The following is a 70,732-nucleotide window of genomic DNA, read 5'->3' as shown; positions in this document are numbered from 1 at the left end:
CTCTGCGCCACTATGCCAGGAGGAAGGTGTCCCACAGGGGAGTGTCTTAAGTGTTTCTCTGTTTGCAGTGGCCATCAATGGTATCAGAGACACTGTGCCTGCTGGGGTATCCTCATCCTTTTATGTGGATGACTTACCTATAGCCAACGGCCATACCACGTTGAGTACACCGCTTTCCGTCCGATCAGCGAAGTTAAGCAACGTTGGATCTGGTTAGTACTTGGATGGGTGACCGCCTGGGAACACCAGATGCTGTCGGCATCCCTACATGTCAAGTGGGGTTGGTGGAGGATTAGTGCCCCTCCCTGTAAAACAAGTAACTCTACGCCGTTGGCCACCCCGTTTGGGATACATGGCGTCTGGCAATGAGTGAATGAACTTAGCTATATGGTTTTCTGGCTCCACATGGCTGCTATTGAGCGGCGTATGCAACTTGTTTTGGTCAGGATTTCTGTCTGGGCCACTTTCAAGGGTTTTCGGTTTTCTCCTTCAAAGACTGTGGCTATGCACTTCTGTAGTATGAGAGGGTTACACCCGGACCTTGATCTCAAGCTTCGTAGCAGGAGCCCCGCTGAGGGGGGTCACCTTGACGTGGTGGCGGGGCTTGAAGCGTGGTTGGTGGTGCCACCTGCCTTGGAGGCATGCCTACCTTTGTAGGGTTCGACATATTTCAGTCACGTTGACCAAGCGCCCCCCACATCACTGGTGGAGGAGGCCTGCTGGTGATGTTATTCCCTGCCCTTTAGCCATCTAGGGCGGGACTCCTGCCTCCCCACGTGTTTGCCGTGCGTGGCGTCCAGTAATGCTGGGAGATGGGAGTCCTGGAGGTTGAGCGATGCTGCACGATGCGCCCTGCAGCTAGCAATACACCTCTTTGGTCTCTTATTCTGGCTAGACGGGTGGCCTGGTTGGGCCCGACCAGTTCAATCGGCTGTTCATGTGTTGGCTAGGGTCAAGTGGGCACTGGGGGGCCTGATGGCTCCTACCGTCCTGGAGTCACCCTTGCCCAGGTCCCCTGGTGGTTACCCGCCTATACTCTCCTGCTACCTCTGGGGTCACCAGTGGTGTTATCCCTGGGATATGACCTCCCCTTGTTGGGCTCCATGGTGGGTGGAGTGGTGGGGGAATGAAGTTTCTGTTGTATATTAATGGATTACTTAACTAAAAATACTGTTGACGACACCTCATCTGTCCCTGGTAATTCTGCGGAAGCATTCTCTTTAATTGCCACGTTAGAGCCTTTCCAGGCCCCATAGGACTATCCTCCTCTGGCCCAGTGTTCAACTGGGAATAGGAGGAGGTCACGTCGGGTTGGTTTGGCTCCGGGGTTCAATCCAGAAGAGAGTGAGCCTGAGACCTTCACTAAGTATCTAGTACTGAAACCCTCTGCTGGTGGTTCCGTGCTGGATATAGATATTTTTGAACTGCACCGAGCCATTGTTTCTGCTTGTGGCCGTGAACCGGCGATCTCAACCCAGGGGGATGGTAGCCTACTTATTGAGGTGTCCTCTCCAGCAGAAAGCTTCCGTCTCCGGAATCTGACCTCCATATCTGGCAATAATATGTCCTGTGTACCCCATGGCACCTTCAACCAAAGTAAGGGGGTTATTTACTCTCGAGACCTGCGGTACCCTGAGTCACAGTTGTTAGAAGAACTACGCTCTTATGGTGTTGTAAAGGTTGACCGGGTACAGAAGAAGATCGATGGTGTTCTGACCCGACTCCGACGCTGTTTCTGACCTTTGACCGCTTGACGTTGCCTGTTTCCGTGAAACTTGCCTGGCTCTCTCTGCCTGTGAAGCCTTATGTTCCGAACCCAAGGCGGTGTTTTCACTGTCAGGGGTATGGGCATATTAGTAAATTTTGCCGACGTGCACTGGCTGGCCTTCCTGGTGTTTGTGTCTCCTGTGGCGATATGAGTCATACCAGTGATTGTCCAGGACCCCTTAAATGCTATCACTGTGGGGGTCCTCATGCTGTATTTTCCAAAAACTGTCCTCGCTACTGCCTTGAAAAGGAAGTTTTGAGCATTCGTGCACATGAGAAGGTTCCCTTTCCAGAAGCAAAGAAGAGGGCCCAGACTCTCTTCTTTCGGCCTGGAGTTACTTATGCTTCTGTCCTTTCTGGGGCACCTGTGCGTCATTCTGTGTCCCAGAAGTTGCCACGACCCTTTACAGTGACCACTTCCCCAACTACTGATTTGACTGATGTTGTTAACCCTGGAATTACTGATATGTGTGTGACTGATGCTCATCCACCCACTGCTCCAACTGTCTCTGCCTCCACCTCAGTGGCTGACGGTTCGCGTACTTCTGTGGTGGTGGCAGATGTACACTCTGACGAGACTCATCCCCCCTTGTCCAGTATGAACGAGGCTCCTTCTGTATCTGGCAAACGTCATCGTAATTCGTCAGAGTCCTCAGAGCCTGAAAGCTGGCCACCTAAGGTTTCTGTTGTCGAACCTTGTATCAACCTCTCTACTGTTCCCTCTGCCTCAGAGGCTGAGAGGTCTAGCCAAATGCAAGCTGCTGCTGGTGGTTCACCTGTAGTCAGGTCCCCACCTGGGGATGGTGTTGGAGAGACCGCTGATGCGTCCGTTCTGAAAAGTACAATGTCAACCTTGCAGGGTTCTAATCCTGTCGACTCTGTTTCCACTTCTGGAGCTTCTAATGGTAGCACTGGCCGTCCCACATTACCCAAGGCGGCCTCCAAGCATCTATCCAAACCGAATGTTATTCCACCTCAAAGGAAGAGTGTTGTAAAACTTTCCTCTTCCACGTCCTCACGTTTGTCTACGGATGTTCGACATAAAGCGCGGGTTCCTGGTGCTGGACAGTCTCTTACCAAGGGCCTTCCTAAGCATCATTCCAAACCCGCTCGAATGCCAGGAGATGTACAGTCCCACACTTAATCATTTTCCCCTCCACTATGGGTTCTATCATCCAGTGGAATTGTCGGGGTTTACGTGCTAACTATGAGGAACTGTGTCATCTAGTTTCTCAATTTACTCCGCTATGCATGTGTATCCAGGAGACCATGGTTGGTGATACTGCTCCTGCTGGTCCTTCTGGCTACAATGCTTTTTATTTTGATCCTGTGCTGGGCCAAGGTCGTCATGGAGGTGCTGCTATCTTCCTTCGCCAGGATATTCCATATAGTCATCTGGATATTTCCAGTCCCTTGCAGGCAGTTGCTGTCCGGATGTTTTTACGTCGGCAGTATACAGTTTGCAGTCTTTATCTACCTCCTAGTGCTGTTGTTGAAAGGGCGGATCTGGAACGCCTTATTCATGGCCTTCCTTCTCCCTTTCTGTTACTAGGTGATATGAATGGTCACCATCCACTATGGGGAAACAGTGGGCCAACCCTCGGGGTGTTATGCTGGCCTCTTTAGTGGAAGATGAGGAGTTAGGCATTTTAAACTCCAATATAATGACTTATTTCCATAGCCAGACAGGAACTTTTACTGCCATTGATTTGTCCTTATGTTCAGCTGATGCTCTTTTAGATTTTAACTGGGATGTGTTGCCAGACCTGTATGGCAGTGATCATTTTCCGTTACTCTTAACTGCTAGTGCAGGTGGACCTCAGCCACGTCCTCCTCGCTGGCTTCTGGATAAGGCTGACTGGCCATATTTCAGGGAATTAAGTTCCATTTCCCTTTCTGTCAATGAGTTTGGCTGCCTTACGGAGGCTGTGTCATATTTCAATACCGTGCTGCACTCAGCAGCCCTATTATTTATTCCAAAAACAAAGGGTCAGTTTCCTAAACGTCCAGTTCCTTGGTGGAACTCGGAGTATAGTTCCGCAGTGAGATCCAACGAGTCGCCTTCTCACGACTTCGTCGTCACCGTGGGGATCCTCAGTATTTGGTGGCGTATCAGAGGGCACGAGCTCATATGAGGCGGGTCTTAAAGGAGGCCAGGCGTTCGTCCTGGAAGGGTTATGTTTCCTCCATCAATTCGAGGACTTCCATCACCCAGGTGTGGAACCGGGTAAAGAAAATTTCAGGGAAATTTACTGTTCCATCCCCTCCTGTTTTATCTGCACCAGGTGGAACTGTGGCTGATCCATTTGCTGTTGCAGAATTGCTTGCTGACCATTTTGCCAGTGCGTCAAAGAAGGATGCAGATACACCTTTGGCTTGCCGCCGTTGGCGCCTAGAATCTCGTGGCCTCAGTTTTGCCTCTGCTGGGGGAGAGCCTTACAATGTTCCATTTTCAATTTTTGAACTCCAGTCAGCTCTGTCGCAGTGCCATTATTCCTCTCCTGGTTTTGATAATATTCCTTATGCCTTTTTACGCCACCTGTCTGATGAGTCCCTGTTGTTTTTGCTTTCACTGTTTAATAAGATCTGGTGTTCTGGGGAGTTTCCGGCTTGTTGGGGTGTTGCTGTAGTTATCCCCATAACCAAACCAGGTAAGGATCACCTACAGGCGACGAATTATCGGCCTATTTCTTTGACGCCTTGTGTATGTAAAGTTTTGGAAAAGATGGTCAATGTTAGGCTTGTGTGGTTTTTAGAGAGAGGTGACTTCTTATCCCCTGCCCAGTATGGTTTTCGAAAAATGCGATCTACCTCTGATGCATTACTCTCCTTGGAATCTTCTGTCTGTGAGGCTTTTTCCACTAACCAACACCAGGTCACGGTCTTCTTTGATCTGGAAAAGGCATATGACACTGCCTGGCGTCATGGTATTTTACTCTCTCTTCATGAGTTTGGTCTTCGTGGGCGCTTACCTGTTTTTATTCAACGGTTTTTATCTAACCGAATTTTAAGAGTGCGAGTGGGAGGAGTGCTTTCTAATGCCCGAGCACTAGAAGCTGGAGTACCACAGGGGAGTATCCTTAGTGTTACTCTGTTCGCTGTAGCCATTAACAGCGTCATCAGTGTACTTCCTGATGGTGTACGAGGATCACTGTATGTTGATGACCTCTCGATTTCCTTCACTGCGTCTAGAATGTCTCTGATAGAGAGGAAGTTGCAGCTGGCTCTCAATAGAATTTCTGACCGGCCAGAAGCACGCGGTTTCCATTTTTCTTCAGCAAAGACAGTGCCTATACATTTTTGTCGTCTTCGAGGAGTCCACCCAGACCCTGACTTGTATCTCTATTGTAGAAGAATATCCTGTGTGGAAGAGACGCTGTTTCTGGGTCTTCTGTTTGATAGAAGATTAACCTGGGTTCCTCATATTCGTTCTGTTAAGGTGGCTTGTCTTAAAGCTTTGAGTCTTTTGAGGGTTTTAGCTCATACCTCTTGGGGTGCTGACCGTCAGACCCTCCTCCTCTTGTATAGGTCTCTTATTCTTCCTAAACTTGAATATGGGTGTGAGGTCTACTCCTCTGCAACAGATGCCCGCCTCCGGTTAAATTCTGTGCATCATGCTGGTGTACGTCTGGCAACCGGGGCATTCAGATCATCCCCAATTCCAAGTTTGTTGGTAGATGCTGGTTTACTCCCCTTGGACTTGCGACGTCAGTTGCTAATGATGAGGTGTTGGTATCGTCTTCACCGCATTCCAGACTCAATTTCATGTACCATTGTCTTCCAGGATTCCCGATCTTCTGTTTTTGAGACCCGTCCTAATTTCCCAAAGCCATTTGGTTACAGGGTCCGGTCTGTTATGCTAGCCCTCTCTGTCCCAAGACTGGCAATTTGTCCACATCGGATCCCAAGGGTGGGTTCTTGGCTACTCCCTCGCGTGACATTCTGTAGGTCCGTTGTTGGAAAAAAGGGCTCACTTCCCTCTCAGGTGTCCCTCTCTCTCTTTTTAGAATATGCCTCCATTCATGAGGGTTCTGTCCCCGTCTACACTGACGGGTCTAAGACTGATACTGGAGTAGGATTTGGTGTTGTCTTCCCTTCATTTAGTAGTGGTGGTAGCCTTCCTGGCATTACTTCAGTGTATACGGCAGAACTGACTGCAATTTTATATGCTGTTAAAATCATTTTTATTCTCCCCCAATCCGTTCTTGTGATTTTTAGTGACTTGCGTAGTACTTTGTCTGCACTGGAGTCTTTTAATGCATCCCATCCATTGGTTTTATCAATTTTAGAATGGCTTTTTCTTCTTGGCCGTCGTGGCCGCTGTGTAGACTTCTGTTAGGTTCCTGCACATGTTGGTGTGGTGGGCAATGAGAGGGCAGATTTTTTAGCTAAAGCTGCATCTTCTCAACAGCCCCCAACCAACTACCCACTTCCTGTTTCTGATGTAACACCTTACTTGCGGTACGCAATTCGTTCGTGTTGGCAGAGACACTGGGATGGTGTTTCTCATAATAAACTAAAAGAAATTTTTCAGAGAGTGGTTGTGCCAAGGGTTCTTCCCTCTATGTCTCGGCGACTGGAGGTGGCTCTTGCTAGGCTTCGCATTGGGCATTCTCGGCTTACACATGGGTTCCTCATGTGTGGTGAGACTCAACCGTACTGTGATGACTCCCTTGTTCCCCTTACTGTTCGTCACTTGCTGGTCGAGTGTCCGAGTCTGAGGGACCTGCGTCAGAGGTTCCTTCATAGGCATGGGGTGGCAGATGGTGCCTACTGTTTGTCCTCGATTCTTGGTGAGGCTTTTCATGATTTTACTGATTTTTTAGTTTTCTTCAGGAGGCGGGCCTCCTTTCACTTTTATAAATTATTGTTATTTTATAAACTATTCTTTTATTATTTTTAGTGTTTTATTCCTACTAACAGATATTAACTTTTTTTTGAATAGGCACTTTTTATTTTGCTGTGTCTTTTACTTTGTCATCCGGCGGCATATGACCCTGGCAGTTGCGCCGCCAGATTTTTATTATTTTCAATCAATCAATCAAGTATGAGAGGGTTACAGCCGGACCTTGATCTCAAGCTTCGTAGCAGGAGACTCCGTTGTGTGACAGACGAAATTCTTGGGCCTGACGTTTGACTAAAGTTTGACATGGGTCTCACACTTGGCAAATCTTAAAACATCATGTATGAAGGCTCTCAATCTATTGAGGGTTCTGTCCCATACCTCTTGGGGTGCTGATCGAAGGACACTCTTGCATTTGTTTCAGGTATTTGTATCCTCTAAGCTGTCATATGCCTGTGAGGTATACTCCTCTGCCACAGAATCAAGACTAAAAACTCTAGATGCTGTCTATTATGCTGGTCTTCGCCTTGCAACTAGGGCTTTTCGGTCCTCTCTAATTCCCAGCTTATTGGTGGATGCTGGTGTGCCTCCCTTAGAGCTACTGCGTCAGTCTGTTGCAGTGCGGTGCTGGCTTCCGATTCGTCACCTTCCAGACTCACTTGTCTGTGAGTGTGTGACGAAACAGTCTTGTCTTTTGTGTTATAGTAGACATCCTCGCATGCCTCGTCCGTTTGGCTATAGGTTTCAGGATGTAATGGAGGGATTTGGTTTGTCGGCAGTACTTGTCAGTCCTGTTCGGATCCCGAGGGTTGCGCCTTGGATATTACCCAGAGTAACTTTCTGCAGGCCTTTTGCTGTCTCAAAGGATTTTGTCGCTCCTCAGTGTCTTTTAAGGTTATTTTTAGAACATGCTTCTAGTCATGGTGGTTCTGTGCCTGTGTATACTGATGGCTCTATATACGCATCAGATGTTGGTTTTGGAGTGGTATTTCCCAATTTTAGCCGTGGAGGTAGTCTTCCTTTGGTTGCCTCAGTTTTTACTGAGGAGTTGTCAGCTAGAATTTTAGCCTTGAAGTTGGTGTTTGTTCATCCTGACAATTATTTTACTATTTTTAGCGACTCTCAAGGGGCGCTTTTGGCCCTGGACTCTTTTAACTCTTCCCATCCCTTAGTTTTAGCTATTTTGGAGTGGCTGTTCCTCATTCGTCGTCAGGGGAAGAGAGTGGATTTTTGCTGGGTTCCCGCTCATGTTGGTGTGGTGGGCAATGAGACTGCGGATGCATTGGCCAAGGCTGCGGCCACTCAACAGCCCCACACGGAATATCCGCTTCCTGCATCTGATCTAACACCTTACTTGTGGGACAGAATGCATGTGTGTTGGCAGAGACGCTGGGAAGGTGTTGCTCATAATAAGCTGAAAGATGTCTTCCAGAGAGTGGTTGCGCCAAGAGTTCTCCCTTCCATGCCTCGGCGATTGGAGGTAGCTCTTGCTAGGCCTCGCACTGGACACTCTCGGCTTACACATGGGTTCCTGATGAGTGACGAGACTCAACCGTACTGTGATGATTGCTTTGTTCCCCTTACTGTCCGTCACTTGCTGGTCGAGTGTCCAAGTTTGGGGGACCTGCGTCGGAGATTTCTCCATAGGCATACAAGGGTAGATGGTGCCTACTGTCTCTCCTCGATGCCCATAGCGTTTTTACTGATGTTTTTGGTTTTCTTCAGGAGGCGGGCCTCCTTCCACATTTATAGGAAATTGTTTTCTCTTTTAACTATTCTTTTATTATTTTCACTATATTATTTCTAGAAAAAGTTATTAACTATGCGCAATTTTTTTTGCCATGTGTTTTAGCTTGTTGTCCGGCGGCATAGGACCTTAGCAGTTGTGCCGCCAGTTTCTACTACAATCAATCAATATTACACAAAATATATAGTCCTCAAGACAGATGATGGTACTTCCTTCCAGAACCCGAACTGTTTTCAGATTCACAGTGGTCTAGTTACAGCATGTGGATTTACCCCAAGGTCTCTTTACAGGGCGATGGTTCTCCATTATTAGAAGCCGGGAATGAAGAGGAAAGTTCACGCATCCAGTCTCTAACTATGGTCCCTGGTTACCCTGTATCTGCCTCTCGTCACTTGGTCCTAAATCAGTCCCGATGGGTAGTGTATTCTCGTGACTTGGTCTCATATTCTGATTCTTCCCTCTTAGAGGGGCTGGCTCCTCAGGGAGTTGTAGCAGTACAAAGAATAATGAAGAAAGTTGATTGGATTATAACCCCCACACCCACTCTTATCTTGACATTTGATCGTCTGACTTTGCTACAGGTCGTCACCGCTGCATGGTGAAACCTTAAGGTTAAACCTTATGTTCCCCGACCTAGAAGGTGCTATTATTGTCATAGGTTTGGTCATGTTGGCCGTTCTTGCAGGCGGGAAGCGTTTGGCCTTCTTGAGGTTTGTAGAAATTGTGGTGGAATTTCTCATGGTATGGATGATTGTTCTCAACCCTTGAAATGTTTGAACTGTGGAGGAGCACATGCAGCCTCCTCAAGGGATTGCGAAGTATGCAAGTATGAATATGAGTTTATTTCCGACCAAATGAAGGAGAAAATTTCCTTTTCTGAGGCAAAGGCCAGGGTAAGGGAGCAGTTCATTCGCCCTGGGGTTACCTATGCTGCTGTGTTGTCTCGCCATAAAGCTACCCGGCAGGTGCCCCTGCCATCACACAAGGCCCCATCAAATTCTCGTGGTTCTACTTCCCGGCCTTCTCGGCCAGGGGGTTCCTCTGAGGGAGTGCAGCCTGAAAGCAGCTGTGCTTCCTCCAGGAAGATGCCTCCTGTCTGTGGGGGTGTCCCCTCCGTGGTGGTTTTTCCAGCTTCTGGGAGTGCCTCCCCCATCAGTTCCTCCGGTTCCTCCTGTGACAAACACCTTGCTTTGACACATCCAAAACTCCCGATGTCCTCCCTGTGCATCCTTGTCCTGACATCAAAAAAAAAAACAGCGTCATACTCCTGTATCGGTTCCTACTCCCATACCGAATGCTGCTCCTGTACCATCTGCCTGCTCTGCTACTGTTGTTCACTCTTCTTTACAGCGTGGCACTACAATTTCTAATGCTTTAAGTTCTGGTGCAGAGATGGAGGTTACATCTGCCAACCTCAAACGAGTGAGGAGTGAGGAGTTTTTGGGTGACTCCCCTCCTTCTAAGGTTCAAACTTCTGTACCACATGAGGATTCTGAGGGGGCTCTTCGCTCGACAACCCAGCCAGTGGTGGCTTCTAAGTCTGTGGGTGTTCATGATGGCCCTTCTAGGATTCCCGTCCCTGCCTCTTGGTCAGGTGTGGCGAGGCCTGAGTCTTTAGATACTCAAAGAGCTCAGTTGCTTGCTCCCTCTGATCCGTCACCCAGCGGCCAACCTTTGGTTGATTCGGTTGGGGAGGGGGTTCGGTTGGCCCCGAGGTGCCAGCTGAACCCTCACATGGGTGTGCGGACGGGGCATGTGGGTCTCTGTGCTTCGGACTCATTCTGGCGATGGGCGGGACATATCTCCGGATTAGGGTACTTCCACCCATGGAAACTCTAAATCTTCATTGTCTTCTTGGTTGGTGAGTCAGAGCTCCACGCCTAGGAAGAAGGGCTTTCACTCCCTTCCCAACGAGGTTGTTTCTAAGTTCATAATATTTAATACTAATCACTATGGCTCAATCGGTACCAATCTGTCTTCAGTGGAACTGTAGAGGTGCCGTGGCAAATTGGGAGGAATTGCAGTTATTACTCTCTGCTCTGAACCCACTATGTGTCTGTCTTCAGGAGACAATGGAGGGGGACAGACAGTTCCCTTCCATTAGGGGGTATGAGGACTTCCACGCATCTCCTCCTGGTGGTCACAGCGGTGGATGTGCAGTTTTGTGCCGTTCTGATGTCCCCTTTATTTCCTTTGAGATTCAGTCGCCCTTTCAAGTTCTAGCAGTACAGATGCACGTTGGGATGTGCTATACCATCTGTTATCTGTACCTTCCATCTTCCGTTCCTGTTATACGTGCTGATCTAGACACCCTTATCAGCCAACTTTCACCCCCTTTCCTACTCCTTGGTGACCTTAATGGCCGCCATCCTTTGTGGGGTGACTCACTTTCAAATTCCCGGGATGATCTTCTTGCCTCTTTAGTTGGGGATTTAGGTTTGGTTTTCCTAAATGATGGGAGGCCGACTCATTTTCATTTTCAGACTGGCACATATTCTGTCATTGACCTTACCATCTCCTCCTCTAACTGTGCCCTTGATTTTTCTTGGGAGGTTTTGGATGATCTACATGGCAGTGACCATTATCCTGTAGTGGCCCAGCCTACTCGCTCTGTTCCTGCAGCCCGTCTGCCACACTGGTGTCTGGACAGGGCTGATTGGTCTCTCTTTGAGGAACTATGTGTATTTGCCAACAGAGTTAGTGATTTTTCAACTATCGATGATGCCGAATGTTATTTTACTAAGACCATTTTCTCAGCAGGGGTTCATTCCATTCCACGGACTTCCGGGTTTTTTTCCTGGAGACCCCACTGTAGGGGGTCACCTTGACGTGGTGGTGGGGCTTGAAGCGTGGTTGGCAGTGCCACCTACTTGGGAGGCATGCCTACCTTTGTAGGGTTCGGCATTTGTCGGCCTCGTGGACCAAGCACTCCCTACATCACTGGTAGAGTAGGCCTACTGGTGATGTCAGTCCCTGCCCATTTGCCATCTAGGGCGGGACTGTTGCCTCCCCACATGTTTGCCGTGCGTGGCGTCCCGTAATGCTGGGAGATGGGAGTCCTGGAGGTTGAGCGATGCTGCATGGTGCGCCCTGCAGCTAGCAATACACCTCTTTGGTCCCTTATTCTTTCCTAGACGGGTGGCCTGGTTGGGCCCGACCAGGTCAATTGGCTGTTCACTGGCTAGCCATCCAGGCTAGTCACCTAGTGGCTTTAGGGTCAAGCAGGCACTGGGGGACCTGGTGGCTCCTATCGTCCTGGAGTCACCCTTGTCAGGGTCCCTTGATGGTTACCTGCGTATACTTTCCCACTACCTCTGGGGTCGCCAGTGGTGCTTTCCCTGGCATATGGCCTCCCCTTGTTGGGCTCCATGGTGGGTGGAGGGGTGGGGGAATGAAGGTTGTTTTTTTCAATATGGCTTCTAAAATTTTTTCAGCTGACGACCCTGGTTCCGTCCCTGACCATCCTTCAGAGTCTCCCTCCTGTGCGCCTCATGTGCCTCTGGCTGGTGCGGCCCACATTGCCACCTTGGAACCATACCTGCCTGGTTCCAGTGGTTTCCGGTCAGTGGCCACTACAAAGAAGAAGAGCCGGCAACAGACAACAACATCTTGTGGACATGCCCGTGAGGTCCTGCCAGGTGTCTATGAGAGGGTTGATTTCCCAAGGTACTACACCATTCGTACTTTGGATGGTCAGCCTATTGGGAATCTGGACATTTTTACTGTTCATCGGCGCATTGTATCAATCTGTGGGAGAGAGCCAAAGATTTCACCTCAGGGGGATAGTAGCCTACTAGTGGAGGTTACATCCCCTGAAGAGGGTTCCCGACTGGCTGCCCAGTGTAAGGACCCAGATGCGCTATTTACTTGTGTCCTTCATGCTTTTTTCAGAGTCGAGGTGTTGTTTTCTCAAAAGACTTACTCTGATACAGTGAAGAGAAGCTTCTTGAAGAACTCCAGGTCCACAGGGTGGTTAAAGTGGAGAGGTTTCGGAAGAAGGTTGATGGTGTACTTACCCCAACTCCATCCTTGTTGCTGACGTTCGACTGTAATGTTCTCCCTTCATCCATCAAGGTGGTTTGGTTGTCCCTTAGGGTCAAACCCTTTGTACCAAACCCACGATGCTGCTACCATTGTCAGATGTACGGGCATGTTGGGCGAGTCTGTCGTCGTTTGCAACAGGGCCTCCCAGTGGTGTGTGTCAGTTGTGGAGAATCCACTCATGCAGGACAGGACTGTCCTGGACCTGTTTGTTGTTTGCACTGTGGCGAGGCACATCCTGCTTCATCTAAAGAGCTGCGCCCAGTTTTGCTTGAAGAAGGAGATCCTCCTCATCCGTAATCGTGATAAAATAAGCTTTTCTGAGGCCAGGAGTAGAGCCATGTCATTTGTTTTCTGTAACGGAGTGTCTTATGCGTCAGTTTTGTCCGGTCATAGCCGTCCTCATCATCCTGTCCAGCAGCAGACTCGAGTTCCTCCTGTTGTGTCAGCTCCTATGCCTTCATCTGTTGATCCCATGCCAGTGCAACAATCTCCCGCACTTGCGACGGTTGCCGCTACAGTTCAAGACCCGACCTCTACATCTATGGTATCCCCTAGTAGTCATGGTGCACATTCTTCATTTGCTAAACGTCATCGTGGTTCCTCAGAGTCTTTGATTCTTGAAGATCCTCCAAGCAAGGTGCCGGTCGTGGAGTCCACATCCTCTGTAGTTAGTCCATCTGTGCAACAGCCCTCGGACCCTGCTTCTGGGTCTTCGAGGGCTTCTGGGGTGTCAGGTCAGTCTGGCACCTCTTCCTCCGGGGAATCGGATGTTCCTCCTCCGGTTACCTCTGAGGATCCTGTCCTGCCCCCTCCACATTTGGAGGCCAGAACCCCAGTCCCTCCTGCTCGACCTCTTCGTTCACTGGGGGCCCCGGGCAGCGTTCGGAGTAGCTCTTCCTCTCCTGCTGGGTAGCGACGGGTGTCTGTGAAGTCTCCCAACACTTCGCAGACCCCAGGCCCTCGTTCTAGCCATGCTGCTGCCCGTGGCAAGCCCCTTAGTGGGCGTATCCGCATTCCCAAGAAGATTGTCTCCAAGGGTCGCTCAGTGGTTTCCACTAAGTGACCCTTTCTTTTGTGTATATAGTTCCTCCATTTCAAAATTTTTAGTATTTTTTTATGGTTTTCTGTTTGTCCCTCTCCCCTGCCCCTTTTTATTTCAATAGTTTTAATGGCTAATATTATTCAATGGAACTGCCGTGGTTTACGAGCCAACTGGGAGGAACTCCGTTGGCTTCTGGCTGAGTATTCACCTGTGTGTGTTTGCCTACAAGAGACAATGGTTGGTGATGCTGCGCCTCCCAGTCCACCTGGTTACCAGGTTTTTTATTCAGATCCTCTTCCTGGACAGGGTCATGGTGGGGGTGTGGCTATTCTAGTACGCAGTGACATACCTTTCACTGCTGTGAATCTTAACACTCCACTGCAGGCTGTTGCTCTCCAGATTTTCCTTCCCCGTCGTTATACTGTGTGCTCTTTGTACCTCCCTCCTAGTGCCACTATTGAGAGGGTTGATCTTGAAAATCTTATTTGTGCACTTCCCTCACCCTATTTCTTGCTGCCTGACATGAACAGTCATCATCCCCTGTGGGATGGCTCCACAGCTGATGCTAGAGGTACTATGTTAGCCTCCATTGTGGAGGATGTGGACCTATACATTTTAAATTCTGGTGAAGTTACTTACTTCCTTAGTCAAACGGGTATTTTTACTTCTATTGATTTGTGTCTGTGCTCTGCAGGGGTAGCCCTGAATTTTACATGGGCTGTGTTGGCAGACTTACATGGCAGTGACCACTTCCCTATTTTATTAAGATCGACACAGAGTGCGCCTCGGCGTCGTCTTCCCCGCTGGCGCTTGGATAGGGTGGTCTGGCCGGTTTTTGAGGAGCTGTGTTCCCCGAACCGATGTGTGGAGGATTTTGTCAGCCCTGATGCTGCTGTTGAGTATTTCACAGACTTACTACACTCGGCGGCACTGCAGAGTACTCCGAGAACAGCTGGTCACTTTCCTTGCCGTCCAAGTCCCTGGTGGACTGATGAGTGTGCATCTGCTGTTCGGGCTAAACGTGCTGCTTTCTCCCGACTTCGTCGTCACCGAGGTGACCCTGGTTACTTAGCAGCATATAGGAGGGCCCGAGCTCATGCCCGGCGGGTTATGAAGGAGGCTAGGAGGAAGTCTTGGGCATCATTTGTTTCTTCAATTTCTTCACAGACTCCTCTCACAAAAGTGTGGAAATGGGTGAGGAAGATTTCAGGGAAATTTCCTGTTCCCTCTCCTCCTGTTTTATCTCATGCAGGTGTGGTGGTGGCTCGTTCTTCGTCTGTTGCCGAGATATTTGCAGCTCATTTTGCTAATGTCTCTAGGAAGGACTCCTCATCCCCGTTGGCACGCCACCGACGGCACCTGGAATCTTTGGGCATTAGTTTTCCATCTACTGCGGAGGAGTCGTATATGTTGCTTTTTCTGCTTCTGAACTTCAGATGGCATTGTCGCAGTGTCGCGACTCGTCTCCAGGTTTGGATGATGTCCCATATGCCTTCTTACACCACTTGCCTGATGCAGCCCTTCATTTTCTGTTATGACTGTATAACAGAATTTGGTGCAATGGTGGGTTTCCGACCTCATGGGGTGTTGCTGTGGTTCTCCCCATCCCTAAGCCGGGTAAGGATCACTTGCAGGCCAATAATTATCGCCCTATCTCGCTGACATCTTGCCTTTGTAAGGTCCTCGAAAAGATGGTGAATAGTCGGCTCATGTGGTACTTAGAGAAGGGTGGTTACTTGTCTCCAGTCCAGTGTGGGTTTCGGAAGATGCGGTCGACCACAGATGCTCTTCTTTCTTTAGAATCTTCCATCTGGCAGGCTTTTGCAACTAACCAGCATCATATCACAGTGTTCTTTGATTTGGAGAAGGCGTACGACACTTCCTGGCGTCATGGTATATTGCAATCTCTTTATGAGTTTGGTCTCTGTGGGCAACTCCCCACTTTTATCCGGGAGTTTTTATCTAATCGTTTCATTCGGGTCCGAGTCGGGAGTGAGCTGTCTACTGCACGTCCCCTTGAGGATGGTGTGCCACAAGGGAGCATACTAAGTGTTACCCTTTTCGCAGTGGCAATTAACAGCGTTATTTCTGTGCTCCCTGATGGTGTTCGTGGCTCTCTCTATGTTGACGATTTATCAATCTCTGTCACTGCCTCACGGATGTCAGTGGCAGAAAAGAGGATGCAAATGGCTCTCAACCGTGTCTTTAGATGGGCTGATGAACGAGGTTTTCGATTTTCCTTCAAGAAGACCGTTGCCATGCATTTTTGCCGCGTTCGTGGAGTCCACCCTGACCCAAACCTTTTTTTAGATGGGCGTCGTATTTCGTGTTTAAAGGAAACCCGGTTTTTAGGGCTGATTTTTGACAGCCGGTTGACTTGGGTCCCTCACTTGAGGTACGTAAAAGCTGAGTATCTCAGAGCATTGGGTCTCTTGAAAGTTTTAGCGCACACATACTGGGGAGCTGATCGCAAGACCCTCCTCCTCTTGCATCAGTCTCTGATTTTATCCAAACTTCATTATGGATGTGAAGTTTATTCCTCTGCCTCAGAAGCCCGGCTTCGTATTTTAGATTCCATACATCATGCTGGTGTTCGTCTCGCCACTGGGGCATTCCGATCTTCCCCGATTTCGAGTTTGTTGGCTGATGCTGGTGTCCTTCCTCTAGACTTGCTCCGCTCTTCCCTTTTGATGTTGGTATCGCTTATCTCTCTCCCAGACTCCGTGCCCTTTCTCAAGGTCTCTCAAGATTCTCGGTCACCTGTTTTTGCCACTCAGCCATCCTTTCCAAAGCCCTTTGGTTTCAGGGTGCAGTCGATTATGTCTAGCTTCTCTGTTCCTTCTATGCCGATCACTCCCCACCGTGTCCCGAGGGTGGGCTACTGGCTTCTCCCCAGGGTGACATTTTGTCGTTTCTTCTCATCCAGTAAGGCCTCCCTTCCTTCTCAGGTTTTATTTTCTCTGTTTTAGAGCATGCCTCTTCTCATGGGGACTCCATACCAGTTTATACTGATGGATCTAAGTCTGATGCGGTTGTGGGCTTTGGTGTGGTGTTCCCACCTTCTGTCGAGGTGGGAGCCTCCCTGTGACTGCTTCTGTTTTTACGGCTGAGCTGACTGCTATTTTATTTGCCCTTCAGATTCTCTTCACTCTCCCCTACACTGCTTTTACTGTTTTTAGTGACTCACGAAGTGCTCTTTCTGCAATGGAGTCTTTTAATCCCTCTCATCCTTTGGTTTTATCCATTTTAGAGTGGCTTTTCCTTTTAGGGCGTCGTGGACGTCGTGTAGATTTCTGTTGGGTTCCAGCTCATGTAGGAGTGGCAGGGAATGAACGAGCTGATCAGCTGGCCAAGGCGGCAGTGGCTCGTCCCCCTCTTGCACAGTCCCCTCTGTATCGTCTGCCTGCTGCAGATATGCGCTCCTTTATTGCCTTCAGGGTTTGGTGCTGTTGGCAGGAGCATTGGGATGCTGTGGGTGCCAATAAGTTGCGCTCGATTTGCCAGAAGGTGGGCTCATTCAGTTACCAGGGCTTCCCTCGTCAATGGGAGACTGCTTTCTACCGCCTCCGCATTGGCCACACCTGTTTCTCTCACGGTTTTTTAATGGAGAGGGCTCCTCCTCCATTCTGTGATGACTGTCTGGTTCCCTTGACTGTTCGGCACCTGTTGGTGGAGTGTCCTAGTCTTGAGGATTTGTGGCGTCGGTTCCTCTCTGACCACCAAACGGATGGAGGTGTGTATCATCTTTCCTCCGTGCTTGGGGAGGATGCCTGTGCCTTGGGAGGGGCAACCCTCTCCTTTGTGAAGGAGGCAGGACTTCTTAAGGATATTTAGAATTTCTCCTTTTTTATTGTGTGGCTTATCCTCTATTTTTTGTTTTTTGCTTTTTACTTCTTTGTTATGCGGCGGCATATGACCCTGGCAGTTGCGCCGCCATGATTATTATGAAAAAAAAAAAAAAAAATTTCCCGGAGACCTGTGCCATGGTGGAATGATGACTGCTCCATAGCAAAGGGAATTTACAAAGCAGCTGCCCGTCTGTATTCTGCCAATCGTAATGTTGTTTTCCTATAAAATACAGTTTTCGCAAAAAAGCATGTGCTCACTATAGATGGGTCACGAAGAATGCTCGCCGTAACTCGTGGAGGTCGTATGTTTCTACAGTTCCATCTTCAACTTCAATGTCTATGGTGTGAAAAAAGGTGCGCAAGATTTCTGGTAGATTCTCGCCCCCCTCCCCTCCGGTGTTGCGCCTTCACGGAGTACTTGTGTCTGCACCAGATGCAGTAGCCTCTGGTTTTGCAAATCAGTTTTACGCTGTCTCTACAAAGGATCCTTCTCAGCCAATTGTTACCTTTTGTAAGAATCAGGAGAGGCTGGGTCTTGACTTTCACTCTCGTGGCGGAGAGCTGTATAATTTAGATTTCAGTCTCCATGAGCTGCGTGCTGCCCTTTCAGAGTGTGGTGACACTGCTCCTTGGCCTGATGATATTCCATACGCTATGCTGCGTCATCTACCGACTGCTTCACTTCAGTTTTTATTGGACCTTTTTAACAGGGTTTGGAGTGAGTGCTCTATTCCGAGGAGTTGGAAGTTGGTTATTGTCCTCCCCTTTCCCAAGCCTGGTTGAGACCATTCCCAAGTCTCCAACTATCGCCCTATCACTTTAACATCATGTGTGTGCAAGCTTTTCGAAAAGATGGTTAATGTCAGGCTTATGTGGTTTCTGGAGAAGGGTTGCTTTCTCTCTCCGTTGAAGAGTGGTTTCCGTAAATTACGGTGCACTTCAGACAACCTTATCAGGCTCGAGGCGTCAATCTGTGAAGCTTTTGCCTCAAGCAATGTCTTGTGGCTGTGTTTTTTTGCCTTGAGAAAGATGACACTGCCTGGCGCCATGGCATCCTCCAACAACTTCATGCCTTTGGTTTACGTGGTCGCCTGCCTGTGTTGCTTGGAGACTTCTTGACTGATCGTGTATTTCGGGTCCATGTGGGTTCTACCCTCTCTGCGCCACTATGCCAGGAGGAAGGTGTCCCACAGGGGAGTGTCTTAAGTGTTTCTCTGTTTGCAGTGGCTGTCAATGGTATCAGTGACACTGTGCCTGCTGGGGTATCCTCATCCTTTTATGTGGATGACTTAGCTATAGCCAACGGCCATACCACGTTGAGTACACCGCTTCCCGTCCGATCAGCGAAGTTAAGCAACGTTGGGTCTGGTTAGTACTTGGATGGGTGACCGCCTGGGAACACCAGATGCTGTTGGCATCCCTACATGTCAAGTGGGGTTGGTGGAGGATTAGTGCCCCTCCATGTAAAACAATTAACTCTAAGCCGTTGGCCACCCCGTTTGGGAGACATGGCGTCTGGCAATGAGTGAATGAACTTAGCTATATGGTTTTCTGGCTCCGCATGGCTGCTATTGAGCGGCGTATGCAACTTGCCTTGGTCAGGATTTCTGTCTGGGCCACTTCCAAGGGTTTTCGGTTTTCTCCTTCAAAGACTGTGGCTATGCACTTCTGTAGTATGAGATGGGCCCCGCTGAGGGGGGTCACCTTGACGTGGTGGCGGGGCTTGAAGCGTGGTTGGCGATGCCACCTACTTTGGAGGCACGCCTACCTTTGTAGGGTTCGGCATCTGTCGGTCACATGGACCAAGCACCCCCTACATCACTGGTGGAGGAGGTCTGCTGGTGATGTTAGTCCCTGCCCATTTGCCACCTAGGGCGGGACTGTTACCTCCCCACGTGTTTGCCGTGCGTGGCGTCCCGTAATGCTAGGAGACGGGAGTCCTGGAGGTTGAGCGATGCTGCACAATGAGGCCTGCAGCTAGCAATACACCTCTTTGGTCCCTTATTCTGGCTAGACGGGCGGCCTGGTTGGGCCCAACCAGATCAATCGGCTGGTCATGCATTGGCTAGGGTCAAGTGGGCACTGGGGGGCCTGGTGGCTCCTATCGTCCTGGTGTCACCCTTGCCCAGGTCCTCGAGTGGTTACCCTCGTATACTCTCCCGCTACCTCTGGGGTCGCCATTGGTGTTATCCATGGCATATGACCTCCCCTTGTTGGGCTCCGTGGAGGGTGGAGGGGTGGGGGAATGAAGTTATTTTGTGGCAAAATATGGCAACGAATATTCATAACTCTGTTGATGACGCTGGCTCTGCACCCGGACATTCTTCGGACTCCTCACTTATTGCCACCCTGGAGCCTTTCCAGGCCCCTAGGGACGTTCCTCTTGTTCCCCAGCGTTCTGCTGGGAGTAGGAGGAACTTCCGTCGGGTTGGTTTGGTTATGGAGCTCTCCCCAGAAAACATGGTGCCACAGTCTTTCACAAAATATCTAGTCCTAAAATCCTCTGTAGGTGGATCAGTGAAAGAGATAGATATTTTTTATTTATACCATGCAGTTTTAGCAGCTTGTAAGAGAGAGCCAAAAATTTCATCTCAGGGGGATGGAAGCATCCTTATTGAGGTCTCCTCACCGGAAGAGAGTTCCCGGCTGATGTCTTTGACCTCAGTTTCTGGAATAGAGGTTTCATGCACTCCACACGCTACATTTAACAGATGTAAGGGTGTAATTTTTTGTCATGACCTCCTCCGGTACTCGGAGGTGCGATTGTTGGAGGAGCTGCGATCTGTTGGTGTGGTAAATGTAGAGCGCCTGCAGAAGAAGGTAGATGGTGTCTTGACCCCTACACCGACCTTGTTCCTAACATTTGACAGGTTGACCTTGCCTGCCTCTGTGAAGTTGGCTTGGCTATCACTTCCGGTGAAACCATACATACCAACCCCAAAGCGCTGTTTCCACTGCCAGGGATATGGGCATGTCAGCCGCTTTTGCCGCGGTGCACAGGCTGGCATTCCTGGTGTATGTGTCTCCTGTGGTGGACTAAGTCATACCAATGACTGTCCAGGACCCCTTAAATGCTATCACACTGGGGGTCCTCATGCTGTAAATTCTAAAAACTGCCCTCGCTACTGCCTGGAAAAGGAGATTTTGTCTATTAGAACAACTGAAAGGGTTTCATTTCCTGAAGCTAAGAAGAGAGCCCAGACTCGCTTTTTCCAGCCGGGAGTTACTTACGCTGCTGTCCTTTCTGGAGTGTCGGTGCGGCGCCCTGTATCTCAGAGGAAGCCTCAACCCATTCCAGTGCCCTCTGCTTTGACTAGTGATTTGCAGATTGATGTCCCCAAGGGTAGTACTGTTTGTGAGACTGAACCTCGCCCACCTTCTAAACTTGCAGTTTCTCCCCACATTTCCGTGGCTGATGCCTTGCACAATTCTGTTGTGGTGGCAGATGTCCACACCGACCGAACTCCTTCTCCTGTCTTACCCAGTGTGACTGAGGCTCCATCAGTACCTAGCAAACGCCAACGTTGTTCGTCAGAGTCCTCTGAGACAGAGGACCGACCACCTAAGGTCTCTGTTGTCGACCCTTGTGTCGACCCCTCCTGTTCTCTCTGCCCCACAGGCTGGGGAATTTAGCCAGGTGACAGCTGAAGCTGATGGTCCACATATGGTTCAGTCCCCACTTGGGGAAGTTGTTGGACAAATTGTTGGTGCTTCAGATCTAAAGCATATGATGCCATCCTCAAATTATTCAAGTTCTGTGGACTCTACTTCCACGTCTGAGACTTCTGGTGGGGGCACTGCCCTACCCACGCCTCCAAAGGCACCCCCCAAGCCACCTTCCAAACAAACTGGTATGCCCACTCCAAGAAGGAGTGTGGTAAAACATCCTTCCTCGTCCTCTCGTTTGCCCACAGATGTTCGACAGAGGGTGCGGGTTTCTGTCACTGGGCAGGCCCCTGCGAAGGGCCTTCATAAGCATCAATCCAAACCCTCTCACTTGTCAGGTGTACAGTCCCGCACTGTGTCATCATTCCTCCATTATGGACTCTATCATCCAGTGGAACTGTCGAGGTTTACGTGCTAACTATGAGGAACTTTGTCATCTTGTTTCTCAATTTACTCCTCTGTGTATGTGCATCCAGGAGATCATGGTAGGTGATGCTGTTCCTTCTGGTCCCTCTGGCTACCATGCCATTTATTCAGATCCTGTGCCGGGTCAAGGTCGTCATGGAGGTGCTGCTATCTTCCTTCGCGAGGATATTCCATAAAGTCATATGGAAATCTCTACTCCCCTGCAGGCTGTCGCTGTCCGGATGTTTTTACATCGGCAGTATACAGTTTGCAGTCTTTATCTACCTCCCAGTGCTGTTGTTGAAAGGGCGGATCTGGAACGCCTTATTCATGGCCTTCCTTCTCCCTTTTTGTTATTAAGTCACCTATCTGATGAGTCCCTTATGTTTTTGCTTTCTCTGTTTAATAAGATTTGGTGTTCCGGGGAGTTTCTGGCTAGTTGGGGTGTTGCTGTGGTTATCCCCATCCCCAAACCAAATAAGGACCACCTACAGGCAACGAATTATCGGCCTATTTCTCTAATATCATGTATCTGTAAAGTTCTGGAAAAGATGGTCAATGTTAGGCTTGTGTGGTTTTTGGAGAAAGGTGACTTCTTATCCCCTGCCCAGTTTGGTTTTCGAACAATGCGATCTACCTCTGATGCACTGCTGTCCTTGGAATCTTCTGTCTGTGAGGCTTTCTCCACTAACCAACACCAGGTCACGGTCTTCTTTGACCTGGAGAAGGCATATGACACTGCCTGGCGTCATGGTATTTTACTCTCTCTTCATGAGTTTGGTCTTCGAGGGCGCTTGCCTATTTTTAGTCAACGGTTTTTATCTAACCGAATTTTAAGGGTGCGAGTGGGAGGAGTGCTTTCTAATGCCCGACCACTAGAAGATGGAGTACCACAGGGGAGTATCCTTAGTGTTACTCTGTTCGCTGTAGCCATTAACAGCGTCATCAGTGTACTTCCTCATGGTGTACGAGGATCACAGTATGTCGATGACCTCTCAATTTCCTTCACCGCATCTAGAATGTCTCTGATAGAAAGGAAGTTGCAGCTGGCTCTCAATAGAATTTCTGACTGGGCAGAAACACGCGGTTTCCATTTTTCTTCAGCAAAGACAGTGCCTATGCATTTTTGTCGTCTTCGAGGGTTTCACCCAGACCCTGACTTGTATCTCTATGGTAGGAGAATATCCTGTGTGGAAGAGACACGGTTTCTGGGTCTTCTGTTTGATAGCCCCACTGTAGGGGGTCACCTTGACGTGGTGGTGGGGCTTGAAGCATGGTTGGCAGTGCCACCTACTTGGGAGGCAAGCCTACCTTTGTAGGGTTTGGCATTTGTCGGCCTTGTGGACCAAGCACCCCCTACATCACTGGTAGAGGAGGCCTACTGGTGATGTCAGTCCCTGCCCATTTGCCATCTAGGGCGGGACTGTTGCCTCCCCACGTGTTTGCAGTGCGTGGCGTCCCGTAATGCTGGGAGACGGGAGTCCTGGAGGTTGAGCGATGCTGCATGGTGCGCCCTGCAGCTAGCAATACACCTCTTTGGTCCCTTATTCTGGCTAGACGGGTGGCCTGGTTGGGCCCGACCAGGTCAATCGGCTGGTCACTGGCTAGCCATCCAGGCTAGTCACCTAGTGGTTTTAGGGTCAAGCGGGCACTGGGGGACCTGGTGGCTCCTATCGTCCTGGAGTCACCCTTGTCAGGGTTCCTTGGTGGTTACCTGCGTATACTTCCCCACTACCTCTGGGGTCGCCAGTGGTGCTTTCCCTGGCATATGGCCTCCCCTTGTTGGGCTCCATGGTGGGTGGAGGGGTGGGGGAATGAAGGTGATTATTATTATATATGGCTTCCTTCACCATTGTTACAGCTGACGACCCTGGTTCCGTCCCTGACCATCCTTCAGAGTCTCCCTCCTGTGCGCCTTATGTGCCTCTGGCTGGTGAGGCCCACATTGCCACCTTGGAACCATACCTGCCTGGTTCCAGTGGTTTTCGGTCAGTGGCCACTACAAAGAAGAGGAGCCGGCAACAGACAACAACATCTTCTGGACTTGTCTTTGAGGTCCTGCCAGGTGTCTATGAGAGGGTTGATTTCCCAAGGTACTACACCATTCGTACTTTGGATGGTCAGCCTATTGGGAATTTACATATTTTTCCGGTTCATCGGCGCATTATGTCAATCTGTGGGAGAGAGCCGAAGATTTCACCTCAGGGGGATGGTAGCCTATTAGTGGAGGTTACATCCCCTGAAGAGGGTTCCCGGCTGGTTGCCCAGTGTAAGGACCCGGATGCGCTATTTACTTGTGTCCCTCATGCTTTTTTCAATCAGAGTCGAGGTGTTGTTTTCTCAAAAGACTTACTCCGCTACAGTGAAGAGAAACTCCTTGAAGAACTCCAGGTCCACAGGGTGGTTAAAGTGGAGAGGTTTCGGAAGAAGGTTGATGGTGTACTTACCCCAACTCCATCCTTGTTGCTGACATTCGACTATAATGTTCTACCTTCATCCATCAAGGTGGTTTGGTTGTCCCTTAGGGTCAAACCCTTTGTACCAAACCCACGACGCTGCTACCACTGTCAGATGTACAGGCATGTTGGGCGAGTCTGTCGTCATTTGCAACAGGGCCTCCCAGTGGTGTGTGTCAGTTGTGGAGAATCCACTCATGCAGGACAGGACTGTCTTGGACCTGTTTGTTGTTTGCACTGTGGTGAGGCACATCCTGCTTCATCTAAAGACTGTGCCCGGTTTTGCTTGGAGAAGGAGATCCTCCTCATCCGTAATCGTGATAAAATAAGCTTTTCTGAGGCCAGGAGTAGAGCCATGTCATTTGTTTTCCGTAGCGGAGTGTCTTATGCGTCAGTTTTGTCCGGTCATATCCGTCCTCATCGTCCTGTCCAGCAGCAGACTCGAGTTCCTCCAGTTGTGTCAGCTCCTATGCCTTCATCTGTTGATACCATGCCAGTGCAACAATCTCCCGCACTTGCGACGGTTGCCGCTACAGTTCAAGACTCGACCTCTACATCTATGGTATCCCCTAGTAGTCATGGTGCACATTCTTCATTTGCTAAGCGTCATCGTGGTTCCTCAGAGTCTTTGAGTCTTGAAGATCCTCCAAGCAAGGTGTCGGTCGTGGAGTCCACATCCTCTGTAGTTAGTCCATCTGTGCAACAGCCCTCGGACCCTGCTTCTGGGTCTTCGGGGGCTTCTGGGGTGTCAGATCAGTCTGGCACCTCTTCCTCCGGGGAATCGGATGTTCCTCCTCCGGTTACCTCTGAGGATCCTGTCCTGCCCCCTCCACGTTTGGAGGCCAGAACCCCAGTCCCTCCTGCTCGACCTCTTGGTTCACTGGGGGCCCCGGCCAGGGTTCGGAGTAGCTCTTACTCTCCTGCTGGGCAGCGACGGGTGTCTGTGAAGTCTCCCAACACTTCGCAGACCCCAGGCCCTGGTTCTAGCCATGCTGCTGCCCGTGGCAAGCCCCTTACTGGGCGTATCCGCATTCCCAAGAAGATTGTCTCCCAGGGTCGCTCAGTGGTTTCCACTAAGTGACCCTTTCTTTTGTGTATATAGTTCCTCCATTTGAAAATTTTTAGTATTTTTTTATGGTTTTCTGTTTGTCACTCTCCCTGCCAATTTTTATTTCAGTAGTTTTAATGGCTAATATTATTCAATGGAACTGCCGTGGTTTACGAGCCAACTGGGAGGAACTCCGTTGGCTTCTGGCTGAGTATTCACCTGTGTGTGTTTGCCTACAAGAGACAATGGTTGGTGATGCTGCGCCTCCCAGTCCACCTGGTTACCAGGTTTTTTATTCAGATCCTCTTCCTGGACAAGGTCATGGTGGGGGTGTGGCTATTCTAGTACGCAGTGACATACCTTTCACTGCTGTGAATCTTAACACTCCACTGCAGGCTGTTGCTCTCCAGATTTTCCTTCCCCGTCGTTATACTGTGTGCTCTTTGTACCTCCCTCCTAGTGCCACTATTGAGAGGGTTGATCTTGAAAATCTTATTCGTGCACTTCCCTCACCCTATTTCTTGCTGGGTGACATGAACAGTCATCATCCCCTGTGGGGTGGCTCCACAGCTGATGCTAGAGGTACTATGTTAGCCTCGATTGTGGAGGATGTGGACCTGTACATTTTAAATTCTGGTGAAGTTTCTTACTTCCATAGTCAAACGGGCATTTTCACTTCTACTGATTTGTCTCTGTGCTCTGTAGGGGTAGCCCTGAATTTTACATGGGCTGTGTTACCAGACTTACATGGCAGTGACCACTTCCCTATTTTATTAAGATAGACACAGAGTGCGCCTCGGCGTCGTCTTCCCCGCTGGCGCTTGGATAGGGCGGTCTGGCCGGTTTTTGAGGAGCTGTGTTCCCCGAACCGATGTGTGGAGGATTTTGTCAGCACTGATGCTGCTGTTGAGTATTTCACAGACTTACTGCACTCGGCGGCACTGCAGAGTATTCCGAGAACAGCTGGTCACTTTCCTTGCCATCCAGTTCCCTGGTGGACTGATGAGTGTGCTTCTGCTGTTCGGGCTAAACGTGATGCTTTCTCCCGACTTTGTCGTCACCGAGGTGACCCTGGTTACTTAGCGGCATATAGGAGGGCCCGAGCTCATGCCCGGCGGGTTATGAAGGAGGCTAGGAGGAAGTCTTGGGCATCATTTGTTTCTTCAATTTCTTCACAGACTCCTCTCACAAAAGTGTGGAAACGGGTGAGGAAGACTTCAGGGAAATTTCCTGTTCCCTCTCCTCCTGTTTTATCTCATGCAGGTGTGGTGGTGGCTCATTCTTCGTCTGTTGCCGAGATATTTGCAGCTCATTTTGCTAATGTCTCTAGGAAGGACACCTCATCCCCGTCGGCACGCCGCTGACAGCACCTGGAATCTTTGGGCATTAGTTTTCCATCTACTGCGGAGGAGTCGTATAATGTTGCTTTTTCTGCTTCTGAACTTCAGATGGCATTGTCGCAGTGTCGTGACTCGTCTCCAGGCTTGGATGATGTCCCATATGCCTTCTTACACCACTTGCCTGATGCAGCCCTTCATTTTCTGTTGTCACTGTATAACAGAATTTGGTGCAATGGTGGGTTTTCGACCTCATGGGGTGTTGCTGTGGTTCTCCCCATCCCTAAGCCGGGTAAGGATCACTTAAAGGCCACTAATTATCGCCCTATCTCGCTGACATCTTGCCTTTGTAAGGTCCTCGAAAAGATGGTGAATAGTCGGCTCATGTGGTACTTAGAGAAGGGTGGTTACTTGTCTCCAATCCAGTGTGGGTTTCGGAAGATGCGGTCGACCACAGATGCTCTCCTTTCTTTAGAATCTTCCATCTGCCAGGCTTTTGCAACTAACCAGCAACATATCACAGTGTTCTTTGATTTGGAGAAGGCGTACGACACTTCCTGGCGTCATGGTATATTGCAATCTCTTTATGAGTTTGGTCTCCGTGGGCAACTCAGCACTTTTATCCGGGAGTTTTTATCTAATCGTTTTATTCGGGTCCGAGTCGGGAGTGAGCTGTCTACTGCACGTCCCCTTGAGGATGGTGTGCCACAAGGGAGCATACTAAGTGTTACCCTTTTCACAGTGGCAATTAACAGCGTTATTTCTGTGCTACCTGATGGTGTTCGTGGTTCTCTCTATGTTGACGATTTATCAATCTCTGTCACTGCCTCACGGATGTCAATGGCAGAAAGGAGGATGCAGATGGCTCTCAACCGTGTCTCTAGATGGGCTGATGAACGAGGTTTTCGATTTTCCTTCAAGAAGACCGTTGCCATGCATTTTTGCCGCATTCGTGGAGTCCACCCTGACCCAAACCTTTTTTTAGATGGGCGTCGTATTTCGTGTTTAAAGGAAACCCGGTTTTTAGGGCTGATTTTTGACAGCCGGTTGACTTGGGTCCCTCACTTGAGGTACGTAAAAGCTGAGTGTCTCAGAGCATTGGGTCTCTTGAAAGTTTTAGCGCACACATACTGGGGAGCTGATCGCAAGACCCTCCTCCTCTTGCATCAGTCTCTGATTTTATCCAAACTTCATTATGGATGTGAAGTTTATTCCTCTGCCTCAGAAGCCCGGCTTCGTATTTTAGATTCCATACATCATGCTGGTGTTCGTCTCGCCACTGGGGCATTCCGATCTTCCCCGATTTCGAGTTTGTTGGCTGATGCTGGTGTCCTTCCTCTAGACTTGCTCCGCTCTTCCCTTTTGATGAGATGTTCGTATCGCTTATCTCGTCTCCCAGACTCCGTGCCCTTTCTCAAGGTCTCTCAAGATTCTCGGTCACCTACTTTTGCCACTCGGCCATCCTTTCCAAAGCCCTTTGGTTTAAGGGTGCAGTCGATTATGTCTAGCTTCTCTGTTCCTTCTGTGCCGATCACTCCCCACCGTGTCCCGAGGGTGGGCTACTGGCTTCTCCCCAGGGTGACATTTTGTCGTTTCTTCTCATCCAGTAAGGCCTCCCTTCCTTCTCAGGTTTTATTTTCTCTGTTTTTAGAGCATGCCTCTTCTCATGGGGACTCCATACCAGTTTATACTGATGGATCTAAGTCTGATGTGGGTGTGGGCTTTGGTGTGGTGTTTCCCACCTTCTGTCGAGGTGGGAGCCTCCCTGTGACTGCTTCTGTTTTTACGGCTGAGCTGACTGCTATTTTATTTGCCCTTCAGATTCTCTTCACTCTCCCCCACACTGCTTTTACTGTTTTTAGTGACTCACGAAGTGCTCTTTCTGCAATGGAGTCTCTTAATCCCTCTCATCCTTTGGTTTTATCCATTTTAGAGTGGCTTTTCCTTTTAGGGCGTCGTGGACGTCGTGTAGATTTCTGTTGGGTTCCAGCTCATGTAGGAGTGGCAGGGAATGAACGAGCTGATCAGCTGGCCAAGGCGGCAGCGGCTTGTCCCCCTCTTGCACAGTCCCCTCTGTATCGTCTGCCTGCTGCAGATATGCGCTCCTTTATTGCCTTCAGGGTTTGGTGCTGTTGGCAGGAGCATTGGGATGCTGTGGGTGCCAATAAGTTGCGCTCGATTTGCCAGAAAGTGGGCTCATTCAGTTACCAGGGCTTCCCTCGTCAATGGGAGACTGCTTTGTGCCGCCTCCGCATTGCCCACACCCGTTTCTCTCACGGTTTTTTAATGGCGAGGGCTCCTCCTCCATTCTGTGATGACTGTCTGGTTCCCTTGACTGTTCGGCACCTGTTGGTGGAGTGTCCTAATCTTGAGGATTTGCGGCGTCGGTTCCTCTCTGACCACCAAACGGATGGAGGTGTGTATCATCTTTCCTCCGTGCTTGGGGAGGATGCCTGTGCCTTGGGAGGGGCAACCCTCTCCTTTGTGAAGGAGGCAGGACTTCTTAAGGATATTTAGAATTTCTCCTTTTTGATTGTGTGGCTTATCCTCTATTTTTTGTTTTTTGCTTTTTACTTCTTTGTTATACGGTGGCATATGACCCTGGCAGTTGCGCCGCCATGATTATTATAAAAAAAAAAAAAGAAAAGAAATTCTGTTTGATAGAAGATTTAACCTGGGTTCCCCATATTCGTTCTGTTAGGGTGGCTTGTCTTAAAGCTTTGAGTCTTTTGAGGGTTTTAGTTCATACCTCTTGGGGTGCTGACCGTCAGACCCTCCTCCTCTTGTATAGGTCTCTTATTCTTCCTAAACTTGAATATGGGTGTGAGGTCTACTCCTCTGCAACAGATGCCCGCCTCCGGTTGTTAAATTCTGTGCATCATGCTGGTGTACGTCTGGCAACCGGGGCATTCAGATCATCCCCAATTCCAAGTTTGTTGGTAGATGCTGGTGTACTCCCCTTGGACTTGCGACGTCAGTTGCTAATGATAAGGTGTTGGTATCGTCTTCACCGCATTCCAGACTCAATTTCATGTACCACTGTCTCCCAGGATTCCCAATCTTCTGTTTTTGAGACCCGTCCTAATTTCCCAAAGCCATTTGGTTACAGTGTCCAGTCTGTTATGCTAGCCCTCTCTGTCCCAAGACTGGCAATTTGTCCACATCGGATCCCAAGGGTGGGTTCTTGGCTACTCCCTCACGTGACATTCTGTAGGTCCGTTGTTGGAAAAAAGGGCTCACTTCCCTCTCAGGTGTCCCTCTCTCTCTTTTTAGAATATGCCTCCATTCATGAGGGTTCTGTCCCCGTCTACACTGACGGGTCTAAGACTGCTACTGGAGTAGGATTTGGTGTTGTCTTCCCTACATTTAGTAGGGGTGGTAGCCTTCCTGGCATTACTTCAGTGTATACGGCAGAACTGACTGCAATTTTATATGCTGTTAAAATCATTTTTACTCTCCCCCAATCCGTTTTTGTGATTTTTAGTGACTCGCGTAGTGTTTTGTCTGCACTGGAGTCTTTTAATGCATCCCATCCATTGGTTTTATGAATTTTAGAATGGCTTTTTCTTCTTGGCCGTCGTGGCCGCCGTGTAGACTTCTGTTGGGTTCCTGCACATGTTGGTGTGGTGGGCAATGAGAGGGCAGATTTTTTAGCTAAAGCTGCATCTTCTCAACAGCCCCCAACCAACTACCCACTTCCTGTTTCTGATGTAACACCTTACTTCCGGTACGCAATTCGTTCGTGTTGGCAGAGACACTGGGATGGTGTTTCTCATAATAAACTAAAAGAAATTTTTCAGAGAGTGGTTGTGCCAAGGGTTCTTCCCTCTATGTCTCGGCGACTGGAGGTGGCTCTTGCTAGGCTTCGCATTGGGCATTCTCGGCTTACACATGGGTTCCTCATGTGTGGTGAGACTCAACCGTACTGTGATGACTCCCTTGTTCCCCTTACTGTTCGTCACTTGCTGGTCGAGTGTCCGAGTCTGGGGGACCTGCATCAGAGGTTCCTTCATAGGCGTGGGGTGGCAGATGGTGCCTACTGTTTGTCCTCGATACTTGGTGAGGCTTTTAATGATTTTACTGATGTTTTTAGTTTTCTTCAGGAGGCGGGCCTCCTTTCACTTTTATAAATAATTGTTATTTTATAAACTATTCTTTTATTATTTTTAGTGTTTTATTCCTACTAACAGATATTAACTTTATTTTGAATAGGCACTTTTTATTTTGCTGTGTCTTTTACTTTGTCATCCGGCGGCATATGACCCTGGCAGTTGCGCCGCCAGATTTTTATTATTTTCAATCAATCAATCAAGTATGAGAGGGTTACAGCCGGACCTTGATCTCAAGCTTCGTAGCAGGAGACTCCGTTGTGTGACAGACGAAATTCTTGGGCCTGACGTTTGACTGTCGTTTGACATGGGTCTCACACTTGGCAAATCTTAAAACATCATGTATGAAGGCTCTCAGTCTATTGAAGGTTCTGTCCCATACCTCTTTGGGTGCTGATCGAAGCAAACTCTTGCATTTCTTTCAGGTATTTGTATCCTCTAAGCTGTCATATGCCTGTGAGGTATACTTCTCTGCCACAGAATCAAGACTAAAAACTCTAGATGCTGTCTATTATGCTGGTCTTCGCCTTGCAACTGGGGCTTTTCGGTCCTCGCGAAATTCCCAGCTTATTGCTGGATGCTGGTGTGCCTCCCTTAGATCTATTGCGTCAGTCTGTTGCAGTACGGTGCTGGCTTCCGATTCGTCGCCTTCCAGACTCACTTGTCTGTGAGTGTGTGACGAAACAGTCTTGTCTTGTCTTGTTTTATAGTAGACATCCTCGCATGCATCGTCCGTTTGGCTATAGGTTTCAGGATGTAATGGAGGGATTTGGTTTGTAGGCAGTACTTGTCAGTCCTGTTCGGATCCCGAGGGTTGCGCCTTGGATATTACCCAGAGTAACTTTTTGCAGGCCTTTTGCTGTCTCAAAGGATTTTGTCGCTCCTCAGTGTCTTTTAAGGTTATTTTTAGAACATGCTTCTAGTCATGGTGGTTCTGTGCCTGTGTATACTGATGGCTCTAAATAAGCATCAGATGTTGGTTTTGGAGTGGTATTTCCCAATTTTAGCCGTGGAGGTAGTCTTCCTTTGTTTGCCTCAGTTTTTACTGCGGAGTTGTCAGCTATCATTTTAGACTTGAAGTTGGTGTTTGTTCATCCTGACAATGATTTTACTATTTTTAGCGACTCTCAAACGGGGCTTTTGGCCCTGGACACTTTTAACTCTTCCCATCCCTTAGTTTTAGCTATTTTGGAGTGGCTGTTCCTCATTCGTCGTCGGGGGAAGAGAGTGGATTTTTGCTGGGTTCCCGCTCATGTTGGTGTGGTGGGCAATGACACTGCAGATGCATTGGCCAAGGCTGCGGCCACTGAACAGCCCCCAATGGAATATCTGCTTCCTGCATCTGATCTAACACCTTACTTGCGGGACAGAATGCATGTGTGTTGGCACAGACGCTGGGATGGTGTTGCTCATAATAAGCTGAAAGATGCCTTCCAGAGAGTGGTTGCGCCAAGAGCTCTCCCTTCCATACCTTGGCGATTGGAGGTAGCTCTTGCTAGTCTTCGCACTGGACACTCTCGGCTTACACATGGGTTCCTGATGAGTGGCGAGACTCAACCGTACTGTGATAATTGCTTTGTTCCCCTTACTGTCCATCACTTGCTGGTCGAGTGTCCAAGTTTGGGGGACCTGCGTCGGAGATTCCTCTATAGGCATACAAGGGTAGATGGTGCCTACTGTCTTTCCTCGATGGCCATAGCGTTTTTAATTATGTTTTTGGTTTTCTTCAGGAGGCGGGCCTCCTTCCACATTGATAGGAAATTGTTTTCTCTTTTAACTATTCTTTTATTATTATCAGTGTATTATTTCTACAAAAAGGTATTAACTATGCGCAATTTAATTGCCATATGTTTTAGCTTGTTGTCCGGCAGCATAAGACCTTAGCAGTTGCGCTGCAAGTTTCTACTACAATCAATCAATCTTACACAAAATATATAGTCCTCAAGACGGATGATGGTACTTCCTTCCAGAACCTGAACTGTTTTCAGATTCACAGTGGTCTAGTTACAGCATGTGGATTTACCCCAAGGTCTCTTTACAGGGCGATGGTTCTCCATTATTAGAAGCCGGGAATGAAGAGGAAAGTTCACGCATCCAGTCTCTAACTATGGTCCCTGGTTACCCTGTATCTGCCTCTCGTCACTTGGTCCTAAAATAGGTCCCGAGGGGTTGTGTATTCTCGTGACTTGGTCTCATATTCTGATTCTTCCCTTTTAGAGGGGCTGGCTCCTCAGGGAGTTGTAGCAGTACAAAGAATAATGAAGAAAGTTAATGAGATTTTAACCCCCACACCCACTCTTATCTTGACATTTGATCGTCTGACTTTGCCAGAGGTCATCACCACTGCATGGTGGAAGCTTAAGGTTAAACCTTATGTTCCCCGACCTAGAAGGTGCTATTATTGTCAAAGGTTTGGTCATGTTGGCCGTTCTTGCAGGCGGGAAGCGTTTGGCCTTCTTGAGGTTTGTAGAAATTGTGGTGGAATTTCTCATGGTATGGATGATTGTTCTCAACCCTTGAAATGTTTGAACTGTGGAGGAGCACATGCAGCCTCCTCAAGGGATTGCGAAGTATGCAAGTATGAATATGAGTTTATTTCCGACCGAATGAAGGAGAAAATTTCCTTTTCTTAGGCAAAGGCCAGGGTAAGGGAGCAGTTCATTCGCCCTGGGGTTACCTATGCTGCTGTGTTGTCTCGCCATAAAGCTACACGGCAGGTGCCCCTGCTATCACACAAGGCCCCATCAAATTCTCGTGGTTCTACTTCCCGGCCTTCTCGGCCAGGGGGTTCCACTGAGGGAGTGCAGCCTGGAAGCAGCTGTGCTTCCTCCAGGGAGGTGCCTCCTGTCTCTGGGGGTGTCCCCTCTGTGGTGGTTCTTCCAGCTTCTAGGAGTTCCTCCCCCATCCCAGATCCTCCGGTTCCTCCTGTGACAAACACCTTGCTTTGACACATCCAAAACTCCCGATGTCCTTCCTGTGCATCCTTGTCCTGACATCCAAAAAAAAAACAGCGTCTCATACTCCTGTATCGGCTGCTACTCCCGTACCGAATGCTGCTCCTGTACCATCTGCCCGCTCTGCTACTGTTGTTCACTCTTCTTTACAGTGTGGCACTACAATTTCTAATGCTTTAAGTTCTGGTGCAGAGATGGAGGTTGCATCTGCCAACCTCAAACGAGTGAGGAGTGAGGAGTTTTTGGGTGACTCCCCTCCTTCTAAGGTTCAAACTTCTGTACCGCATGAGGATTCTGAGGGGGCTCTTCGCTCGACAACCCAGCCAGTGGTGGCTTCTAAGTCTGTGGGTGTTCATGATGGCCCTTCTAGGATTCCCGTCCCTGCCTCTTGGTCAGGTGTGGCGGGGCCTGGGTCTTTAGATACTCAAAGAGATCAGTTGCTTGCTCCCTCTGATCCGTCACCCAGCGGCCAACCTTTGGTTGATACGGTTGGGGGGGGGGTTCGGTTGGCCCCGAGGTGCCAGCTGAACCCTCACATGGGTGTGCGGATGGGGCACGTGGGTCTCTGTGCTTCGGACTCATTCTGGCGATGTGCGGGACATATCTCGGGGTTAGGGTACTTCCACCCATGGAAACTCTAAATATTCATTGTCTTCTCGGTTGGTGAGTCAGAGCTCCACGCCTAGGAAGAAGGGCTTTCACTCCCTTCCCAACGAGGTTATTTCTAAGTTCATAATATTTAATACTAATCACTATGGCTCAATCGGTACCAATCTGTCTTCAGTGGAACTGTAGAGGTGCCGTGGCAAATTGGGAGGAATTGCAGTTGTTACTCTCTGCTCTGAACCCACTATGTGTCTGTCTTCAGGAGACAATGGAGGGGGACAGACAGTTCCCTTCCATTAGGGGGTATGAGGACTTCCACGCATCTCCTCCTGGTGGTCACAGCGGTGGATGTGCAGTTTTGTGCCATTCTGATGTCCCCTTTATTTCCTTTGAGATTCAGTCGCCCTTTCAAGATCTAGCAGTACAGATGCACGTTGGGAGGTGGTATACCATCTGTTGTCTGTACCTTCTACCTTCCGTTCCTGTTATACGTGCTGATCTAGACACCCTTATCAGCCAACTTTCACCCTCTTTCCTACTCCTTGCTGAGCTTAATGGCCACGATCCTTTGTGGGGTGACTCACTTTCAAATTCAAGGGATGATCTTCTTCCCTCTTTGGTTGGGGATTTAGGTTTGGTTTTCCTAAATGATGGGAGGCCGACTCATTTTCATGTTCAGACTGGCACATATTCTGTCATTGACCTTACCATCTCCTCCTCTAACTGTGCCCTTGATTTTTCTTGGGAGGTTTTGGATGATCTACCTGGCAGTGACCATTATCCTGTAGTGGCCCAGCCTACTCGCTCTGTTCCTGCAGCCCGTCTGCCACGCTGGTGTCTGGACAGGGCTGATTGGTCTCTCTTTGAGGAACTATGTGTATTTTGCCAACAGAGTTAGTCATTTTTCAACTATCGAAGATGACAATGTTATTTTACTAAGACCATTTTCTCAGCAGGGGTTCATTCCATCCCACGGACTTCTGGTGTTTTTTCCTGGAGACCTGTGCCATGGTGGAATGATGACTGCTCCATAGCAAAGGGAATTTACAAAGCAGCTGCCCGTCTGTATTCTGCCAATCGTAATGTTGATTTCCTAAAAATACAGTTTTCGCAAAAAAGCACGTTCTCACTATACATGTGTCACGAAGAATGCTCACCATAACTCATGGAAGTCGTATGTTTCTACAGTTACATCTTCAACTTCAATGTCTATGGTGTAGAAAAAGGTGCGCAAGATTACTAGTAGATTCTCGCCCCCCTCCCCTCCGGTGTTGCGCCTTCACAGAGAACTTGTGTCTGCACCAGATGCAGTAGCCTCTGGTTTTGCAAATCTGTTTTACGCTGTCTCTACAAAGGATCCTTCTCAGCCAATATTTACCTTTTGTAGGAATCAGGAGAGGCTGGGTCTTGACTTTCGCTCTCGTGGCGGAGAACTGTATAATTTAGAGTTCAGTCTCCGTGAGGTGCGTGCTGCCCTTTCAGACTGTGGTGACACTACTCCTTGGCCTGATGATATTCCATACGCTATGCTGCGTCATCTACCGACTGCTCCACTTCAGTTTTTATTGAACCTTTTTAACAGGGTTTGGAGTGAGTGCTCTATTCCGAGGAGTTGGCAGTTGGTTATTGTCCTCCCCTTTCCCAAGCCTGGTTGAGACCATTCCCAAGTCTCCAGCTATCGCCCTATCACTTTAACATCATGTGTGTGCAAGCTTTTAGAAAAGATGGTTAATGTCAGGCTTATGTGGTTTCTGGAGAAGGGTTGCTTTCTCTCTCCGTTGCAGAGTGGTTTCCGTAAATTACGGTGCACTTCAGACAACCTTATCAGGCTCGAGGCGTCAATCTGTGAAGCTTTTGCCTCAAGCAATGTCTTGTGGCTGTGTTTTTTGACCTTGAGAAAGATGACACTGCCTGGCGCCATGGCATCCTCCAACAACTTCATGCCTTTGGTTTACGTGGTCGCCTGCCTGTGTTGCATGGAGACTTCTTGACTGATCGTGTATTTCGGATCCGTGTGGGTTCTACCCTCTCTGCACCACTATGCCAGGAGGAAGGTGTCCCACAGAGGAGTGTCTTAAGTGTTTCTCTGTTTGCAGTGGCCATCAATGGTATCAGTGACACTGTGCCTGCTGGGGTATCCTCATCTTTTTATGTGGATGACTTAGCTAGAGCCAACAGCCATACCACGTTGAGTACAACACTTCCCGTCCAATCAGCGAAGTTAAGCAACGTTGGGTCTGGTTAGTACTTGGATGGGTGACCGCCTGGGAACACCAGATGCTGTTGGCATCCCTACATGTCAAGTGGGGTTGGTGGAGGATTAGTGCCCCTCCCTGTAAAACAATTAACTCTAAGCCGTTGGCCACCCTGTTTGGGAGACATGGCGTTTGGCAATGAGTGAATGAACTTAGCTATATGGTTTTGTGACTCCGCATGGCTGCTATTGAGTGGTGTATGCAACTTGCCTTGGTCAGGATTTCTGTCTGGGCCACTTCCAAGGGTTTTCGGTTTTCTCCATCAAAGACTGTGGCTATGTACTTCTGTAGTATGAGAGGGTTACACCCGGACCTTGATCTCAAGCTTCGTAACAGGAGACTCCGTTGTGTGACAGACGAAATTCTTGGGCCTTACGTTTGACTGTCGTTTGACATGGGTCTCACACTTGGCAAATCTTAAAACATCATGTATGAAGGCTCTCAATCTATTGATGGTTCTGTCCCATACCTCTTGGGGTGCTGATCGAAGGACACTCTTGTATTTGTTTCAGGTATTTGTATCCTCTAAGCTGTCATATGCCTGTGAGGTATACTCCTCTGCCACAGAATCAAGACTAAAAACTCTAGATGCTGTCTATTATGCTGGTCTTCGCCTTGCAACTGGGGCTTTTCGGTCCTCGCCAATTCCCAGCTTATTGGTGGATGCTGGTGTGCCTCCCTTAGATCTACTGCGTCAGTCTGTTGCAGTACGGTGGTGGATCCCGATTCGTCGCCTTCCAGACTCACTTGTCTGTGAGTGTGTGACGAAACAGTCTTGTCTTGTCTTGTTTTACAGTAGACATCCTCGCATGCCTCGTCCGTTTGGCTATAGGTTTCAGGATGTAATGGAGGGATTTGGTTTGTCGGCAGTACTTGTAGGGCTTGTTCAGATCCCGAGGGTTGCGCCTTGGATATTACCCAGAGTAACTTTCTGCAGGCCTTTTGCTGTCTCAAAGGATTTTGTCGCTCCTCAGTGTCTTTTAAGGTTATTTTTAGAACATGCTTCTAGTCATGGTGGTTCTGTGCCTGTGTATACTGATGGCTCTAAATACGCATCAGATGTTGGTTTTGGAGTGGTATTTCCCAATTTTAGCCGTGGAGGTAGTCTTCCTTTGGTTGCCCCAGTTTTTACTGCGGAGTTGTCAGCTATCATTTTAGCCTTGAAGTTGGTGTTTGTTCATCCTGACAATTATTTTACTATTTTTAGCGACTCTCAAGGGGGACCTTTGGCCCTGGACTCTTTTAACTCTTCCCATCCATAGTTTTAGCTATTTTGGAGTGGCTGTTCCTCATTCGTCGTCGGGGGAGGAGTGGATTTTTGCTGGGTTCCCGCTCATGTTGGTGTAGTGGGCAATGAGACTGCGGATGCATTGGCCAAGGCTGCGGCCACTCAACAGCCCCAAACGGAATATCCGCTTCCTGCATCTGATCTAACACCTTACTTGCGGGACAGAATGCATCTGTGTTGGCAGAGACGCTGGGATGGTGTTGCTCATAATAAGCTGAAAGATGTCTTCCAGAGAGTGGTTGCGCCAAGGGTTCTCCCTTCCATGCCTCGGCGATTGGAGGTAGCTCTTGCTAGGCTTCGCACTGGACACTCTCGGCTTACACATGGGTTCCTGATGAGTGGCGAGACTCAACCGTACTGTGATGATTGCTTTGTTCCCCTTACTGTCCGTCACTTGCTAGTCGAGTGTCCAAGTTTGGGGGACTTGCGTCGGAGATTCCTCCATAGGCATACAAGAGTAGATGGTGCCTACTGTCTCTCCTCGATGCCCATAGCGTTTTTACTGATGGTTTTGGTTTTCTTCAGGAGGAGGGCCTCTTTCCACATTGATAGGAAATTGTTTTCTCTTTTAACTATTCTTTTATTATTTTCAGTGTATTATTTCTAGAAAAAGTTATTAACTATGTGCAATTTATTTGCCATATGTTTTAGCTTGTTGTCCGGCGGCATAAGACCTTAGCAGTTGCGCCGCCAGATTCTACTACAATCAATCAATCTCACACAAAATATATAGTCCTCAAGACAGATAATGGTACTTCCTTCCAGAACCTGAACTGTTTTCAGATTCACAGTGGTCTAGTTACAGCATGTGGATTTACCCCAAGGTCTCTTTACAGGGCGATGGTTCTCCATTATTAGAAGCCGGGAATGAAGAGGAAAGTTCACGCATCCAGTCTCTAACTATGGTCCCTGGTTACCCTGTATCTGCCTCTCGTCACTTGGTCCTAAATCAGTCCCGAGGGGTTGTGTATTCTCGTGACTTGGTCTCATATTCTGATTCTTCCCTCTTAGAGGGGCTGGCTCCTCAGGGAGTTGTAGCAGTACAAAGAATAATGAAGAAAGTTGATGGGATTTTAACCCCCACACCCACTCTTATCTTGACATTTGATCGTCTGACTTTGCCAGAGGTCATCGCCACTGCATGGTGGAAGCTTAAGGTTAAACCTTATGTTCCCCGACCTAGAAGGTGCTATTATTGTCAAAGGTTTGGTCATGTTGGCCGTTCTTGCAGGCGGGAAGCGTTTGGCCTTCTTGAGGTTTGTAGAAATTGTGGTGGAATTTCTCATGGTATGGATGATTGTTCTCAACCCTTGAAATGTTTGAACCGTGGAGGAGCACATGCAGCCTCCTCAAGGGATTGCGAAGTATGCAAGTATGAATATGAGTTTATTTCCGACCGAATGAAGGAGAAAATTTCCTTTTCTTAGGCAAAGGCCAGGGTAAGGGAGCAGTTCATTCTCCCTGGGGTTAAATATGCTGCTGTGTTGTCTCGCCATAAAGCTACACGGCAGGTGCCCCTGCCATCACACAAGGCCCCATCAAATTCTCGTGGTTCTACTTCCCGGCCTTCTCGGCCAGGGGGTTCCACTGAGGGAGTGCAGCCTGGAAGCAGCTGTGCTTCCTCCAGGGAGGTGCCTCCTGTCTCTGGGGGTGTCCCCTCTGTGGTGGTTCTTCCAGCTTCTGGGAGTGCCTCCCCCATCCCAGTTCCTCCGGTTCCTCCTGTGACAAACACCTTGCTTTGACACATCCAAAACTCCCGATGTCCTTCCTGTGCATCCTTGTCCTGACATGCAAAACAAAAACAGCGTCTCATACTCCTGTATCGGCTGCTACTCCCGTACCGAATGCTGCTCCTGTACCATCTGCATGCTCTGCTACTGTTGTTCACTCTTCTTTACAGTGTGGCACTACAATTTCTAATGCTTTAAGTTCTGGTGCAGAGATGGAGGTTGCATCTGCCAACCTCAAACGAGTGAGGAGTGAGGAGTTTTTGGGTGACTCCCCTCCTTCTAAGGTTCAAACTTCTGTACCGCATGAGGATTCTGAGGGGGCTCTTCTCTCGACCATCCAGCCAGTGGTTGTTTCTAAGTCTGTGGGTGTTCATGATGGCCCTTCTAGGATTCCCGTCCCTGCCTCTTGGTCAGGTGTGGCGGGGCCTGGGTCTTTAGATACTAAAAGAACTCAGTTGCTTGCTCCCTCTAATCCGTCACCCAGCGGCAAACCTTTGTTTGATACGGTTGGGGGGTGGGGTTCGGTTGGCCCCGAGGTGCCAGCTGAACCCTCACATGGGTGTGCAGACGGGGCACGTAGATCTCTGTGCTTCGGACTCATTCTGGCGATGTGCGGGACATATCTCGGGGTTAGGGTACTTCCATCCATGGAAACTCTAAATATTCATTGTTTTCTCGGTTGGTGAGTCAGAGCTCCACGCCTAGGAAGAAGGGCTTTCACTCCCTTCCCAACGAGGTTGTTTCTAAGTTCATAATACTTAATACTAATCACTATTGCTCAATCGGTACCAATCTGTCTTCAGTGGAACTGTAGAGGTGCCGTGGCAAATTGGGAGGAATTGCAGTTGTTACTGTCTGCTCTGAACCCACTATGTGTCTGTCTTCAGGAGACAATGGAGGGGGACAGACAGTTCCCTTCCATTAGGGGGTATGAGGACTTCCACGCATCTCCTCCTGGTGGTCACAGCGGTGGATGTGCAGTTTTGTGCCGTTCAGATGTCCCCTTTATTTCCTTTGAGATTCAGTCGCCCTTTCAAGTTCTAGCAGTACAGATGCACGTTGGGATGTGCTATACCATCTGTTGTCTGTACCTTCCACCTTCCGTTCCTGTTATACGTGCTGATCTAGACACCCTTATCAGCCAACTTTCACCCCCTTTCCTACTCCTTGGTGACCTTAATGGCCGCCATCCTTTGTGGGGTGACTCACTTTCAAATTCAAGGGATGATCTTCTTGCCTCTTTGGTTGGGGATTTAGGTTTGGTTTTCCTAAATGATGGGAGGCCGACTCATTTTCATGTTCAGACTGGCACATATTCTGTCATTGATCTTACCATCTCCTCCTCTAACTGTGCCTTTGATTTTTCTTGGGAGGTTTTGGATGATCTACATGGCAGTGACCATTATCCTGTAGTGGCCCAGCCTACTCGCTCTGTTCCTGCAGCCCGTCTGCCATGCTGATGTCTTGACAGGGCTGATTGGTCTCTCTTTGAGGAACTAAGTGTATTTGCCAACAGAGTTAATGATTTTTCAACTATCGATGACGCCAAATGTTATTTTACTAAGACCATTTTCTCAGCAGGGGTTCATTCCATCCCACGGACTTCTGGTGTTTTTTCCTGGAGACCTGTGCCATGGTGGAATGATGACTGCTCCATAGCAAAGGGAATTTACAAAGCAGCTGCCCGTCTGTATTCTGCCAATCGTAATGTTGTTTTCCTAAAAATACAGTTTTCGCAAAAAAGCACGTGCTCACTATAGATGTCACGAAGAATGCTTGCCGTAACTCGTGGAGGTCGTATGTTTCTACAGTTACATCTTCAACTTCAATGTCTATGGTGTGGAAAAAGGTGCGCAAGATTTCTGGTAGATTCTCGGCCCCCTCCCCTCCGGTGTTACGCCTTCACGGAGAACTTGTGTCTGCACCAGATGCAGTAGCCTCTGGTTTTGCAAATCAGTTTTACGCTGTCTCTATAAATGATCCTTCTCAGCCAATTGTTACCTTTTGTAGGAATCAGGAGAGGCTGGGTCTTGACTTTCGCTTTCGTGGCGGAGAGCTGTATAATTTAGATTTCAGTCTCCGTGAGGTGCGTGCTGCCCTTTCAGAGTGTGGTGACACTGCTCCTTGGCCTGATGATATTCCATATGCTATGCTGCGTCATCTACCGACTGCTTCACTTCAGTTTTTATTGGACCTTTTTAACAGGGTTTGGAGTGAGTGCTCTATTCCGAAGAGGTGGAAGTTGGTTATTGTCCTCCCCTTTCCCAAGCCTGGTTGAGACCATTCCTAAGTCTCCAACTATCGCCCTATCACTTTAACATCATGTGTGTGCAAGCTTTTCGAAAAGATGGTTAATGTCAGGCTTATGTGGTTTCTGGAGAAGGGTTGCTTTCTCTCTCCGTTGAAGAGTGGTTTCCGTAAAGTACGGTGCACTTCAGAAAACCTTATCAGGCTCGAGGCGTCAATCTGTGAAGCTTTTGCATCAAGCAATATCTTTTGGCTGTGTTTTTTGACCTTGAGAAAGATGACACTGCCTGGCGCCATGGCATCCTCCAACAACTTCATGCCTTTGGTTTACGTGATCGTCTGCCTGTGTTGCTTGGAGACTTCCTGACTGATCGTGTATTTCGGGTCCGTGTGGGTTCTACCCTCTCTGCGCCACTATGCCAGGAGGAAGGTGTCCCACAGGGGAGTGTCTTAAGTGTTTCTCTGTTTGCAGTGGCCATGAATGGTATCAGTGACACTGTGCCTGCTGGGGAATCCTCATCTTTTTAAGTGGATGACTTATCTATAGCCAACGGCCATACCACGTTGAGTACACCGCTTCCCATCCGATCAGCGAAGTTAAGCAACGTTGGGTCTGGTTAGTACTTGGAAGGGTGACCGCCTGGGAACACCAGATGCTGTTGGCATCCCTACATGTCAAGTGGGGTTGGTGGAGGATTAGTGCCCCTCCCTGTAAAACAATTAACCCTAAGCTGTTGGCCACCCCGTTTGGGAGACATGGCGTCTGGCAATGAGTGAATCAACTTAGCTATATGGTTTTCTGGCTCCGCTTGGCTGCTATTGAGCGGCGTATGCAACTTGCCTTGGTCAGGATTTCTGTCTGAGCCACTTCCAAGGGTTTTCGGTTTTCTCCTTCAAAGACTGTGGCTATGCACTTCTGTAGTATGAGAGGGTTACACCTGGACCTTGATCTCAAGCTTTGTAACAGGAGACTCAGTTGTGTGACAGACGAAATTCTTGGGCCTGACGTTTGACTGTCGTTTGATATGGGTCTCACACTTGGAAAATCTTAAAACATCATGTTTGAAGGCTCTCAATCTATTGAGGGTTCTGTCCCATACCTCTTGGGGTGCTGATCGAAGGACACTCTTGTATTTGTTTCAGGTATTTGTATCCTCTAAGCTGTCATATGCCTGTGAGGTATACTTCTCTGCCACAGAATCAAGACTAAAAACTCTAGATGCTGTCTATTATGCTGGTCTTCGCCTTGCAACTGGGGCTTTTCGGTCCTCACCAATTCCCAGCTTATTGGTGGATGCTGGTGTGCCTCCCTTAGATCTACTGCGTCAGTCTGTTGCAGTATCGTGCTGGCTCCCGATTCGTTGCCTTCCAGACTCACTTGTCTGTGAGTGTGTGACGAAACAGTCTTGTCTTGTCTTATTTTATAGTAGACATCCTCGCATGCCTCGTCCATTTGGCTATAGGTTTCAGGATGTAATGGAGGGATTTGGTTTGTCGGCAGTACTTGACAGTCCTGTTCGGATCCCGAGGGTTGCGCCTTGGATATTACCCAGAGTAACTTTCTGCAGGCCTTTTGCTGTCTCAAAGGATTTTGTCGCTCATCAGTGTCTTTTAAGGTTATTTTTAGAACATGCTTCTAGTCATGGTGGGTCTGTGCCTGTGTATACTGATGGCTCTAAATACGCATCAGATGTTGGTTTTGGAGTGGTATTTCCCAATTTTAGTCGCGGAGTAGTCTTCCTCTGGTTGCCTCAGTTTTTACTGCGGAGTTGTCAGCTATCATTTTAGCCTTGAAGTTGGTGTTTGTTCATCCTGACAATTATTTTACTATTTTTAGCGACTCTCAAGGGGGGCCTTTGGCCCTGGACTCTTTTAACTCTTCCCATCCCTTAGTTTTAGCTATTGTGGAGTGGCTGTTCCTCATTCGTCGTCGGGGGAAGAGAGTGGATTTTTGCTGGGTTCCCGCTCATGTTGGTGTGGTGGGCAATGAGACTGCGGATGCATTGGCCAAGGCTGCGGCCACTCAACAGCCCCCAACGGAATATCCGCTTCCTGCATCTGATCTAACACCTTACTTGCGGGACACAATGCATGTGTGTTGGCAGAGACGCTGGGATGGTGTTGCTCATAATAAGCTGAAAGATGTCTTCCAGAGAGTGATTGCGCCAAGGGTTCTCCCTTCTATGCCTCGGCGATTGGAGGTAGCTCTTGCTAGTCTTCGCACTAGACACTCTCGGCTTACACATGGGTTCCTGATGAGTGGCGAGACTCAAACGTACTGTGATGATTGCTTTGTTCCCCTTACTGTCTGTCACTTGCTGGTCAAGTGTCCAAGTTTGGGGGACCTGCGTTGGAGATTCCTCCATAGGCATACAAGGGTAGATGGTGCCTACTGTCTCTCCTCGATGGCCATAGCGTTTTTACTGATGTTTTTGGTTTTCTTCAGGAGGCGGGCCTCCTTCCACATTTATAGGAAATTGTTTTCTCTTTTAACTATTCTTTTATTATTTTCAGTGTATTATTTCTAGAAAAAGTCATTAACTATGCGCAATTTATTTGCCATATGTTTTAGCTTGTTGTCCGGCGGCATAAGACCTTAGCAGTTGCGCCGCCAGTTTCTACTACAATCAATCAATCTTACACAAAATATATAGTCCTCAAGACGGATGATGGTACTTCCTTCCAGAACCTGAACTGTTTTCAGATTCACAGTGGTCTAGTTACAGCATGTGGATTTACCCCAAGGTCTCTTTACAGGGCGATGGTTCTCCATTATTAGAAGCCGGGAATGAAGAGGAAAGTTCAAGCATCCAGTCTCTAACTATGGTCCCTGGTTACCCTGTATCTGCCTCTTGTCACTTAGTCCTAAATCAGTCCCGAGGGGTTGTGTATTCTCGTGACTTGGTCTCATATTCTGATTCTTCCCTCTTAGAGGGGCTGGCTTCTCAGGGAGTTGTAGCAGTACAAAGAATAATGAAGAAAGTTGATGGGATTTTAACCCCCACACCCACTCTTATCTTGACATTTGATCGTCTGACTTTGCCACAGGTCGTCACCGCTTCATGGTGGAAGCTTAAGGTTAAACCTTATGTTCCCCGACCTAGAAGGTGCTATTATTGTTAAAGGTTTGGTCATGTTGGCCGTTCTTGCAGGCGGGAAGCGTTTGGCCTTCTTGAGGTTTGTAGAAATTGTGGTGGAATTTCTCATGGTATGGATGATTGTTCTCAACCCTTGAAATGTTTGAACTTTGGAGGAGCACATGCAGCCTCCTCAAAGGATTGCGAAGTATGCAAGTATGAATATGAGTTTATTTCCGACCGAATGAAGGAGAAAATTTCCTTTTCTTAGGCAAAGGGCAGGGTAAGGGAGCAGTTCATTCGCCCTGGGGTTAAATATGCTGCTGTGTTGTCTCGCCATAAAGCTACCCTGCCATCACACAATGCCCCATCAAATTCTCGTGGTTCTACTTCCCGGCCTTCTCGGCCAGGGGGTTCCACTGAGGGAGTGCAGCCTGGAAGCAGCTGTGCTTCCTCCAGGGAGGTGCCTCCTGTCTCTGGGGGTGTCCCCTCTGTGGTGGTTCTTCCAGCTTCTGGGAGTGCCTCCCCCATCCCAGTTCCTCCGGTTCCTCCTGTGACAAACACCTTGCTTTGACACATCCAAAACTCCCGATGTCCTTCCTGTGCATCCTTGTCCTGACATCCAAAACAAAAACAGCGTCTCATACTCCTGTATCGGCTGCTACTCCCGTACCGAATGCTGCTCCTGTACCATCTGCCTGCTCTGCTACTGTTGTTCACTCTTCTTTACAGTGTGGCACTACAATTTCTAATGCTTTAAGTTCTGGTGCAGAGATGGAGGTTGCATCTGCCAACCTCAAACGAGTGAGGAGTGAGGAGTTTTGGGTGACTCCCCTCCTTCTAAGGTTCAAACTTCTGTACCGCATGAGGATTCTGAGGGGCTCTTCTCTCGACAACCCAGCCAGTGGTTGGCTTCTAAGTCTGTGGGTGTTCATGATGGACCCTTCTAGGATTCCCGTCCCTGCCTCTTGGTCAGGTGTGGCGGGGCCTGGGTCTTTAGATACTCAAAGAGATCAGTTGCTTGCTCCCTCTAATCCGTCACCCAGCGGCAAACCTTTGGTTGATACGGTTGGGGGTGGGGTTCTGTTGGCCCCTAGGTGCCAACTGAACCCTCACATGGGTGTGCGGACGGGGCACGTGGGTCTCTGTGCTTCGGACTCATTCTGGCGATGGGCGGGACATATCTCGGGGTTAGGGTACTTCCACCCATGGAAACTCTAAATCTTCATTGTCTTCTCGGTTGGTGAGTCAGAGCTCCACGCCTAGGAAGAAGGGCTTTTACTCCCTTCCCAACGAGGTTGTTTCTAAGTTCATAATATTTAATACTAATCACTATGGCTCAATCGGTACCAATCTGTCTTCAGTGGAACTGTAGAGGTGCCGTGGCAAATTGGGAGGAATTGCAGTTGTTACTCTCTGCTCTGAACCCATTATGTGTCTGTCTTCAGGAGACAATGGAGGGGGACAGACAGTTCCCTTCCATTAGGGGGTATGAGGACTTCCACGCATCTCCTCCTGGTGGTCACAGCGGTGGATGTGCAGTTTTGTGCCGTTCTGATGTCCCCTTTATTTCCTTTGAGATTCAGTCGCCCTTTCAAGTTCTAGCAGTACAGATGCACGTTGGGATGTGCTATACTATCTGTTGTCTGTACCTTCCACCTTCCGTTCCTGTTATACGTGCTGATCTAGACACCCTTATCAGCCAACTTTCACCCCCTTTCCTACTCCTTGGTGACCTTAATGGTCGCCATCCTTTGTGGGGTGACTCACTTTCAAATTCAAGGGATGATCTTCTTGCCTCTTTGGTTGGGGATTTAGGTTTGGTTTTCCTAAATGATGGGAGGCTGACTCATTTTCATGTTCAGACTGGCACATATTCTGTCATTGATCATACCATCTCCTCCTCTAACTGTGCCCTTGATTTTTCTTGGGAGGTTTTGGATGATCTACATTGCAGTGACCATTATCCTGTAGTGGCCCAGCCTACTCGCTCTGTTCCTGCAGCCCGTCTGCCACGCTGGTGTCTGGACAGGGCTGATTGGTCTCTCTTTGAGGAACTATGTGTATTTGCCAAGAGTTAGTGATTTTTCAACTATCGAAGATGACAAATTTATTTTACGATGACCATTTTCTCAGCAGGGGTTCATTCCATCCCACGGACGTCTGGTGTTTTTTCCTGGAGACCTGTGCCATGGTGGAATGATGACTGCTCCATAGCAAAGGGAATTTACAAAGCAGTTGCCCATCTGTATTCTGCCAATCGTAATGTTGTTTTCCTAAAAATACAGTTTTCGCAAAAAAGCACGTGCTCACTATAGATGGGTCACGAAGAATGCTCGCCGTAACTCGTGGAGGTCGTATGTTTCTACAGTTACATCTTCAACTTCAATGTCTATGGTGTGGAAAAAGGTGCGCAAGATTTCTGGTAGATTCTCGCCCCCCTCCCCTCCGGTGTTGCGCCTTCACGGAGAACTTGTGTCTGCACCAGATGCAGTAGCCTCTGGTTTTGCAAATCTGTTTTACGCTGTCTCTACAAAGGATCCTTCTCAGCCAATTGTTACCTTTTGTAGCAATCAGGAGAGGCTGGGTCTTGACTTTCGCTTTCGTGGCGGAGAGCTGTATAATTTAGATTTCAGTCTCCGTGAGGTGCGTGCTGCCCTTTCAGAGTGTGGTGACACTGCTCCTTGGCCTGATGATATTCCATACGCTATGCTGTGTCATCTACCGACTGCTTCACTTCAGTTTTTATTGAACCTTTTTAACAGGGTTTGGAGTCAGTGCTCTATTCCGAGGAGTTGGAAGTTGGTTATTGTCCTCCCCTTTCCTAAGCCTGGTTGAGACCATTCCCAAGTCTCCAACTATCGCCCTATCACTTTAACATCATGTGTGTGCAAGCTTTTAGAAAAGATGGTTAATGTCAGGCTTATGTTTTTTCTGGAGAAGGGTTGCTTTCTCTCTCCGTTGCAGAGTGGTTTCCGTAAATTACGGTGCACTTCAGACAACCTTATCAATCTCAAGGCGTCAATCTGTGAAGCTTTTGCCTCAAGCAATGTCTTGTGGCTGTGTTTTTTGACCTTGAGAAAAATGACACTGCCTGGCGGCATGGCAACCTCCAACAACTTCATGCCTTTGGTTTACGTGGTCGCCTGCCTGTGTTGCTTGGAGACTTCCTGACTGATCGTGTATTTCGGGTCCGTGTGGGTTCTACCCTCTCTGCGCCACTATGCCAGGAGGAAGGTGTCCCACAGGGGAGTGTCTTAAGTGTTTCTCTGTTTGCAGTGGCCATCAATGGTATCAGTGACACTGTGCCTGCTGGGGAATCCTCATCTTTTTATGTGGATGACTTATCTATAGCCAACGGCCATACCACTTTGAGTACACCGCTTCCCATCCGATCAGCGAAGTTAAGCAACATTGGGTTTGGTTAGTACTTGGAAGGGTGACCGCCTGGGAACACCAGATGCTGTTGGCATCCCTACATGTCAAGTGGGGTTGGTGGAGGATTAGTGCCCCTCCATGTAAAACAATTAACTCTAAGCCGTTGGCCACCCCGTTTGGGAGACATGGCGTATGGCAATGAGTGAATGAACTTAGCTTTATGGTTTTCTGGCTCCGCTTGGCTGCTAATGAGCGGCGTATGCAACTTGCCTTGGCCAGGATTTCTGTCTGGGCCACTTCCAAGGGTTTTCGGTTTTCTCCTTCAAAGACTTTGGCTATGCACTTCTGTAGTATGAGAGGGTTACACCTGGACCTTGATCTCAAGCTTTGTAACAGGAGACTCCGTTGTGTGACAGACGAAATTCTTTGGCCTGACGTTTGACTGTCGTTTGACATGGGTCTCACACTTGGAAAATCTTAAAACATCATGTTTGAAGGCTCTCAATCTATTGAGGGTTCTGTCCCATACCTCTTGGGGTGCTGATCGAAGGACACTCTTGTATTTGTTTCAGGTATTTGAATCCTCTAAGCTGTCATATGCCTGTGAGGTATACTTCTCTGCCACAGAATCAAGACTAAAAACTCTAGATGCTGTCTATTATGCTGGTCTTCGCCTTGCAACTGGGGCTTTTCGGTCCTCGCCAATTCCCAGCTTATTGGTGGATGCTGGTGTGCCTCCCTTAGATCTACTGCGTCAGTCTGTTGCAGTACGGTGCTGGCTCCCGATTCGTCGCCTTCCAGACTCACTTGTCTGTGAGTGTGTGACGAAACAGTCTTGTCTTGTCTTGTTTTATAGTAGACATCCTCGCATGCCTCGTCCGTTTGGCTATAGGTTTCAGGATGTACTGGAGGGATTTGGTTTGTCGGCAGTACTTGTCAGTCCTGTTCGGATCCCAAGGGTTGCGCCTTGGATATTACCCAGAGTAACTTTCTGCAGGCCTTTTGCTGTCTCAAAGGATTTTGTCGCTCCTCAGTGTCTTTTAAGGTTATTTTTAGAACATGCTTCTAGTCATGGTGGGTCTGTGCCTGTGTATACTGATGGCTCTAAATACGCATCAGATGTTGGTTTTGGAGTGGTATTTCCCAATTTTAGCCGTGGAGGTAGTCTTCCTTTGGTTGCCTCAGTTATTACTGCGGAGTTGTCAGCTATCATTTTAGCCTTGAAGTTGGTGTTTGTTCATCCTGACAATGATTTTACTATTTTTAGCGACTCTCAAGGGGGGCCTTTGGCCCTGGACTCTTTTAACTCTTCCCATCCCTTTGTTTTACCTATTGTGGAGTGGCTGTTCCTCATTCGTCGTCGGGGGAAGAGAGTGGATTTTTGCTGGGTTCCCGCTCATGTTGGTGTGGTGGGCAATGAGACTGCGGATGCATTGGCCAAGGCTGCGGCCACTGAACAGCCCCCAACGGATTATCCGCTTCCTGCATCTGATCTAACACCTTACTTGCGGGACAGAATGCATGTGTGTTGGCAGAGACGCTGGGATGGTGTTGCTCATAATAAGCTGAAAGATGTCTTCCACAGAGTGGTAGCACCAAGGGTTCTCCCTTCTATGCCTCGGCGATTGGAGGTAGCTCTTGCTAGTCTTCGCACTGGACACTCTCGGCTTACACATGGGTTCCTGATGAGTGGCGAGACTCAACCGTACTGTGATGATTGCTTTGTTCCCCTTACTGTCCGTCACTTGCTGGTCGAGTGTCCAAGTTTGGGGGATCTGTGTTGGAGATTCCTCCATAGGCATACAAGGGTAGATGGTGCCTACTGTCTCTCCTCGATGGCCATAGCGTTTTTACTGATGTTTTTGGTTTTCTTCAGGAGGCGGGCCTCCTTCCACATTTATAGGAAATTGTTTTCTCTTTTAACTATTCTTTTATTATTTTCAGTGTATTATTTCTAGAAAAAGTTATTAACTATGCGCAATTTATTTGCCATGTGTTTCAGCTTGTTGTCCGGCGGCATAAGACCTTAGCAGTTGCGCCGCCAGTTTCTACTGCAATCAATTAATCTTACACAAAATATATAGTCCTCAAGACGGATGATGGTACTTCCTTCCAGAACCTGAACTGTTTTATTCACAATGGTCTAGTTACAGCATGTGGATTTACCCCAAGGTCTCTTTACAGGGCGATGGTTCTCCATTATTAGAAGCCGGGAATGAAGATGAAAGTTCACGCATCCAGTCTCCAACTATGGTCCCTGGTTACCTTGTATCTGCCTCTCGTCACTTGGTCCTAAATCAGTCCCGAGGGGTTGTGTATTCTCGTGACTTGGTCTCATATTCTGATTCTTCCCTCTTAGAGGGGCTGGCTCCTCAGGGAGTTGTAGCAGTACAAAGAATAATGAAGAGAGTTGATGGGATTTTAACCCCCACACCCACTCTTATCTTGACATTTGATCGTCTGACTTTGCCACAGGTCGTCACCGCTGCATGGTGGAAGCTTAAGGTTAAACCTTATGTTCCCCGACCTAGAAGGTGCTATTATTGTCAAAAGTTTGGTCATGTTGGCCGTTCTTGCAGGCGGGAAGCGTTTGGCCTTCTTGAGGTTTGTAGAAATTGTGGTGGAATTTCTCATAGTATGGATGATTGTTCTCAACCCTTGAAATGTTTGAACTGTGGAGGAGCACATGCAGCCTCCTCAAGGGATTGCGAAGTATGCAAGTATGAATATGAGTTTATTTCCGACCGAATGAAGGAGAAAATTTCCTTTTCTTAGGCAAAGGCCAAGGTAAGGGAGCAGTTCATTCGCCCTGGGGTTAAATATGCTGCTGTATTGTCTCGCCATAAAGCTACCCCGCCATCACACAATGCCCCATCAAATTCTCGTGGTTCTACTTCCCGGCCTTCTTGGCCAGGGGGTTCCACTGAGGGAGTGCAGCCTGGAAGCAGCTGTGCTTCCTCCAGGGAGGTGCCTCCTGTCTCTGGGGGTGTCCCCTCTGTGGTGGTTCTTCCAGCTTCTGGGAGTGCCTCCCCCATCCCAGTTCCTCCGGTTCCTCCTGTGACAAACACCTTGCTTTGACACATCCAAAACTCCCGATGTCCTTTCTGTGCATCCTTGTCCTGACATCCAAAACAAAAACAGCATCTCATACTCCTGTATCGGCTGCTACTCCCGTACCGAATGCTGCTCCTGTACCATCTACCCGCTCTGTTGGCCCCGAGGTGCCAACTGAACCCTCACATGGGTGTGCGGACGGGGCACGTGGGTCTCTGTGCTTCGGACTCATTCTGGCGATGGGCGGAACATATCTTGGGATTAGGGTACTTCCACCCATGGAAACTCTAAATCTTCATTGTCTTCTCGGTTGGTGAGTCAGAGCTCCACGCCTAGGAAGAAGGGCTTTTACTCCCTTCCCAACGAGGTTGTTTCTAAGTTCATAATATTTAATACTAATCACTATGGCTCAATCGGTACCAATCTGTCTTCAGTGGAACTGTAGAGGTGCCGTGGCAAATTGGGAGGAATTGCAGTTGTTACTCTCTGCTCTGAACCCACTATGTTTCTGTCTTCAGGAGACACTGGAGGGGGACAGACAGTTCCCTTCCATTAGGGGGTATGAGGACTTCTACGCATCTCCTCCTGGTGGTCACAGCGGTGGATGTGCAGTTTTGTGCCGTTCAGATGTCCCCTTTATTTCCTTTGAGATTCAGTCGCCCTTTCAAGTTCTAGCAGTACAGATGCACGTTGGGAGGTGCTATACCATCTGTTGTCTGTACCTTCCACCTTCCGTTCCTGTTATACGTGCTGATCTAGACAACCTTATCAGCCAACTTTCACCCCCTTTCCTACTCCTTGGTGACCTTAATGGCCGCCATACTTTGTGGGATGACTCACTTTCAAATTCAAGGGATGATCTTCTTGCCTCTTTGGTTGGGGATTTAGGTTTGGTTTTCCTAAATGATGGGAGGCCGACTCATTTTCATGTTCAGACTAGCACATATTCTGTCATTGATCTTACCATCTCCTCCTCTAACTGTGCCCTTGATTTTTCTTGGGAGGTTTTGGATGATCTACATGGCAGTGACCATTATCCTGTAGTGGCCCAGCCTACTCGCTCTGTTCCTGCAGCACGTCTGCCACGCTGGTGTCTGGACAGAGCTGATTGGTCTCTCTTCGAGGAACTAAGTGTATTTGCCAACAGAGTTAGTGATTTTTTAACTATCGAAGATGACAAAGTTATTTTACGAAGACCATTTTCTCAGCAGGGGTTCATTCCATCCCACGGACTTCTGGTGTTTTTCCTGGAGACCTGTGCCATGGTGGAATGATGACTGCTCCATAGCAAAGGGAATTTACAAAGCAGTTGCCCGTCTGTATTCTGCCAATCGTAATGTTGTTTTCCTAAAAATACAGTTTTCGCAAAAAAGCACGTGCTCACTATAGATGGGTCACGAAGAATGCTCGCCGTTTCTCGTGGAGGTCGTATGTTTCTACAGTTACATCTTCAACTTCAATGTCTATGGTGTGGAAAAAGGTGCGCAAGATTTCTGGTAGATTCTCGCCCCCCTCCCCTCTGGTGTTGCGCCTTCTCAGAGAACTTGTGTCTGCACCAGATGCAGTAGCCTCTGGTTTTGCAAATCAGTTTTACGCTGTCTCTACAAAGGATCCTTCTCAGCCAATTGTTACCTTTTGTAGCAATCAGGAGAGGCTGGGTCTTGACTTTCGCTCTCGTGGTGGAGAGCTGTATAATTTATATTTCAGTCTCCGTGAGGTGCGTGCTGCCCTTTCAGAGTGTGGTGACACTGCTCCTTGGCCTGATGATATTCCATACGCTATGCTGCGTCATCTACCGACTGCTTCACTTCAGTTTTTATTGGACCTTTTTAACAGGGTTTGGAGTGAGTGCTCTATTCCGAGGAGTTGGAAGTTGGTTATTGTCCTCCCCTTTCCTAAGCCTGGTTGAGACCATTCCCAAGTCTCCAACTATCGCCCTATCACTTTAACATCATGTGTGTGCAAGCTTTTAGAAAAGATGGTTAATGTCAGGCTTATGTTTTTTTCTGGAGAAGGGTTGCTTTCTCTCTCCGTTGCAGAGTGGTTTCCGTAAATTACGGTGCACTTCAGACAACCTTATCAGGCTCAAGGCGTCAATCTGTGAAGCTTTTGCCTCAAGCAATGTCTTGTGGCTGTGTTTTTTGACCTTGAGAAAGATGACACTGCCTGGCGCCATGGCATCCTCCAACAACTTCATGCCTTTGGTTTACATGGTCGCCTGCCTGTGTTGCTTGGAGACTTCTTGACTGATCGTGTATTTCGGGTCCGTGTGGGTTCTACCCTCTCTGCGCCACTATGCCAGGAGGAAGGTGTCCCACAGGGGAGTGTCTTAAGTGTTTCTCTGTTTGCAGTGGCCATGAATGGTATCAGTGACACTGTGCCTGCTGGGGTATCCTCATCCTTTTATGTGGATGACTTATCTATAGCCAACGGCCATACCACGTTGAGTACACCGCTTCCCATCCGATCACCGAAGTTAAGCAACGTTGGATCTGGTTAGTACTTGGATGGGTGACCGCCTGGGAATACCAGATGCTGTTGGCATCCCTACATGTCAAGTGCGTTTGGTGGAGGATTAGTGCCCCTCCCTGTAAAACAAGTAACTCTAAGCCGTTGGCCACCCCGTTTGGGAGACATGGCGTCTGGCAATGAGTGAATGAACTTAGCTATATGGTTTTCTGGCTCCGCATGGCTGCTACTGAGCGGCGTATGCAACTTGCCTTGGTCAGGATTTCTGTCTGGGCCACTTCCAAGGGTTTTCGGTTTTCTCCTTCAAAGACTGTGGCTATGCACTTCTGTAGTATGAGAGGGTTACACCCGGACCTTGATCTCAAGCTTCGTAACAGGAGACTCCGTTGTGTGACAGACGAAATTCTTGGGCCTGACGTTTGACTGTCGTTTGACATGGGTCTCACACTTGGAAAATCTTAAAACATCATGTTTGAAGGCTCTCAATCTATTGAGGGTTCTTTTCCCATACCTCTTGGGGTGCTGATTGAAGGACACTCTTGCATTTGTTTTAGGTATTTGTATCCTCTAAGCTGTCATATGTCTGTGAGGTATACTCCTCTGCCACAGAATCAAGACTAAAAACACTAGATGCTGTCTATTATGCTGGTCTTCGCCTTGCAACTGGGGCTTTTCGGTCCTCGCCAATTCCCAGCTTATTGGTGGATGCTGGTGTGCCTCCCTTAGATCTACTGCATCAGTCTGTTGCAGTACGGTGCTGGCTCCCGATTCGTCGCCTTCCAGACTCACTTGTCTGTGAGTGTGTGACGAAACAGTCTTGTCTTTTGTGTTATAGTAGACATCCTCGCATGCCTCGTCCGTTTGGCTACAGGTTTCAGGATGTAATGGAGGGATTTGGTTTGTCGGCAGTACTTGTCAGTCCTGTTCGGATCCCGAGGGTTGCGCCTTGGATATTACCCAGAGTAACTTTTTGCAGGCCTTTTGCTGTCTCAAAGGATTTTGTCGCTCCTCAGTGTCTTTTAAGGTTATTTTTAGAACATGCTTCTAGTCATGGTGGGTCTGTGCCTGTGTATACTGATGGCTCTAAATACGCATCAGATGTTGGTTTTGGAGTGGTATTTCCCAATTTTAGCCGTGGAGGTAGTCTTCCTTTGGTTGCCTCAGTTTTTACTGCGGAGTTGTCAGCTATCATTTTAGCCTTGAAGTTGGTGTTTGTTCATCCTGACAATTATTTTACTATTTTTAAAGACTCTCAAGGTGAGCCTTTGGCCCTGGACTCTTTTAACTCTTCCCATCCCTTAGTTTTAGCTCTTTTGGAGTGCCTGTTCCTCATTCGTCGTCGGGGGAAGAGAGTGGATTTTTGCTGAGTTCCCGCTCATGTTGGTGTGGTGGGCAATGAGACTGCAGATGCATTGGCCAAGGCTGCGGCCACTCAACAGCCCCCAACGGAATATCCGCTTCCTGCATCTGATCTAACACCTTACTTGCGGGACAGAATGCATGTGTGTTGGCAGAGACGCTGGGATGGTGTTGCTCATAATAAGCTGAAAGATGTCTTCCAGAGAGTGGTTGCGCCAAGTGTTCTCCCTTCTATGCCTCGGTGATTGGAGGCAGCTCTTGCTAGTCTTCGCACTGGACACTCTTGGCTTAGACATGGGTTCCTGATGAGTGGCGAGACTCAACCGAACTGTGATGATTGCTTTGTTCCCCTTACTGTCCGTCACTTGCTGGTCGAGTGTCCAAGTTTGGGGGACCTGTGTTGGAGATTCCTCCATGGGCATACAAGGGTAGATGGTGCCTACTGTCTCTCCTCGATGGCCATAGCGTTTTTACTGATGTTTTTGGTTTTCTTCAGGAGGCGGGCCTCCTTCCACATTTATAGGAAATTGTTTTCTCTTTTAACTATTCTTTTATTATTTTCAGTGTATTATTTCTAGAAAAATTTATTAACTATGCGCAATTTATTTGCCATGTGTTTTTGCTTGTTGTCCGGCGTTATAAGACCTTAGCAGTTGCGCCGCCAGTTTCTACTACAATCAATCAATCTTACACAAAATATATAGTCCTCAAGACAGATGATGGTACTTCCTTCCAGAACCTGAACTGTTTTCAGATTCACAGTGGTCTAGTTACAGCATGTGGATTTACCCCAAGGTCTCTTTACAGGGCGATGGTTCTCCATTATTAGAAGCCGGGAATGAAGAGGATAGTTCACGCATCCAGTCTCTAACTATGGTCCCTGGTTACCCTGTATCTGCCTCTCGTCACTTGGTCCTAAATCAGTCCCGAGGGGTTGTGTATTCTCGTGACTTGGTCTCATATTCTGATTCTTCCCTCTTAGAGGGGCTGGCTCTTCAGGGAGTTGTAGCAGTACAAAGAATAATGAAGAAAGTTGATGGGATTTTAACCCCCACACCCACTCTTATCTTGACATTTGATCGTCTGACTTTACCAGAGGTCATCACCGCTGCATGGTGGAAGTTTAAGGTTAAACCTTATGTTCTCCGACCTAGAAGGTGCTATTATTGTCAAAGGTTTAGTCATGTTGGCCGTTCTTGCAGGCGGGAAGCGTTTGGCCTTCTTGAGGTTTGTAGAAATTGTGGTGGAATTTCTCATGGTATGGATGATTGTTCTCAACCCTTGAAATGTTTGAACTGTGGAGGAGCACATGCAGCCTCCTCAAGGGATTGCGAACTATGCAAGTTTGAATATGAGTTTATTTCCGACCGAATGAAGGAGAAAATTTCCTTTTCTTAGGCAAAGGCCAGGGTAAGGGAGCAGTTCATTCGCCCTGGGGTTACCTATGTTGCTGTGTTCTCTTGCCATAAAGCTACCCGGCAGGTGCCCCTGTCATCACACAATGCTCCATCAAATTCTCGTGGTTCTACTTCCCGGCCTTCTCGGCCAGGGGGTTCCACTGAGGGAGTGCAGCCTGGAAGCAGCTGTGCTTCCTCCAGGGAGGTGCCTCCTGTCTCTGGGGGTGTCCCCTCTGTGGTGGTTCTTCCAGCTTCTGGGAGTGCCTCCCCCATCCCAGTTCCTCCGGTTCCTCCTGTGACAAACACATTGCTTTGACACATCCAAAACTCCCGATGTCCTTCCTGTGCATCCTTGTCCTGACATCAAAAAAAAAAACAGCGTCTCATACTCCTGTATCGGCTGCTACTCCCGTATCGAATGCTGCTCCTGTACCATCTGCCCGCTCTGCTACTGTTGTTCACTCTTCTTTACAGTGTAGCACTACAATTTCTTATGCTTTAAGTTCTAGTGCAGATATTTAGGTTGCATCTGCCAATCTCAAACGAGTGAGGAGTGAGGAGTTTTGGGGTGACTCCCCTCCTTCTAAGGTTCAAACTTCTGTACCACATGAGGATTCTGAGGGGGCACTTCGCTCGACAACCCAGCCAGTGGTGGCTTCTAAGTCTGTGGGTGTTCATCATGGCCCTTCTAGGATTTCGGTACTTGCCTCTTGGTCAGGTGTGGCGGGGCCTGGGTCTTTAGATACTCAAAGAGCTCAGTTGCTTTCTCCCTCTGATCCGTCACCCAGCGGCCAACGTTTGGTTGATTCGGTTTGGGGGGGGGTTCGGTTGGCCCCGAGGTGCCAGCTGAACCCTCACATGGGTGTGCGGACGGGGCACTTGCGTCTTCCAAGAAGGTCTCTGTGCTTCGGACTCATTCTGGCGATGGACGGGACATATCTCGGAGTTAGGGTACTTCCACCCATGGAAACTCTAAATATTCATTGTCTTCTCGGTTGGTGAGTCAGAGCTCCACGCCTAGGAAGAAGGGCTTTCACTCCCTTCCCAACGAGGTTGTTTCTAAGTTCATAATATTTAATACTAATCACTATGGCTCAATCGGTACCAATCTGTCTTCAGTGGAACCGTGGAGGTGCCGTGGCAAATTGGGAGGAATTGCAGTTGTTACTCTCTGCTCTGAACCCACTATGTGTCTGTCTTCAGGAGACAATGGAGGAGGACAGACAGTTCCCTTCCATTAGGGGGTATGAGGACTTCCACGCATCTCCTCCTAGTGGTCACAGCGGTGGATGTGCAGTTTTGTGCCGTTCTGATGTCCCCTTTATTTCATTTGAGATTCAGTCGCCCTTTCAAGTTCTAGCAGTACAGATGCACGTTGGGAGGTGCTATACCATCTGTTGTCTGTACCTTCCACCTTCCATTCCTGTTATACGTGCTGATCTAGACACCCTTATCAGCCAACTTTCACCCCCTTTCCTACTCCTTGGTGACCTTAATGGCCGCCATCCTTTGTGGGGTCTCACTTTCAAATTCAAGGGATGATCTTCTTGCCTCTTTGGTTGGGGATTTAGGTTTGGTTTTCCTAAATGATGGGAGGCCGACTCATTTTCATGTTCAGACTGGAACATATTCTGTCATTGACCTTACCCTCTCCTCCTCTAACTGTGCCTTTGATTTTTCTTGGGAGGTTTTGGATGATCTACATGGCAGTGACCATTATCCTGTAGTGGGCCCCGCTGAGGGGGGTCACCTTGACGTGGTGGCGGGGCTTGAAGCATGGCTGGCAGTGCCACCTACTTTGGAGGCATGCCTACCTTTGTAGGGTTCGGCATTTGTCAGTGTCGTGGACCAAGCACCCCCTACATCACTGGTAGAGGAGGCCTACTGGTGATGTCAGTCCCTGCCCATTTGCCATCTAGGGCGGGACTGTTGCCTCCCCACGTGTTTGCCGTGCGTGGCGTCCCGTTATGCTGGGAGACGGGAGTCCTGGAGGTTGAGTGATGCTGCATGGTGCGCCCTGCAACTAGCAATACACCTCTTTGGTCCCTTATTCTGGCTAGACGGGTGGCCTGGTTGGGCCCGACCAGGTCAATCGGCTGGTCACTGGCTAACCATCCAGGCTAGTCACCTAGTGGCTTTAGGGTCAAGCGGGCACTGGGGGACCTGGTGGCTCCTATCGTCCTGGAGTCACCCTTGTCAGGGTCCCTTGGTGGTTACCTGCGTATACTTTCCCACTACCTCTGGGGTCGCCAGTGGTGCTTTCCCTGGCATATGGTCTCCCCTTGTTGGGCTCCATGGTGGGTGGAGGGGTGGGGGAATGAAGGTAGTTTTTTTCTAATATGGCCACAAAAAAAATTTCATCAGCTGACGACCCTGGTTCTGTCCCTGACCATCCTTCAGAGTCTCCCTCCTGTGCGCCTCATGTGCCTCTGGCTAGTGAGGCCCACATTGCCACCTTGGAACCATACCTGCCTGGTTCCAGTGGTTGGCGGTCAGTGGCCACTACAAAGAAGAGGAGCCGGCAACAGACAACAACATCTTGTGGACTTGCCCGTGAGGTCCTGCCAGGTGTCTATGAGAGGGTTGATTTCCCAAGGTACTACACCATTCGTACTTTGGATGGTCAGCCTATTGGGAATTTAGATATTTTTATGGTTCATCGGCGCATTATGTCAATCTGTGGGAGAGAGCCGAAGATTTCACCTCAGGGGGATGGTAGCCTACTAGTGGAGGTTACATCCCCTGAAGAGGGTTCCCGGCTGGCTGCCCAGTGTAAGGACCCGGATGCGCCATTTACTTGTGTCCCTCATGCTTTTTTCAATCAGAGTCGAGGTGTTGTGTTCTCAAAAGACTTACTCCGCTACAGTGAAGAGAAGCTCCTTGAAGAACTCCAGGTCCACAGGGTGGTTAAAGTGGAGAGGTTTCGGAAGAAGGTTGATGGTGTACTTACCCCAACTCCATCCTTGTTGCTGACATTCGACTGTAATGTTCTACCTTCATCCATCAAGGTGGCTTGGTTGTCCCTTAGGGTCAAACCTTTTGTACCAAACCCACGACGTTGCTACCACTGTCAGATGTACGGGCATGTTGGGCGAGTCTGTCGTCGCTTGCAACAGGGCCTCCCAGTGGTGTGTGTCAGTTGTGGAGAATCCACTCATGCAGGACAGGACTGTCCTGGACCAGTTTGTTGTTTTGCACTGTGGCGAGGCACATCCTGCTTCATATAAAGACTGTGCCCGGTTTTGCTTGGAGAAGGAGATCCTTCTCATCCGTAATCGTGATAAAATAAGCTTTTCTGAGGCCAGGAGTAGAGCCATGTCATTTGTTTTCCGTAACGGAGTGTCTTATGCGTCAGTTTTGTCCGGTCATAGCCGTCCTCATCGTCCTGTCCAGCAGCAGACTCGAGTTCCTCCTGTTGTGTCAGCTCCTATGCCTTCATCTGTTGATACCATGCCAGTGCAACAATCTCCCGTACTTGCGACGGTTGCCGCTACAGTTCAAGACTCGACCTCTACATCTATGGTATCCCCTAGTAGTCATAGTGTACATTCTTCATTTGCTAAGCGTCATCGTGGTTCTTCAGAGTCTTTGAGTCTTGAAGATCCTCCAAGCAAGGTGTCGGTCGTGGAGTCCACATCCTCTGTAGTTAGTCCATCTGTGCAACAGCCCTCGGACCCTGATTCTGGGTCTTCGGTGGCTTCTGGGGTGTCAGGTCAGTCTGGCGCCTCTTCCTCCGGGGAATCGGATGTTCCTCCTCCGGTTACCTCTGAGGATCCTGTCCTGCCCCCTCCACGTTTGGAGGCCAGGACCCCAATCCCTCCTGCTCGACCTCTTGGTTCACTGGGGGCCCCGGCCAGGGTTCGGAGTAGCTCTTCCTCTCCTGCTGGGCAGCGACGGGTGTCTGTGAAGTCTCCCAACACTTCGCAGACCCCAGGCCCTCGTTCTAGCCATGCTGCTGCCCGTGGCAAGCCCCTTAGTGGGCGTATCCGCATTCCCAAGAAGATTGTCTCCCAGGGTCGCTCAGTGGTTTCCACTAAGTGACCCTTTCTTTTGTGTATATAGTTCCTCCATTTTAATATTTTTAGTATTTTTTTATGGTTTTCTGTTTGTCCCTCTCCCCTGCCCCTTTTCATTTCAGTAGTTTTAATGGCTAATATTATTCAATGGAACTGCCGTGGTTTACGAGCCAACTGGGAGGAACTCCGTTGGTTTCTGGCTGAGTATTCACCTGTGTGTGTTTGCCTACAAGAGACAATGGTTGGTGATGCTGCGCCTCCCAGCCCACCTGGTTACCAGGTTTTTTATTCAGATCCTCTTCCTGGACAAGGTCATGGTGGGGGTGTGGCTATTCTAGTACGCAGTGACATACCTTTCACTGCTGTGAATCTTAACACTCCACTGCAGGCTGTTGCTCTCCAGATATTCCTTCCCTGTCGTTATACTGTGTGCTCTTTGTACCTCCCTCCTAGTGCCACTATTGAGAGGGTTGATCTTGAAAATCTTATTCGTGCACTTCCCTCACCCTATTTCTTGCTGGGTGACATGAACAGTCATCATCCCCTGTGGGGTGGCTCCACAGCTGATGCTAGAGGTACTATGTTAGCCTCCATTGTGGAGGATGTGGACCTGTACATTTTAAATTCTGGTGAAGTTCTTTCTTCCATAGTCAAACGGGTATTTTTACTTCTATTGATTTGTCTCTGTGCTCTGCAGGGATAGCCCTGAATTTTACATGGGCTGTGTTACCAGACTTACATGGCAGTGACCACTTCCCTATTTTATTAAGATCGACACAGAGTGCGCCTCGGCGTCGTCTTCCTCGCTGGCGCTTGGATAGGGCGGTCTGGCCGGTTTTTGAGGAGCTGTGTTCCCCGAACCGATGTGTGGAGGATTTTGTCAGCACTGATGCTGCTATTGAGTATTTCATAAACTTACTACACTCGGCGGCACTGCACAGTATTCCGAGAACAGCTGGTCACTTTCCTTGCCGTCCAGTTCCCTGGTGGACTGATGAGTGTGCTTCTGCTGTTAGGGCTAAACGTGCTGCTTTCTCCCGACTTCGTCGTCACCGAGGTGACCCTGGTTACTTAGCGGCATATAGGAGAGCCCGAGCTCATGCCCGGCGGGTTATGAAGGAGGCTAGGAGGAAGTCTTGGGCATCATTTGTTTCTTCAATTTCTTCACAGACTCCTCTCACAAAAGTGTGGAAACGGGTGAGGAAGATTTCAGGGAAATTTCCTGTTCCCTCTCCTCCTGTTTTATCTCATGCAGGTGTGGTGGTGGCTCATTCTTCGTCTGTTGCCGAGATATTTGCAGCTCATTTTGCTAATGTCTCTAGGAAGGACACCTCATCCCCGTCGGCACGCCGCCGACGGCACCTGAAATCTTTGGGCATTAGTTTTCCATCTACTGCGGAGGAGTCATATAATGTTGCTTTTTCTGCTTCTGAACTTCAGATGGCATTGTCGCAGTGTCGTGACTCGTCTCCAGGCTTGGATGATGTCCCATATGCCTTCTTACACCACTTGCCTGATGCAGCCCTTCATTTTCTGTTGTCACTGTATAACAGAATTTGGTGCAATGGTGGGTTTTCGACCTCATGGGGTGTTGCTGTGGTTCTCCCCATCCCTAAGCCGGGTAAGGATCACTTGCAGGCCACTAATTATCGCCCTATCTCGCTGACATCTTGCCTTTGTAAGGTCCTCAAAAAGATGGTGAATAGTCGGCTCATGTGGTACTTAGAGAAGGGTGGTTACTTGTCTCCAGTCCAGTGTGGGTTTCGGAAGATGCGGTCGACCACAGATGCTCTCCTTTCTTTAGAATCTTCCATCTGCCAGGCTTTTGCAACTAACCAGCATCATATCACAGTGTTCTTTGATTTGGAGAAGGCATACGACACTTCCTGGCGTCATGGTATATTGCAATCTCTTTATGAGTTTGGTCTCCGTGGGCAACTCCCCACTTTTATCCGGGAGTTTTTATCTAATCGTTTTATTCGGGTCCGAGTCGGGAGTGAGCTGTCTACTGCACGTCCCCTTGAGGATGGTGTGCCACAAGGGAGCATACTAAGTGTTACCCTTTTCGCAGTGGCAATTAACAGCGTTATTTCTGTGCTCCCTGATGGTGTTCGTGGCTCTCTCTATGTTGAAGATTTATCAATCTCTGTCACTGCCTCACGGATGTCAATGGCAGAAAGGAGGATGCAGATGGCTCTCAACCGTGTCTCTAGATGGGCTGATGAACGAGGTTTTCGATTTTCCTTCAAGAAGACCGTTGCCATGCATTTTTGTCGCATTCGTGGAGTCCACCCTGACCCAAACCTTTTTTTAGATGGGCGTCGTATTTCGTGTTTAAAGGAAACCCGGTTTTTAGGGCTGATTTTTGACAGCCGGTTGACTTGGGTCCCTCACTTGAGGTACGCAAAAGCTGAGTGTCTCAGAGCATTGGGTCTCTTGAAAGTTTTAGCGCACACATACTGGGGAGCTGATCGCAAGACCCTCCTCCTCTTGCATCAGTCTCTGATTGTATCCAAACTTCATTATGGATGTGAAGTTTATTCCTCTGCCTCAGAAGCCCGGCTTCGTATTTTAGATTCCATACATCATGCTGGTGTTCGTCTCGCCACTGGGGCATTCCGATCTTCCCCGATTTCGAGTTTGTTGGCTGATGCTGGTGTCCTTCCTCTAGACTTGCTCCGCTCTTCCCTTTTGATGAGATGTTGGTATCGCTTATCTCGTCTCCCAGACTCCGTGCCCTTTCTCAAGGCCTCTCAAGATTCTCGGTCACCTATTTTTGCCACTCGGCCATCCTTTCCAAAGCCCTTTGGTTTCAGGGTGCAGTCGATTATGTCTAGCTTCTCTGTTCCTTCTGTGCCGATCACTCCCCACCGTGTCCCGAGGGTGGGCTACTGGCTTCTCCCCAGGGTGACATTTTGTCGTTTCTTCTCATCCAGGAAGGCCTCCCTTCCTTCTCAGGTTTTATTTTCTCTGTTTTTAGAGCATGCCTCTTCTCATGGGGACTCCATACCAGTTTATACTGATGGATCTAAGTCTGATGCAGGTGTGGGCTTTGGTGTGGTGTTTCCCACCTTCTGTCGAGGTGGGAGCCTCCCTGTGACTGCTTCTGTTTTTACGGCTGAGCTGACTGCTATTTTATTTGCCCTTCAGATTCTCTTCACTCTCCCCCACACTGCTTTTACTGTTTTTAGTGACTCACGAAGTGCTCTTTCTGCAATGGAGTCTTTTAATCCCTCTCATCCTTTGGTTTTATCCATTTTAGAGTGGCTTTTCCTTTTAGGGCGTCGTGGACGTCGTGTAGATTTCTGTTGGGTTCCAGCTCATGTAGGAGTGGCAGGGAATGAACGAGCTGATCAGCTGGCCAAGGCGGCAGCGGCTCGTCCCCCTCTTGCACAGTCCCCTCTGTATCGTCTGCCTGCTGCAGATATGCGCTCCTTTATTGCCTTCAGAGTTTGGTGCTGTTGGCAGGAGCATTGGGATGCTGTGGGTGCCAATAAGTTGCGCTCGATTTGCCAGAAGGTGGGCTCATTCAGTTACCAGGGCTTCCCTCGTCAATGGGAGACTGCTTTGTGCCGCCTCCGCATTGGCCACACCCGTTTCTCTCACGGTTTTTTAATGGAGAGGGCTCCTCCTCCATTCTGTGATGACTGTCTGGTTCCCTTGACTGTTCAGCACCTGTTGGTGGAGTGTCCTAGTCTTGAGGATTTGCGGCGTCGGTTCCTCTCTGACCACCAAACGGATGGAGGTGTGTATCATCTTTCCTCCGTGCTTGGGGAGGATGCCTGTGCCTTGGGAGGGGCAACCCTCTCCTTTGTGAAGGAGGCAGGACTTCTTAAAGATATTTAGAATTTCTCCTTTTTTATTGTGTGCCTTATCCTCTATTTTTAGTTTTTTGCTTTTTACTTCTTTGTTATACGGCGGCATATAACCCTGGCAGTTGCGCCGCCATGATTATTATGAAAAAAAATAAAATAAAATAAATAAATCCTGTAGTGGCCCAGCCTACTCGCTCTGTTCCTGCAGCCCGTCTGCCACGCTGGTGTCTGGACAGGGCTGATTGGTCTCTCTTTGAGGAACTATGTGTATTTGCCAGCAGGGTTAGTGATTTTTCAATTTTCGATGACGCCGAATGTTATTTTACGGAGACCATTTTCTCAGCAGGGGTTCATTCCATCCCACGGACTTCTGGTGTTTTTTCCTGGAGACCTGTGCCATGGTGGAATGATGACTGCTCCATAGCAAAGGGAATTTACAAAGCAGCTGCCTGTCTGTATTCTCCCAATCGTAATGTTGTTTTCCTAAAAATACAGTTTTCGCAAAAACGCACGTGCTCACTATAGATGTGTCACGAAGAATGCTCGCCGTAACTCGTGGAGGTCGTATGTTTCTACAGTTACATCTTCAACTTCAATGTCTATGGTGTGGAAAAAGGTGCGCAAGATTTCTGGTAGATTCTCACCCCCCTCCCCTCCGGTATTGCGCCTTCACGGAGAACTTGTGTCTGCACCAGATGCAGTAGCCTCTAGTTTTGCAAATCAGTTTTACGCTGTCTCTACAAAGGATCCTTCTCAGCCAATTGTTACCTTTTGTAGGAATCAGGAGAGGCTGGGTCTTGACTTTCGCTCTCGTGGCGGAGGGCTATATAATTTAGATTTCAGTCTCCGTGAGGTGCGTGCTGCCCTTTCAGAGTGTGGTGACACTGCTCCTTGGCCTGATGATATTCCATACGCTATGCTGCGTCATCTACCGACTGCTTCACTTCAGTTTTTATTGGACCTTTTTAACAGGGTTAGAAGTGAGTGCTCTATTCCGAGGAGGTGGAAGTTGGTTATTGTCCTCCCCTTTCCCAAGCCTGGTTGAGACCATTCCCAAGTCTCCAACTATCGCCCTATCACTTTAACATCATGTGTGTGCAAGCTTTTAGAAAAGATGGTTAATGTCAGGCTTATGTGGTTTCTGGAGAAGGGTTGCTTTCTCTCTCCGTTGCAGAGTGGTTTCCGTAAATTACGGTGCACTTTAGACAACCTTATCAGGCTCGAGGCGTCAATCTGTGAAGCTTTTGCCTCAAGCAATGTCTTGTGGCTGTGTTTTTTGACCTTGAGAAAGATGACACTGCCTGGCATCATGGCATCCTCCAACAACTTCATGCCTTTGGTTTACGTGGTCGCCTGCCTGTGTTGCTTGGAGACTTCTTGACTGATCGTGTATTTCGGGTCCGTGTGGTTTCTACCCTCTCTGCGCCACTATGCCAGGAGGAAGGTGTCCCACAGGGGAGTGTCTTAAGTGTTTCTCTGTTTGCAGTGGCCATCATTGGTATGATTGACACTGTGCCTGCTGGGGTATCCTCATCCTTTTATGTGGATGACTTAGCTATATGGTTTTCTGGCTCCGCATGGCTGCTATTGAGCGGCGTATGCAACTTGCCTTGGTCAGGATTTCTGTCTTGGCCACTTCCAAGGGTTTTCGGTTTCCCCTTCAAAGACTGTGGCTATGCACTTCTGTAGTATGAGAGGGGTACACCCGGACCTTGATCTCAAGCTTCGTAGCAGGAGACTCCGTTGTGTGACAGACGAAATTCTTGGGCCTGATGTTTGACTGTCGTTTGACATGGGTCTCACACTTGGCAAATCTTAAAACATCATTTATGAAGGCTCTCAATCTATTGAGGGTTCTGTCCCATACCTCTTGGGATGCTGATCGAAGGACACTCTTGCGTTTGTTTCAGGTATTTGTATCCTCCAAGCTGTCATATGCCTGTGAGGTATACTCCTCTGCCACAGAATCAAGACTAAAAACTCTAGATGCTGTCTATTATGCTGGTCTTCGCCTTGCAACTGGGGCTTTTCGGTCCTCGCCAATTCCCAGCTTATTGGTGGAAGCTGGTGTGCCTCCCTTAAATCTACTGCATCAGTTTGTTGCAGTACGGTGCTGGCTCCCGATTCGTCGCCTTCCAGACTCACTTGTCTGTGAGTGTACTACGAAACAGTCTTGTCTTTTGTGTTATAGTAGACATCCTCGCATGCTTCGTCCGTTTGGCTATAGGTTTCAGGATATAATGGAGGGATTTGGTTTGTCGGCAGTACTTGTCAGTCCTGTTCGGATCCCGAGGGTTGCCCCTTGGATATTACCCAGAGTAACTTTCTGCCGGCCCTTTGCTGTCTCAAAGGATTTTTTCGCTCCTCAGTGTCTTTTAAGGTTATTTTTAGAACATGCTTCTAGTCATGGTGGTTCTTTTCCTTTTTATACTGATGGCTCTAAATCCGCATCAGATGTTGGTTTTGGAGTGGTATTTCCAAATTTTAGCATTGGAGGTAGTCTTCCTTTGGTTGCCTCAGTTATTACTGCGGAGTTGTCAGCCATCATTTTAGCCTTGAAGTTTGTGTTTGTTCACCCTGACAATTATTTTACTATTTTTAGCGACTCTCAAGGGGCGCTTTTGGCCCTGGACTCTTTTAACTCTTCCCATCCCTTAGTTTTAGCTCTTTTGAAGTGGCTGTTCCTCATTCGTCGTCGGGGGAAGAGAGTGGACTTTTGCTGGGTTCCCGCTCATGTTGGTGTAGTGGGCAATGAGACGGCAGATACATTGGCCAAGGCTGCGGCTATTCAAGTCCCCAGCAGAATATCCGCTTCCTGCATCTGATCTAACACCTCACTTGCGGAACAGAATTCATGTGTGTTGGCAGAGACGCTAGGATGGTGTTGCTCATAATAAGCTGAAAGAGGTCTTCCAGAGAGTGATTGTGCCAAGGGTTCTCCCTTCCATGCCTCGGCGATTGGAGGTAGCTCTTGCTAGGCTTCGCATTGGGCACTCTCGGCTTACACATGGGTTCCTGATGAATGGTGGGACTCAATCGTAGTGATGATTTCTTTGTTCCCCTTACTGTCCGTCACTTGCTGGTCGAGTGTCCAAGTTTGGGGGACCTGCGTCAGAGATTCCTCCATAGGCATAGAGGGGTAGATGGTGCCTACTGTCTCTCCTCGATGCTTGGTAGAGACTATAGCGATTTTTCTGATGTTTTTGGTTTTCTTCAGGAGGCGGGCCTCCTTTCACTTTAAGTACTTGTTTTTTCTTTTAACTATTCTTTTATTTTCAGTGTTTTATTTCTAGTAAAACTTATTAACTTTATATCAATTATGCACTATTTATTTGCCAAGTTGTTGTCCGGCGGCATATGACCCTGGCAGTTGCGCTTCCAGTTTCTATTATAATCAATCAATCAATCTCTTGTTTCGGTGACCCCCACGTCAATTGAAACTTATTCTTCTTCAACCCACAGATGCTAGCTATCTTCAAATGTCAATTAATTTCTTGTCATATGTTTCCTGTGATTTTTTTTTTACCATCAAAAATGTCTTACGAGTTTCGACAGTTTTTGCGTTTGTTTCGCGATGACTTCTGAGTACATTTGTAGACGTTGCATTTTCTTCGATTTCAACCAAAAATAAGTTTATAAAACGATCACCCCAGTAAAACAATTTTGAACTACACCAAAAGCGGATGCTATCTACCGTAGCTAAGTGACAATTGGAATTACTTTATAGCCATGACGTCACGGCTTAGATGAAATTTAAAAAATTACATATTCATCTAAAATGAAAACTCCAGTTAATCTCAAAACGAGAGACACAACTGTTCATGTCGAGGCTCCGGTCACCTTATTTTTTTTAGACCCATCATGAACAATAAAACTGACTATATGGCCAACCAAGTAATGCTTATAAATTGTATATGTCAGTTTGGCTCTGAACTTACTTCTCTCTTGTAATATGTATCTGATAATTAATACCAAGACATTGTTCTTACACGATTTTTTACCTATCGTAAATATTTACTATGCTCGGAAAATATTCCATTACTTAAATTTTGTCAGGAGGCTCAAGTTGTCACTTTGAATTCGTTATAAAAAAAAATAATAATATTAATAATCCGCTTTATCTCTATATTTCCAAGTTATAAATACGTCTTTAAATAAACGAGACTCTTTGAGGTTAAAATCCGAAAACATCACCCTTATTTTCCTTTCAACCAAAGCCATCCTCCGTGTTACCTCATTTATGCTTATTACTGATTTTCTTCTTTCTCGAAATTGAAGATTCTCTCTCACCACATATGTTTTCTGATTTTTTGATACAATTGGGAGTGTTTCCCACCTGATTTGGAGCACATTTGTAGAAGCTGCATATTTAGTGCTTTTCGCCCTCCATTATGCGGTTTTTAAAACGCACACGCATAATAGTTTGAAACTATTACTAAACTTATCCTTTTACCGTAACAACACAACGACCATTTTGTTTCATCTGAAGTTACCACAAGAAATGAAAAAAGTCACAAATGACCTTCCTAAAGAAAAAATCCAAAAAATCTCCAAACGATAGCAATATATTTCATTCATTTCTCCTTAATCGTTTCTTTTTTTGTAGTCATGCACTATATGAGGAGAGGAAGAATAAAGCTATTAATGGTGATTAATTACATGATCCAGGTATTGCGACATTGTTTATCCTTTCTCCTCTATATCTATAGATGAGAGTCAAATGCTCACCAATACTCCTTCTCACGAGGTATCTTAGTTTTGAGAGATTTTAACTAAGGAAATGTTGCTTATGGTGTAACTAGAGAATTCACTGATTTTTTTTTATATCCTACCAATAGGGAAGATGTAATTAAAAAAGAATAGTTATTTGAGTTTTCTGGCTTCTTTCGGTGACCCCAAAGTCAATTGAAACTTGCTCTTCTTAAACCCCCAGATGCCAACTCTCTTTTAGCGCCTATCGGTTTCTTGTTACATGTTTCCGAAATTTTTTTTTTTTTTCACCCTAAGAAATGTATTCTCAGTTTTGGAAATAACTGGATGTGTCTCCCAATCACTTTTGAGTACAATTGTGGAAGTTGCAAATTTAGCGATTTCGCTCGAAAATGCATTTACACAGACATACTCAAATAAAATAGTTCGCAAATACCCTTCAAGCGGATGCTATGAGCCGTGACTAGTTCACAATTGTTACTACGTTTTAGCCTTAACTCAGGGATAAAAAGAATTTTAAATGTAAGGGACAAATCTCATAAAAATTAAAGATCCATCAAATATCAATACGAGAGAGACAACAGTTAATGTCGACGTTCCGGCAACGTGATTATTTAAAGACCCGTTATGAACAATGAAACTGCGTATGTGAGGAACCAAGTAATGTTTATAAACTGCATAATCTCAAGGGATATTCTCCCGAATTTGGTCTGATCAGCAAGTCAGATCAGGTGGGGATAAGGGGATGGGTCTATTATGATGTGGCAGGGGTAAACCAGCTCTGCTGTCTGGTCCTGCTGCAGATTTCACTGACTGCACTGTGCAGTTGACCCTTGAGGGGTGTGGTGCAGTGAGGATCTGTTCCTTCTCTCCTTTGGGGCTAAGATACCAATGAATGTGTTTGATTGGATGAGTAAATTGGAAATGTGTCGTCCTGTCTCGACTACCTCCCTTTCCTTGGAGGAAGCAGCCTTGGTATATAGATAGTATATGAATAGATATCTCAGTACCGTTATGTATGTACTCTCTCTTAATATTATCCATCTGATAATAAAAAATTTCCTTTTAAACGATTTCTTACCCTTGGGAGTGATTTTATCATGGTAAAAATGGATAATGATTTCACACGAACCGTCATACTGGGAAACTATTCCATTTTTGAAAATATGTTCAGGAGGCTCAAGATGTCACAAAAATCTTGTGATACAAATAAAAATAATATCCGCTTTTTCTCTAAATTTGCAAGATGTATACACGTTTCTAATCAATCGAAAATCTTTAGAATTACATCCGTCCAATGCCAGCCTTCTCTACCTGTGAATAAATATCATCCTACATGCTCCTTTTATTTATTTTTTTATTCCGACATGGAATTCTAGCACTCTCTGAAATGTTTTCTGATTTTTAGATCAGCTGGCAGTGTTTCTCGCCTAATATAGAGCATATTTGTTGAAGATGCATATTTAGTGTTTTCGCCCTCCATCATCCGGTTTTTAGAGTTGCATAAGTATAATAGTTTTTAACTAATGCTAATCGGATTCTTACCGTAACGAAAAAAGTCGACCATTTTTTGCTATGTGAAGTTACCACTACAAATGAAAAAAATGAAAAAAAGACCCTCTTCCTAACGTAAAAATCCAAACACTATCCAGACGATATTAATACAGTTCAATCATTGTTCCATCAACCTTCATTTTGTGTAGCTGTCATCTACCTAGATGAGGAATAAAGTTATGAATGGTAATTAATTATATACTCTCGGTATTGCGATGGTGTCTATACTTTCTCGTATACATTTCTAGGTGAGAGCCAAAAGCTTATCAATATTCCTTCTGACGAGGTATCTCAGTTGTGAGAGATTTTATCTAAGGAAATGTTGCTTATGGTGTAACACGAAAATTCATATTGCGCATATGTTTACTTATTGATTAATTTTTCATATTCTACCAATTGCCTCGATGCAATTTTAAAGGTCCTCTACAGCAGATAAAAAAGAATGGTCATTCGAATATTCTAGCTTCTTTCGGTGATCCCAATGTCGTTTGAATCTTTACCTTCTTAAACC

At 48.0% G+C, this 70,732-nt stretch overlaps 6 non-coding genes across 6 annotated transcripts; all 6 read left to right on the top strand.

Annotated features, from left to right (window-relative positions):
* The first annotated feature begins 142 nt into the window (after positions 1-142).
* LOC145393631 (5S ribosomal RNA) lies at positions 143-261 on the top strand. The gene has a single exon (XR_013896228.1). It is a non-coding gene; the product is annotated as a 5S ribosomal RNA (ribosomal RNA).
* Positions 262-18,589: 18,328 nt separating this feature from the next.
* LOC145393615 (5S ribosomal RNA) lies at positions 18,590-18,708 on the top strand. Its single transcript, XR_013896213.1, has one exon. It is a non-coding gene; the product is annotated as a 5S ribosomal RNA (ribosomal RNA).
* A 17,334-nt stretch (positions 18,709-36,042) lies between these two features.
* Positions 36,043-36,161, top strand: LOC145393649 (5S ribosomal RNA). The gene has a single exon (XR_013896245.1). It is a non-coding gene; the product is annotated as a 5S ribosomal RNA (ribosomal RNA).
* A 5,777-nt stretch (positions 36,162-41,938) lies between these two features.
* On the top strand, positions 41,939-42,057 carry LOC145393586 (5S ribosomal RNA). Its single transcript, XR_013896205.1, has one exon. It is a non-coding gene; the product is annotated as a 5S ribosomal RNA (ribosomal RNA).
* Positions 42,058-47,822: 5,765 nt separating this feature from the next.
* Positions 47,823-47,941, top strand: LOC145393646 (5S ribosomal RNA). The gene has a single exon (XR_013896242.1). It is a non-coding gene; the product is annotated as a 5S ribosomal RNA (ribosomal RNA).
* A 5,385-nt stretch (positions 47,942-53,326) lies between these two features.
* Positions 53,327-53,445, top strand: LOC145393616 (5S ribosomal RNA). Its single transcript, XR_013896214.1, has one exon. It is a non-coding gene; the product is annotated as a 5S ribosomal RNA (ribosomal RNA).
* Positions 53,446-70,732: the final 17,287 nt, after the last annotated feature.

This window comes from Coenobita brevimanus, chromosome 24 (genome assembly GCF_032717465.1).
Source record: "Coenobita brevimanus isolate Jiangsu-jjx chromosome 24, ASM3271746v2, whole genome shotgun sequence".
Taxonomy (NCBI): Eukaryota; Metazoa; Arthropoda; class Malacostraca; order Decapoda; family Coenobitidae; genus Coenobita; species Coenobita brevimanus.
Note: the sequence above shows the minus strand (reverse complement) of the source record. Positions and strands in the feature narration are given on the sequence as shown.